The 72,089-nt window shown below is 44.1% G+C and overlaps 3 protein-coding genes across 5 annotated transcripts in view; 1 reads left to right on the plus strand and 2 right to left on the minus strand.

The window, feature by feature from the left end:
* Window positions 1-5,912: 5,912 nt before the first annotated feature.
* Window positions 5,913-11,435, minus strand: ppp1r15b (protein phosphatase 1, regulatory subunit 15B). Its single transcript, XM_018758518.2, has 2 exons — window positions 8,530-11,435; window positions 5,913-7,310 (listed from the first exon to the last, which is right to left on the minus strand). Exons 1-2 carry the CDS (start codon window positions 10,375-10,377, stop codon window positions 7,119-7,121), a joined length of 2,040 nt encoding a protein of 679 aa, XP_018614034.1. The 5' UTR covers window positions 10,378-11,435; the 3' UTR covers window positions 5,913-7,118.
* A 1,494-nt stretch (window positions 11,436-12,929) lies between these two features.
* On the minus strand, window positions 12,930-54,608 carry pik3c2b (phosphatidylinositol-4-phosphate 3-kinase, catalytic subunit type 2 beta). Of its 3 annotated transcripts, none has more exons than XM_018758636.2 (33): window positions 54,513-54,608; window positions 48,675-49,449; window positions 47,794-47,894; window positions 47,212-47,372; window positions 44,655-44,775; window positions 43,040-43,151; window positions 41,732-41,811; window positions 41,568-41,631; window positions 41,133-41,279; window positions 40,774-40,807; window positions 39,612-39,807; window positions 37,006-37,128; window positions 35,267-35,434; window positions 33,953-34,064; window positions 31,069-31,211; window positions 27,137-27,325; window positions 26,939-27,032; window positions 26,734-26,828; window positions 25,242-25,422; window positions 24,976-25,083; window positions 24,605-24,697; window positions 24,369-24,498; window positions 24,121-24,257; window positions 21,125-21,294; window positions 20,286-20,442; window positions 19,655-19,764; window positions 18,829-19,030; window positions 18,217-18,341; window positions 17,790-17,907; window positions 16,755-16,842; window positions 16,005-16,114; window positions 15,787-15,915; window positions 12,930-15,565 (listed from the first exon to the last, which is right to left on the minus strand). In XM_018758636.2, the coding sequence occupies exons 2-33, from the start codon at window positions 49,428-49,430 to the stop codon at window positions 15,374-15,376; spliced, it is 4,746 nt and encodes a 1,581-aa protein (XP_018614152.1). In that variant the 5' UTR covers window positions 49,431-49,449; window positions 54,513-54,608; the 3' UTR covers window positions 12,930-15,373. The 3 variants fall into 3 exon arrangements, with proteins under 3 accessions (XP_018614152.1, XP_018614153.1, XP_018614150.1); XM_018758637.2 differs by having other exon boundaries at window positions 16,005-16,111; window positions 54,336-54,608; XM_018758634.2 differs by having other exon boundaries at window positions 54,336-54,608.
* Window positions 54,609-72,085: 17,477 nt separating this feature from the next.
* LOC108938186 (acidic mammalian chitinase-like) overlaps window positions 72,086-72,089 on the plus strand; it is a 4,259-nt gene continuing 4,255 nt past the window's right edge. Inside the window, exon 1 of the mRNA XM_018758550.1 lies at window positions 72,086-72,089. This exon is cut by the window's right edge and continues 21 nt beyond it. Coding sequence (XP_018614066.1) covers window positions 72,086-72,089 — 4 coding nt within the window.

Consider the following 72,089-nt stretch of genomic DNA (forward strand, 5'->3'; position numbering starts at 1 on the left):
TGCAGCCAGGGAGCAGAAGGTGTCTGTTTTGGTGGCCGCAGGATCTCGTCTCTGCTTTTTGTGGATGATGTGGTCCTGTTGGCTTCATCAAATCAAGACTTACAGCGTGCGCTGGAGAGGTTTGCAGCCAAGTGCGAAGCGGCGGGGATGAGAATCAGCACCTCCAAACCCAAGGCCATGGTTCGCAGTCGGAAAAAGTGGATTGCCCCCTCCGGGTTAGGGGGGAGTTGCTCCCTCAAGTGGAGGAGTTTAAGTATCTCGGGGTCTTGTTCACGAGTGAGGGAAAAATGGAGCGGCAGGTTGACGGACGGATGGGTGCGGCGTCCGCAATAATGCGGTCATTGTACGGGTCTGCTGTGGTGAAGAAGGAGCTTAGTCGTAAGGCGAAGCTTTCAATTTACCGGTCGATCTACGTTCCTACCCTCACCTATGGTCATGAACTCTGGATCATGACTGAAAGAATGAGATCGCGGATACAAGCGGCAGAAATGAGTTTCCTCCGCAGAGTGGCTGGGCGCACCCTTAGGGATAGGGTGATGAGCTCAGTCACCCGGGAGGAGCTCGGAGTAGAGCCGCTGCTCCTCCGCATCGAGAGGAGCCAGTTGAGGTGGCTCGGGCATCTGTTCCGGATGCCTCCTGGACGCCTCCCTGGGGAGGTGTTCCGGGCATGTCCCACTGGGAGGAGGCCTCGGGGCAGATCCAGGACACGTTGGAGAGACTATGTCTCCCAGCTGGCCTGGGAACGCCTTGTGGTTCCCCCAGAGGAGCTGGAGGAGGTGTGCAGAGAGAAGGAAGTCTGGGGGGGTCTGCTTGGACTGCTGCCCCCGCGGCCCGGTCCCGGATAAGCGGAGGAAGATGGATGGATGGATGGATGGATGGATGGATGGATGTATAAAGCAGTGCTTGAATTTAAACACTGACTATATGCTTCGGACTGTATAATACTGCACTAGTGAATCTTTATTTTGTGGATTCAAACATTTACTGCCTTTGTGAAAACAGACTAAACACAGAAAAACCCATAAATTTTTCAGCCATTTGGCGGTTATCCTTAAGACCATTTGTTTCCAGACAATACACTGTCTCTTTTCTTGGCAGTGCTAAATTGTTTACATAAAATCGAAGAAAACTTTTAGCCTCACAATATTGCTTTAGCGTATCACTAATTAATTTGTTCCATCTTCAGCTTCAGCTTGGCATTGCTTACTGTCATCAAGACCATGTTTTATTCGATGTCTGTAAGCATTTTGGGTAATGCTTACAAGAGTAGTAAGATTGTTTAAATGGGCATTGCAATGGATGTTCCCTCTGATGAAGGTTTATTTATTTTATTTGGGGGCGGTGGTGCAGCAGGTTTGGCCTGTGCCTGCTCTCTGGTGGGTCTGGAGTTTGAGTCCCACTTGGGGTGCCTCGTGATGGACTGGCGTCCCATACTGGGCGTGTCCCTGCCCCCTCCAGCCCCACGCCCTGTGTTGCCAGGTTGGGCTCCGGTTCCCCGCAATCCGGCTTCGGACAAGCAACTTCAGCCAATGTGTGTGTGTGTGTGTGTGTGTGTGTGTGTGTGTGTGTGTGTGAGTTTTATTAGGTGTTAAAGTATGTGTTATTGCCAGCAGCATGCTTGCCAGTGCAAACACAAGGCATACAGTATTACGGTATATTAACTTTAACTAGTGATTGCAACTGGCTGAGACTGTCCATGTGGCTGGAAGCTGAAAAAAAATAGTAAAATAGTGTAAAATAGTAGACTGCTGCAGGAAACAGTGTGTTTTAAAAAGCAACATATTTGCAAATGTTATTGCACGGTTACTTTTTATTTCATGAATTCTGAAACATAGGACAAAAGAAAATAGTAACTATAACGTGCAAAACTTTCCACTTGTCCAGTGATAATGATGTTCTGTTTTTTTTTTTTGCACAGTCCCTGACCATAATAACCTCATTAGGCCTTTATAGCCATTACAAGTTGTCACCTACTGATAATTGCAGAGCTTAGTAAATCCCCTGACACTCCAAACTTTGAGCAGTCACTCAACAAACTGGGCTCCTCTACGCAACTGAGTAAACCAGAAAATGAAGCTGATTGATGCCTACAAACCAGGCGAAGTCTATAAAAAGACGGCAAAACGCTTCCAGCTCACAATTTCCACTGTCAGTAGTGTCACCAAGAAATGGCAGTTGAGAGAAACTGTCGAAGTCAAGATCTAGAAGACCAAGAAAGCTCTGAGATAATGGCTCATATGCTGGATAGAAAGGCAAGGGCAAACCCTCATATGACCGCAAAGGACATGCAGGAAGGTTTGGCTGAGACAGGAGTGGTGGTGCACTGTTGCTTTCACAAACATGATCTACATAGAAGAGTCATCAGGAGGAAATCTTACCTATGACCTCATCACAAAAGTCAGTATCTGAGGTATAGCAGCATCCGGACAAGCCAGAGGCCTTTTGGAAACAAGTACTGTGGACTGATGAAGTAAAAATTGAACTATTTGGTCAAAATCAACATAGGTTTGTGAGTTGCGCTCACAGTTCCCTGACTTAAACATCATTGAAATCTGTGGGTAGAGCTTAAACATGATGTGCATGCAAGACAGCCAAAGAATATCTTGGAATCAGAAGTGATCTGCAAGGAAGTGTGGGCAAAAATCCCTACAATTTAGACTCTTAGCTGGATACACAAGGGATTTACAGGCTGTGATATGTGCCAAAGGTGGTGTTACTAAATACTGACTTACTAGGGGATCCAAACTATTGCACATGTCACAATTAAGCACAAGAAAGCCCATCAGCATCTGTACTTCCTGGGGAAGCTGAGGAGGGTAAGTGTGCCACCACACATCATGCACACTTTCCACAGGGGCAATAGTGAGAGCATCCTGACCAGCTGTGTCACTGCATGGTGTGGGAACTGCAATGTCTCCAACCACAAAACCTCACAACACATAGTGACTACAGATGGGAAGATCATTGGTACCCCACTCCCCTCCATACAGGACATCTACCATTCCCGCTGTGCTCGCAAAGCCTGCAAAATTGTGTGTGACCCCACACACCCCTCCCATAGCCTCTTCAGCCTCCTCCAGTCTGGGAAGAGATACAGGAGCTCCCTCAGGCTGTCAGGATCCTGAACTCTCTCTCCCACCTTTAACATACCTGACTTTTGAACTCCAACCCCTGCAACCACACCCCCCATCTACAATAACACCACCCACTTTAATACAGACTGCAGAGAATGTCTTTTTTTATGCCACTAACAGTTTCTGCTGAAACTTCACTTAAATTGGTGTCCATACCAATTATAGCACCTGTATTTACAAACATCCAACTTACATACAACCCGTACTTACAAACTACACCCTTACTGACTGGAAGTTGATTTTTGTCACCCTTAAGTAACAATCAAATGAAAACTTCATAATTAAGCCTATTTTATAAAAAAATTGAATTACTGTATTTACAATGGTTTGTAATAATACGTGGGCACTACTTTGTGAAGTAAGGGAGGTGCAGTGGTGATGTGGTGCTGTGAGTTGGACTGGGTCCTGCTCTCTGGTGGGTTTGGGGTTTGAGTCCCGCTGGGGATGCCTTGCGAAGGACTGATGTCCCGTCCTGGGTGTGTCCCCTTCCCCTCCAGCTTTGCACCCTGTGTTGCCGGGTTAGGCTCTGGCTCCCCGTGACCCTGTATGGGACAATCGGTTTAGATGATGTGTGTGTACTTTGTGAAGTGCATCAAAACATTGTCTACAGTGGTTTGTTGGCTCATGGGTGGGGCATGAGTCCCATTCCATGTTTCTTTGATAACAACTGCCTGCCTTGTCCCTTGACCACGATTTCAGCTCCTTCCCTCTGTTCAGTTCACCGATGGATCGACCATTTGCCTGTCCCCGACCACGAGAACAGGATTCTCAAGGATACATTACCATGTCCCTTGTGCCTCGGGGATGGACTCCAGACAGCAACCCTGCTTGGGCAAATTAATTTAATGATAGTGAGGTAAGGGGGGAGGGGCACGTGTCATAGCCACCTTACAAACTCCTTCTCCCTCTTAACAATATGAAACATTTACTGCTGATACAGAATGCTGCTGCACGAGTTGTGTTTGATATGCCAAAGCATTCCCATGTTATCTCCCCTACTCATTTCTCTGCACTGGCTTCCTATAGCTGCCCGGATCAAATTCAAGACCTTGGTTATTGTCTACAAATGCATCAGTAGAACTGCTCCCAGCTATCTACAAAACTTGATCAACTGCTACACCCCAACCAGACCCCTTTGCTCATCTACTTCTGCTTGCTTGGTGGTCCCGTGCACGAAAAGTAAAGCACAGAGGTTCTCGGTTCTGGTGGAATGACCTCCCCCTCAGAAGTGCAGAGACTCTGTCTACATTCAAGAAGGGTCTGAAAACTCACCTTTTCTGGACTCACTTTGCCTCTCTCTCCAGCTCATGTATGGTGTAAATGTTCATGCACCATGACTTTATGATCATCCCCAGATAAGCCTTTACACAGCCACTACTCCTACATTGTATGTGCCTGTTTGTGTACAGATGGCACAGTGGGTTTGACCAGCTCCTGCTCTCTGGTAGGTCTGGGGTTCGAGTCCTGCTTGGGGTGCCTTGTGATGGTCTGGTGTCCTGTCCTGGGTGTCCCCCCTCCCCCTCCAGCCTTACGCCCTGCGTTGCCGGGTTAGGCTCCTGTGACCCCGTATGAGACGAGCAATTTCAGCTAGTGTGTGTATGTGTGTTTGTGTACCTTATAAATTTGAAAAAAAAAAAAATTGTAGGAAGGTTATCAGGATTCATCTATCCAGCATTTTATGCACCTACTCGAGCAATGAACATTGGTGCATAAAGCGGAAAGTAAACTAGGTTTACTGAAGAATCACATCTGCAGCTGTCTCTTTCTCTCAACGTAATGCACAAATAGTATTTTCGCTGAGATGTGTGTCGCTTTGGAGAAAAGCGTCTGCTAAAGGAAGAAATGTAAATGTATTTAAAAACCCAACTCAATCAACAACACTGGCAGCCTAGTCTATAGGTTTGTGCTGACACCTCAGTGTGCTACCAAAGAATGGATCCTGCCTACATCATTACCTTAATTACTATACATCCTTCTGAAATGCTTCCAAAATATGAAGGTATAAAACACACATTAATTTTCTATGTTAAATTATTGTACAACCAGGGCTGCTGCCTTTTGACTCAAAGGTCATAGGTTCTAAAAATATATTTTTATTTACAGATTTTTTTTTTTTCTTTATTTTTGCAGAAATATACTGAACCTTTCTGGCAGATGATTAAAAAACCCAGTAATTTATTCCTATCAGAAGAAAATGTCCCTATACTTAGTCTAAATTCTACATCCTTTTTTTATATAGTATATTTTTATAGTTTTGCTATCTGTATTTAATGGTTCCAGCTGTACATAAAATTGCTGTCTATAAAGCTAACATCTGATAAGTAAAAATTTATAGTGTTTCCAAATGGCTTGGTTTTACTAAATGCAGAGGCAGGCACAATATGAACAAATAGGACATATTAAGAAATTTCAAATTAATGCAGAGAGCTCAAAACTATGTACCTTCCTTGGCAACATCTCTTGCAAACTTCTCCAATATGTGCTGAAGATACATACCAAACCTTGTACACAACATGATCTTTCATAAGCATTAATTTTGATTCTGCAAGTGACAGATAAGGTTTATCAGAATGAGCACAGTTCAACAACCATTTCAGTGAAGGCACAATTAATTTATAATCAAATTCATCATTTTTACTAATCATCAGTTGTCACTTTCTAGTTGTTTCCATAAGAATAATAATAATAAAAAAAAATCTTCAAATTTCCATGAACTCAATGAAGAGGCATTATCTTCATTTAAAATTAGTACTTTATATCAATTCATTAAGGTGTTACATTTACTGAAGCAGCAATTTTTTTTCTTCCACAAAATATTAATATGCAGAAGCACTATACTTCTAAGAGTTTTACAAAAATAAAACTTGATGTGATGATTTATTAACTTGTTGGGCTATATCCAAATAACTTTCTAAATATTTAAGGTAACATTGTTCTGCACAGCCTTTCATCAAGTCAAACCTTAACCAATTAGTCAAAAACTATAGATTCAGTCCAGAGAAATAACCCTCCATTAAATTAACTTCATCAGTGTGAAATATTCAAACTGGAAAATAAGCATTTCTGATTTAGCTAAAAAAAGTTATTTCTAAACACATTAACAGAACAATTAATCTTAAGCCACAAACACTTTCTGGTGTTGATACTCCATAGAAGTTACGTGGGAAAACAAAAGTAACAAATTTGGTCTAGTCATATTTAATTACAGTACATAGTGGCTGGCAAAATCCAAAATTAACTGAAATATGCAATTTGACAGCTTAAAGGTTTTATGTTATAGGCAAATGACTTCTCCATTGGCTTTAAAATATTTTATGTAATACTATCAATTAAACATGGTAGTGGAGAAGGACAGACTCATTGCACCTGTGCACAATACATTTTTCATTTGTTATTTATTTTGTAGAGACTGAGATAACTATGTGTGCCCCACCTTTGTTAGTGTTAATGCAATACCATACAATCCTTTGGCACAGTTTCTGTAAACCTAAAAATACACCTGGAACAAGTGCAGTTTAGCACTCCTCCCACTTCAAAAGCAGTTCCACATGCTTTTGATAGTGCTGCCAGATTTCAGCAATACGGGACACACACAAGTTTCTGTTGAGTTATATTTCTCTTGTCATAGTTTGAAACAAAATACCATGTCTGATTAGATGCAGGGGAGGAAGATAAAAGATGGCATTACAGAGGCAATTATTAATTTCACACTGTGGAGGAAGGCAATTAAGAAGGTCTTTTCAAATGCCATTCCAGCTACCACACTCTCCTGAAGAAATGTACTTGGAAACCAAAACCAAGCACCAGGGTCAGGCAATATTTCTTGACTCACTACTTAGCCCTTAGAACTTTAGTTAGCAGTATGCTGTTGGGTTTCTTACTCCAGAGTCAACAAAATTATACTAAACTGATCAAAACAAAAACAAAAAACACACACACACACACACACACACACACACACACACACACAAAAAAAACCTCAGCTCAACAACTCTGGTACAGTCTCTGGAAGATTAACAGGCGGAAGGTTGGGGCCAGGCAGTAGCTAATGACTTCTTCGGTTTCCTGCACACGGCGAAGGAAACGGCAGCGGTCCCTGGCAAACTCCTCCCATGGTCCCCGCCGATCTTCATCACTGCTGGCATAGAACTCTTCCACCTCCTCAACAAACCTTACCTACCATGCAAGAACAGGGGATACAAGGAAAACAGTTAAATATTCAGTTTTAATAACATTGTACACATTCCTCCTTCTTCAAGCAATTCACACTAATGCTATTTCTATGGGGGGAAACAATACAGGTGATAGAGGGTTACATTTCCAAGGACCTCACTGAGAACAAAGGTCTTATGGGAGTAAAATTCTTAAAACCTTTTGAGTTACCAGTATGTATACTTTGTGCACTGTAAAGGAGTGGAAAAACATCCATTATCACAGCAAATTGGTGATGCAATTCAGTCAAACATGGCACATTTTAAATAAAATGCAAGGGGCCACTAATAAGAACCTTCCACTATGAATTAAAAATCACATAAATAACAAGCAAATAGCACAGTCTAATGCCCCAAGAAAATGGAACAGAGAACTGGAAGCATTTCAGTCACTGCTGTTGCTAAGTAACATAAGATTCAATGCCAAGAACACAGCACCAAAAAGATATGCCAGAACAGCTGCAGTAAGATGGATGCATCTACCCACAAACATTTTCAGACATCTAGCTAAACTTGGGGGGGAGGGTAATGATTAGTCCAACAGTCACTGGGAAATGGAGCACAACTTCCCAGTAGCATCATAATTAGTTCCCAGAAGTGCAGCTGCCTCCTCTCAGGATCCTAAGACAGAACAGCACATCTACTCATCAAAGCATTGTGGGGTGGATTGCCTTGCATAGTTTTTACATCACTTCCACAGCAAGTACACTGTTACACACTGCTGTCTTCTGTCCTCCCTTTAACAATCAAACAAAAGGGCCGTGTGGATACATAGGGGGGATTTCACTAAATCTGAAACATTCATTGTTCTTCACATTTCTTTAACAGAACTTCACAATTTCCAAAAAAAAAAAAATGTTCATGCTAGTTTTCTTCATTTTTAGTTTTAATGAGCTACACAGAGACATTGCTTCAGGATTTCAAAACAGCACCAATTTCAATGAGAAAGTGAAACAGAGGCATATTAACACTGTAATGTGCTTTTGCATTTAAAAAAAACCCCTTTAGACAAAACTGACAGCAATAAAACTTTCAATGTACAGATAATCCAAGTGGAACTAAACCACAACATTTTGGGAGCAATTAAAAAAAAAAAAAAAAAAACCAACAACAACAAAGGTGCACTGAACCAACATGCTGCGATATAATGGTTGCCAAAACTGGCAGGCTGTCACACAACTGACCTTTTTCAGCTTGGCACAACGTAGCTCTGACAGGGAGACAGCCTCCGAGAAGCCACTGTCCATCCGTTCCTCTGCCTCCTTCAGTTGTGGCAAGGATGAGGTGGAGGGTGGGCCCTGGGCTGAATGTCGAGTCCTTAGAGGGGCCTGGAAGTTCAGGGGGTTGTAAGGGTCTGATAGGGAGCTGAAGGAATTCCACAGTTGAAGGCTCTCTGCATCAAGAACACTGCTGATCTCCTCCTCAGACTCATCCTCCACTGTCAGGGGCCTGGGGGAGCAGGCTGGGGAATTTAAGGTGCAAGGAGAAGGAGGGTACTCCACTTCTGCTGACAAAACACAGGCACTGGCTGCTGGAGCAGGTTTTGAAGCTGTACAGAGGGTTGCTGTAAAGTTACAAGGGTTGTAAGGGTCCCCGCTCTGGCAAAGGGAGCTCCACAGCCTCTCCACCTCAGCATCTGTTTCGGAATCTGCCTCACTGTCCTCATCATCCAAATCCTCAGAATCTGAAAAGTCAGATGCCCCTTCGCTGTCAAAGCCATCATCATCATCATCACCACCACCACTGCTGTCCCAGTCATGGTCCCCCTCTGACTCTGTCCCACTCTCCTCACTGCAGGGACTGCCCATGATGTAGGCGATGGCTTTGTTCTGGCACTTGGGTGTGGGCAAGAAAGGTAAAGCCTGTGTTTCCACCTCTGTCTCTAATTTAGGCTCCTCCTGGGAGGGGGGCTCACCTTCCTCAGAGTCAGTGTCTGAATCCTCGCTCTCCTCAGTCCCTCGATCACTCCCTCCTGCCCCCAGCCCTGGCAATGATAATTCATTTAGCCCACCATCAGGACAACAGGCTTGCTCCTCAGTAACACCACTGGCCTCCATGCTACCCTCATTGAGACAAAGGGGTCTCACTACATGTAACCTGTTGTTTGAGTGCTCTTCTTCCAAACTCGAGTAGCCATTGTCCTGATCTGGAGTAAGTACTGCTACTTCACTGTGACAGGTCGTGACAATGCTTACCACACCAGCAGATGTGGGATGTAGCTCCAACAGGGGCTGTTCCAAGCTTGGGAAAGATTCGGGTCTGGCCATGCGTGTGCTATCGTCATGTGCCTGTCTATTGTGACAGGAGGGTCCAGCACTTTCGCCCAGCATTGATGCCCTCAATTCACACTCTACTGATGGTTTGGTTGGCATGGAAACGGTGCCGGCTGCGCTGGATGTCATCTGCTGACAGCCTCTGCCAGGTTCTCCACAATGCTGCACCGCTGTACCCCATGAGAAGTGGGACAGCCAGCTGTGGGAAGTGCTGTCGGATCCCCAAATTTCACTCCACCAAGGACTCTTGACCCTTGGAGGTAGAGACTCCACCGACCAGCCGTCCCTAACTTCCCTCTGACCAGAATTCGACAAAATATGGGTGAGGAAATGTTTCGCGCTGGCCAGGTATCCAGGTGGGGACGCCTCTTGGATGCTGTGAACACCCAGTTCGTGGAGGGAGTCAGGTCCGAGCCAGCTGGGAGCCTCGACCGCAAAACCGCCAAAGCCCGAGGGTTCGTGCTGGGAATGCAGGAAGGGTAGGTGCGGCACTAAAAAAGTGCCCTCCGTGTCCACGCTTTGAGTCAGCTCCTCTGCGATCCCCCCGAAGAGCCCTCCTAACGAGGCGGGGGTGCGCAAGCGCTCCGGCAAACACTTCTTTAGGAAAGACACGGCGGGCCTAGAAACGGCGGAGAGCAGTCCGAGCCACGGGCTCTCCTGGCCGCCCTGCCCCAGAGAGGCCACTCTGAAAGCGGAGGGCACAACCGGCGCGACGGTCTCCTTCGAACACAGCTCGTCTGAATTAACACCCCGCAACATCTTGCTTTCCCGATTCTCTCTGCTCTTAAATTAAGACTTAATTTAAAAAGTCCGGTTAGGTTAGTGCCTGCAGTTCTGTTTAAAAATATAGAACGAAAAGTATATCTTGAATCTTGTCGCATATATGGCATATGCTTAGTTAGGCTGGTATAAAATTACAGAGGAAAAATAAAAATATAGTTACTTATATACCTATAGTATATGCAGATTAATCATTCCCAACTACCAAACTAGCATTAAATAAAAATAAATAGCACGTTATTACTCGAACATTTTAGCCAAGTGGGGGACCGCTTGCACCCAGCTGGCAGCTGCCCCTTCGCCTCGCGAAGGACAACAGTCCCCGTGGCCGTGCGCGCACCGGCCAAGCCAAAGGGGCCTTCCCGGGAAAAAGCCTCACTGTCACTCACTCGCGCCTCGTCTCACGTGGCTTCTGTCCATGACCATGTCGCCTCGCTGCGGTTCCCAAGCTTTCGCCTCTCCTCGCGGACGGCTTGGCTTAGCTTAGCTTATTTTAGTTAGCAGCGCCCGGGGGCGGCGCGGACCACTTCGCCTGTCCTGGAAGCCGCTGCGCACCTCCGACCATGATGATCATGTCCCCGACACTCGTGTCTTGTTCCTGGGCACAGGGCCTGCCTGGAAGAAGACTCGCAGCGTCGAACACCGGGCGGAAAGAAGACGAGACGGTGCGGGAGGAGGGCAGGTCGAAATGAAGGCTAGACAGCCGGAACATGTCCTCCGTCCGGATACTTAATCTGATTCCAGTTTCGAGCCGTTGTGCACAAATCGAATGCTGCTGGATTGGGTGACAATAGAATAGCAGCCGAGCTACACTTAGAAAAACAATACAGAAACTCAGCTTCTACACCTTCCTTGGCCAATCAGTTAGCTCAGTGTGCTACTGGTCGGCTGAAACATAAATAGGAATTCCAAATAAAACGCAGATGGAATAAATAAACTCACTACTATAGATACTGACTTAAACAGCTCAGCTTCCTCCTTCGCACAGCCCACACAGCCGGGCCCTTCATAAGAGGATTTCATCAGAAAGACGAAGGGATCGTCGTGAAAGAGCCCACGAAAAACGGACCACTAAGGGAGTGTCTTCTAACTACGAACACACGTCGTCTATGCGCACTCGACCGATTTGGCTGCGAGGTTCCTACGTTACGTAACGTGTACGACGGGGCGCCTGAAGATCGTATGCAAACGAATGGACGACTTGGCGGTTGTCGTCGCGTGCCTACGTCTGTAGCGTTATGTGGTATATACAGTTCTATTGTTATTGGAAGTAATCTTTGTCTGGATCAGCCACAATATGATATCTTGAATCGATAAACGGTGACTTAAGTGCTTCATTAAGTTTAGTCTTTTAAAGCATAGCGCAATGTTTAGGCAAAAATAGCAAATGTAACATTCAGTTGCTGTACTGTACTGCTGTCTCTTGGCACCAAGTGAAGTGGTCAAGCCAGGGCTTGGACTTGTAACCTGTCTGTTCAAGCCACATACCTTACCCTAATTGCCCCACTAAAATTACCTGCTGTGTGTAAATATGCAAAATAGCTCTACCCACAGTGATACAGTATTGATCATAGTGATAGGAATAAGCTTGGAGACTGATCATAGTGGCTTGAAAAAGGGAGAAAAAAAGAAAGCTTGTAGCAGCCTAACAGAATAGCTTTGCACATTATGGGAGCCTTTTTGTAGAGGTTTGAGACTAAGCATTGCATGCTAGGGTCTTTAGCTTCACATACTACTTATGAATCACCCTTACAAAAAGGATTTACAGTTACCCCAAGAATTAACACAGTACTTCAGAACCTTTCCTTACAGAACTTATATGCCAACAGGGAGACAAAGTCAGTTATATCCAGTAATTGTCCCCTTCAATTTTTGATTAACACTTACCTGCTATAGACCTTGCTCAAGAAAACTCGAATACACTGTGTGCTCTTTGTCAAAGAGCCAGTCTGCTTTTCTTTGAATGTTTCATGACAAATGTACTGTAAACCAGAAGAGTACCCTTTAAGATGCTAAAAAGTTATATAGCTTGAATATTTGGCTATAGACTTCCATAATTATTCAGAATATTATGTAATTGTTTCTAAAATAACCTGTAACTTAATTGTGCATGTTATCTGTAAAGACCGGTTTCGCACATTGCTTTTGGTGTCCAATACACATTACAAAGACGAGCGCTCAGGCAGCACTGTCAGTGGGGAGGGAAGTGGTGGATAAAAGGTCCAGACCTGATGTAACCGTTACCTCACTCTGGCAAGAATCAATGGTTGTGGAAAACAGAGGAAGCCTGGTATTCACTGCAGTGAACTAAAGATGATTTCACCAGTCCAGTGAGTTATGCCGATTTTCAAATAAACACTGCCAACATACAATACTCTCCCATAGTTTCTCCAGGTCATTCAGTCCTTTTCATTGAATTGTCTGTGAAAAGTTGCCCTTAATTAGGCCACAAACATTTTTATTTACTGACAAGATGCTCACTCACTCTAAACATTAACCCATTTCAAAGACAGTTAATGAGAAAAACATTCTTTTTGTGTAGTCAATTCAAGTTTATCTTTATTTAGTGCAAATAATATTACAAAATGATCAAATAAAAAATACACTTACATCTGTGATGACTAAAAAGTAGGATAAAACCTAACGAATCCTCATAATTGCAATCATGACATCAAGTATTTACAACATATCAAGTCCTGTTCATTTTGAACTTACATTCTGTCTCATTCTCTCATTATGCTGGGGAGCGCAATCCTCTGAAAGCAGCCTGTGCCTTTAGGGTGGTTCCAACACACTGAATGGCACAGCATACACCAAATACAGTCTCTGCCACATTTTAAACAAAGGAAGAGGGGGGGAAAGCACACACGGAATGGCCATAAATTCCAAATAAATGAAATATAACAAGACAAACTATATGAACCTCCTGATTGGGGGAAGAAATGGAGAAGCTGAAGCCCTTAATATCCATGGATTTACAAGTGGAAGTTAATCAGTTCTAGAGGCTCATTGGCAAGATGTTACTTCAGGGTCATATAATCAAGCTGAACCCCTTAGAGGCTCGAACCTGCATTCTTTGAAAACTTTGAAAATCTGTCATGCAAGAGAATCCTGTGTTTCCATTGTACAATGTGCTTAGACATAAATGGCTATACTTTCACATTTTTAAGAAACTGGGGAGAAGAGTAAAAAGAAAAAGCAACAGAAGAAATCTAAGTATTTCTATTAATCAAGTGACTCCTGTACATTAATTGCAAGTTTGGACAATCATTTCATAAAATGTGTCTAAATCTATATGATGACAACCTTTTTAAAAGGAGTCATTAACTGTTTGGGATTTATATTCAGAATAGTAAACATTTTCCCCTCCTTTTCAACAAATTCCATGAAAAGCACCAAGTGAAACTGAGTTATAACCCTGTTGCTTGTTCTCATTTTTAAGTTAACAAATCATAATACTTCTATGTCTCAACAGTTATTAGATGGTGCTTCACTTCTTTAGGAAACACTTCTGATATAGTCCCTACACTTATAAAATGACTATTGCTGGATTACACTTTATTTCTGTGGCATAGTAACACAGTCAGTAGTAAAAATGTGAACATGAGTTGTGTCAATTTGCTAACAGGTGACATTTTTGCAACTAGGAAGTCTTCTGTACTCTCGGGCCACTAGTTCCAAATAAGAATATTAACACCACAATGTGCTACACTTTATATATATAATTTTAGAAACACTCCCAAAACAAAAAAACTAGAACAGCATGCCATTTCAGCCTGTGCTTCTCAAAACAAAAAAATGTTGAAGAAAAAATGTAGTTTCCTGTTGGTGCTACTGTAATTATAATTGATTCCCTTATCACTGAAGAAACATTCAAAAACAAATGAAAAATGCTGGATTTAGGATTTCTTAAGTGCAACAATTAACCTGTAACACACTTCACAGCAGGCATTTGAGCAAGCAACTGAATGTAGTTGAAATACATTTTCGTTGGAATAAAGAATTCTGATATACAGACACTTACAGCAGAATAAGAGGACACCTGCTATAAACAATCACCACAGTTGTCGTTGTGGCACTAACAACCTCTGACTTTCTACCTGATACACAAAACTACAGAGGGAAGAAGCTATTAAATGGAGCAGTCTACACAAACTACAGTATATACAGTGGACTCCATGGGACATAAGAAGCCCACTGGGCCACAAAAATATAACTTGGCTAATTCTCATTACCATGATGAGACAGCTCCAAGTAAGAAAAAGCAGGGTATCCAACTACCCTCATACAGTACAAAATTATCCACCCAGTCTCACTATACTCTGAATGATTTCTTCACATAAACATCTATTTATACATGTGGCACACTAATAAATCATAGAAGACTGCATAACAAGAAGCTCAAAATCGAGCTGCAATACCAGAATGCCAGAATTCAAAAAGAAATAAGTTAAGATTCCCTTTTTTCCTCTTTTCACATCCTGTTGAGGTTTGCCTCACTGAGTCAACCACCAGCAGCTTACGGAGGCCCAAGCAGTCATTCTCCCTCTGTCTGCTGGCCAGTGGAAAGTGGTTAATGTGGAAGAGCCACTTACATATGTGCTGAGAAATACGTCCTGGTTCTTCAGAGCTTTAAGGACACTAATCAGTTCCATTTCAACTTTTACACCTGGACTTGCTAAAATACAAATTCATCTGCCCACTATCAGGTCTTGTTACTCAGACGGCTTGTTGTGAGCGAACTCCACTTCCACAGCATTCAGTGACAACCTTCCATCACTGAGTCTCAACATCTCCAGGGAAGAAGACACTTTTCCACACCCCCACTGGGGGGAATAACTTGGCTCCAAGTGGCTAGGCTTTGCCATCTCATTCAGATATGCAAGTATGCACAGACACTTGCAGACTCAAGAGTTCTTTCAGCCTGTTTCATATCTCTTGCCACCTACCATTCACACACATACACCTGCCCTTTTTAACGGGTGGAATCTGGGCCACGTGTGCCCAACTGATGCCAATCCACCCAGAGATAGCCAGGGGTCAGGGCTTTCAAGGGTATGAAGGTCTCTCCCAGGAGCGTGTTCTCCCAGAAGGCCCCCTCGCTCAGCACCCGCAGATGAATTACTCTCTGGTGCAGGTCTCCCCGGGGGATGCCATCATACACCAGCTGCAGACGAAAATGTGAGTGCCAGTCATAAAGGTGCCTATTCATGCTCAAAGAGTCATCCTTAAGGTTACCAATGTAGATGAATGAAGGTAACATATCCTCTCATTTACACTAGTACAGTGCCTGTAGTCACAAGCATGTTAATTTTATTAGAGACAACAGCATAAGCATCTCACTGGGTGACATTTAGTACGGCTGTTAACACAACCAGCTTTTCTCACCATTTCATTATAGGTGGGGTTGCATGTGCGCTTGGCAGCCTTGGTCTTCCGCTTGCTGGTTTTCTGGGGGTCTGGGAGGAGGTACAGCTTTACATAGGGGTCAGGGTCAGTCCCATCCTGCAAGACTTGCTGCAAGACATACAAAAAAGTACATGTCGAACTTCCCAAAGCAACATCATAGTATCTGAATTGGCATCTAAGAGACCACAAATACTCACCAGTCCTCGAATGTGCATAACCATGATGAAGAGTTTGTCACTCTTATACGAGATTGAGAGCTTTACTTCTCCTGCCACTTTCCCAGCAATGGGCACCCACGACATTTCTGCTAAAGGAAGTGGGGAGGAAGGGGGTGGGGGCAACAGCAGAATGTGCATGTTTGAAGAACAGTTAATTATTCACAACATAAAATCAAAAGACAGGCTATATACCTGATTAAAAAGAACCCCATGGGTAACATCGTATTTTAAACAGGTCACCTTCATAAATTTACATGTCCAAACACTGACATTTCCATAAACATTTTTTATGTTACGTGGGCAGAGAGCTGTGTCATTGTGTAACCTCCAACTGTGCTGTACATGGTGTAACCTCCAGTAAACATTACAAAGCAAGATAAGGTTTCAGTGTCTTATTGGCCACAGTTATCAGGCTTGAGTAACGTCACCAAGGACACCACTGCACTAGGCCACTTATAGGACTAGGCAGTCAATAGACACCTCAGCATGTTTGCAGAAGGAAAGGTACTTTACTCTTTGCATTAGCATTATGCAGACAGACATCTCCATGGAGACCTATCGCTAAGGAAATGAATCTATAAAACAGACTACTGATCTCTGGTTTCAGTCACAACCACATGAAAACTCAGCAAAGCAAGACACAGTACAAGCTCAGCCCATATCTTTAAGTCTGAGATGAATAAAAACTTGTTAGCTGCAAACAGAGGAAAATGAATAAGAGGGGTAAACCTGCAGTTTTGTTCTGGAGAGTGTTGGAAACAGTCCCTGGTCTCTCATCTCTTGGCAACGGATGGAAGAAAGTATATATCAGGTCACACTGAAATTGTGAAATTATGACAAGAAATAAATGACTGAGCTGGCTGTGAAAGACTTGAGTAAGGCTACTACTTGATATAACATTGTTCTTAATGTACTTATCTGTAAGGTGAACACTTGTCTCATGGCTTAGCAAACAGCTTCAGTGCTAGATAATTACTGAAATAAGTCATATTATGCTCCTCAAATGCACAAACACAATATGATTGTGAATTAAACTTGAAGCTTTTTTCTTCAGTTTTATTCTTGAACCAAAAAATATATTAAGGACATACAGCAAAGAAATACATGCAAGACATTCCTGTAAAGGGAGGTCTTAGTTCCATTTTCATGACATACTCAGATACTGTATATTGGCCAAAACAATTTTTAATTTTTTTTAAAAAAACATCTTTACAGTTGTCTGTGGTAAGCACAGCCAAAGTGAGAGCGGGAGAAACAGAAGGCAGAAAATGAAACTGTACTGCCTGCCAGTGCTCAGTACTCATGTATGTGATAATGGCAGCAGTGAGAGGAAGGTGGTGCAGGCTCACCCTGTAACAGTCACACGGCATGCCACACCTACATGACTGCTTCTCAGAAAGAGGAATCATTCCAAGAATGAAGTCATACAGAAATAAACTCCCTTCTAATTATGCTTATACTCCTTCATAACTTAATTGTGCATGCAGACAGGAAAGGCAAACTACATAAGTCATTTTAATATATTAAGTTAAATCAGGCTGAACTTATCAAGAAAAATAGATGATGAAAAGTCTTCCTAGAAAGCAAACATGTGAATGGAGTAGGATGGGTTGTTTTTACAAGAAGAAGAAAAAACTACAGATCTTTAAGCTTCTAGTGCTCCTTGTTAATGACTGCCCAAAAACATAGACTGTTGAAGTAATGTGGATGTACTATAGTCATAATATGTAATAAAAGTTTCAAAGATCAAGGAGAAAAAATTACCTCCGCAACCTCTGGTGCAGCATGAATAAGATGCCATACGTAGCCATTCAGCTCATCTTTTCTCCTGTCAGCCATGGTCTCTCCCCGTGAACGGCCAATTACAAAGCGACTCGGAAAGCTAGGGATAAGGAGCATATGTTGCCATCAGATTACAGCATTGTTGTGCTTTCTGCTGAGGAAATACACTAACTAGAATGGTATGTCTGTCATACAGAGAGAAGAGAATCTGCATGACTTTTTGGGTCTTTGTAAAATGTGCCATTAACCAATTATTAATCGATCATAAAGAATATGGATTTAAATTAATGAGAATGTTCTGGTCATTCTTGCTGAAAGGAAAAGACAAGGGAGAAAAGTTTTAAAAAAAAAAAAAAAAAAGGCAATGAAGCGTAGATTGTTGTCAGTAAGTGACTGCTAAGGCGGTCACCTTGGCAGCTTGGAAGAAGGGAAGATGAGCCTTAGTTTGCTGTGGAGTTCATGGAATTCCTCAAAACTTCTCTGAACCAGTGTTGACCCCTGTTGTCCATCCCACTCCACCTTCACCACATAAGTCTAGGGGAAATACAGCACAGTTTCGACTTTGGACCACAGTATGACCAATGTGGGGGCAGATTAATCATTTCAAATCCTTATAAGCAGCTACTCATGTAGTGTATACTGGTTTATAACATGACAAACTGACTGCACTCAAAAATCATGCGTCTGCATCTAGATCACTCCTTACATTGGTGTAATACATTGTTTTCAAGAGGTGTATGTCACTTTGGAGAAAAGCACTAAAAAATTAATCAATGACAGCACAAGTCATCGTAAACAATGTGAAATCTAAGAGACTTAAGATAATCAGGACCACTGCCATGGAACTGACTGAATTCTAAAAGGCTATTTCTACAAATCCAGAACACAATGCTCATATAGACACCAGACCATGTGTTTCTACATCACAGTGAGCACTACACAGGGGATAAAGAGTCAATAAGAATAAGTTATTGCACTTTAACCCCCAAGAACTGGACTCCAAGCTCAAGGCATGACATACATAGCCCTTGCTCGGGCTGTAGGTCCTTATATGCCGACACACATAGAGGTTGCGGATCAGCCCATCGCTCTTCAGGGTGTGGACCCGAGGGGCAAATGAAAGAACAGGTCGTTCCTCTGTGGAGGCAAACTTCATCTGTGCCAGGTTATGGATGAAGAAGTTGAGCTTGGTGGCCACACTGCCAAGACTTGACTCAATGAGCCTGTGTGGAGACAAACAGTGTTTAGAACACTTTACAGCCCTGAATGGAATTTCTTGATATTTTGTGGTACAAATCTTGCATGTTGCAGTTTTTAGAATCTGACAAAAATTGCTGAACTTAAAGAGAAAGTGTTTACCAATCAATACCTATTCTTATGTAAAAGTAATACTGGGGCAATAGGGAATGAAGAAAAAAAGATTAAATAATGAGGTGTCTGTTCTTGGTTGACCAACCTTTAGCTTTAATTGCTGCCACAGTTTAAAATGCACCTAGGTTACTGTAAACTACATCAGGACCACCATTTTCTGAATTCTGTAGATGGATGTGGTCACAAGTTGATCCATGTATTAGATGAAGACTGAATTTGTATTAAGAGCTAATATTTGCAAAGTTTTAAGGACAGTATGCACGGAACACAGCATTCTGGGTATGTTTCTGTGGAGTACAAATTTTCCAGTAAAATGTGGATATTTTCATGTAACACCATACACACACACAAACATAAAATGAGGAACAAAAAAGATGTGGTTTTCAGTGTCCAGTGTGATTAATGCAAAACTGCAAGACAGGGAAGCAGACATTGTGAACAGCAGGCTATCTTCCCCTACCATGCTCATCCCCCACCTTGTGAAGTACATGGTGGCATCCGCCTCTGATTCGTGGGGTCGCAGGGCATCATAGACGTACTTCAGATCTTGGAGGTCTGATAACTCCGGAATGCCACAGGACAGCATCTGTAAGATATTGTGTGATTAAAAGCTGAAAGCATTTTGATAGTGTCAAATTCCAGGAGTTAAGCCATAAACACTGCATTGTTACACTGCTCTGATTTGTGTAATTGTAGACAGACTTACTTGCATCTGTACAGCACATTTTACTTCGACCCAGCTAACACACCCTATTTTGCATGGTTTGCAAATGAGCTGAATACATTAGCAGTACAACAAAGTGTAGTGAAGTCATCTTACTTAATCTCACCTAAACTACTCTGTTCACCATAAGCAGCTCAACAGCGTAAGTTCTCGAAAATACAGCTGTGAAATATAATGTGAAACACTTAAAAACAATTTGCAGAAATGATCACCCACACTAAATGCTTACTTATTTTTTAATGCGGAGGTAAAAAAAACTCATTATCAGAAAGCAGCGTGTAACTACAAAAACAGTATACTTAATGAAGACAAGTGCATATGTTGCAAGAGAAAAAGGAGCTACATGTGCTGCCTTGCCATGATGGTCAGCAGGAGGGTCTCACCAATCCCAGCAGGTTCAGAAAGAGGTGTGTGTGCTTGCGGATTAGGTTGTAGGCCTCGCAGCACAAGTCCACAAAGTCATGGAAGCGACTAGATGGCTTGTCACCCCCATTGATGACATAGGCCATGTCAGATGTGAAGACAAATGGAGCTCGATCACTAGAAGAAAATCATGGGTGTCCATGTTTAAACCATCAGAAATTCAGTTAAACTTCTCCTGGTAACAGTATTTCAGCAGCAGCTACCATGTCTCCAGACAGCTGCCAATTTTTACATATGTTTCTGTAGGGTCCAAGAGAACACTCAACTGCCGTTGCTGTGGGTTTACATTTACGGATAAATAATCATCCATCAGACATGAAGGTTTTGCACAAGTCAGTAAAATAGAAATGTTGGTTATTTTACTTGATGTTGACATCTGAAATTCCTTGGCTTTACTCCCAAGACTAAAATAAAGTCCCCCCATCTGACTGCATAGAGTCTTCCTTTTTGTCGTTTCAAGCATCTTCTCTAACAGTAAGTCAATAAATAAGAGCGCTCACAAACCATTAAATTAAACTCAAACTTCTGTATTATGACCTGAAATAACAGACATGACAATTCACCCAGTCCACATTTGGAGTCCCAATAACAGAGTGTCACGGTGCTCTCATTTGTGTTATCCAATACGCCAAAGGACATCATAGAAAACAAATGCTCTGTGTAGGCAAAACTTCCTTTTTTTTTTTTTGTTTTTTTTTTTTTTTTGCATCTTCTGTGAACAAATACTTCATAGTATCTACCTAAGAACAGTCTGCAACAGCTCTGGGACGCATGTCCCCTTCATTATTTTTTGACTTACCGTTTAATGTTGCCAAACATCTGTGCATGCCCAAGAAACTTCCCAAAATCTATGTGGAACATATGGCCACTGGTCTTAAGCATGATGTTATCATTGTGGCGGTCACAGATTCCCAAGATGTAGGTTGCCACACAGCAGCCAGCACAGGAGTAGATAAAGTTCTCCACAGCCTGTGAACAAGACAGTTGCACACAAACACACAGTACTGTAGATTGGATATTATGTGCCATTAACTTATGAACAAAGAACCCAGATGAGGAAAGAACACAACATGAGTAAGATTTATTGTGTTTTACTGCAACTGGGTGATTACTCAGCTTTTTAAGGTCAAGACAAGGGTTTCTAGTGTAACAACTGGATCCTTGTTAACTAAGAGCACTTCCATCCATCTATCCATCCATCCATCCATCCTCCTCCGCTTTTACCCGGGGCCGGGTCGCGGGGGCAGCAGTCCGAGCAGAGTCCTCCAGACTTCTCTCTCCCCGCACACCTCCTCCAGTTCCTCTAGGGAAACCCCAAGGCGTTCCCAGGCCAGCCGGGAGACATAGTCTCTCCAACGTGTCCCTGGGTCTGCCCCGAGGCCTCCTCCCAGTGGGACATGCCCGGAACACCTCCCCAGGGAGGCGTCCAGGAGGCATCCGGAACAGATACCCGAGCCACCTCAACTGGCTCCTCTCGATGCGGAGGAGCAGCGGCTCTACTCCGAGCTCCTCCCGGGTGACTGAGCTCCTCACCCTGTCCCTAAGGGTGCGCCCAGGCACTCTGCGGAGGAAACTCATTTCTGCCGCTTGTATCCGCGATCTCATTCTTTCGGTCATGATCCAGAGTTCATGACCATAGGTGAGGGTAGGAACGTAGATCGACCGGTAAATTGAGAGCTTCGCCTTACGACTCAGCTCCCTCTTCACCACAACAGACCGGTACAATGACCGCATTACTGCGGACGCCGCACCCATCCGTCTGTCGACCTGCCGCTCCATTTTTCCCTCACTCGTGAACAAGACCCCGAGATACTTAAACTCCTCCACTTGAGGGAGCAACTCCCCCCTAACCCGGAGGGGGCAATCCACCTTTTTCCGACTGAGAACCATGGCCTCGGATTTGGAGGTGCTGATTCTCATCCCCGCCGCTTCGCACTTGGCTGCAAACCTCCCCAGTGCACGCTGTAAGTCTTGATTTGATGAAGCCAACAGGACCACATCATCCACAAAAAGCAGAGACGAGATCTCGCGGCCACCAAAACAGACACCCTCCGTTCCCTGGCTGTGCATAGAAATTCTGTCCATGAAGATAATGAACAGAATTGGTGACAAAGGGCAGCCCTGGCGGAGTCCAACATGCACCGGGAACAGGTCTGACTTACTGCCGGCAATGCGAACCAAGCTCCTGCTCCGGTCATACAAGGAACAAACAGCCCGTAGCAACGAGCCCCGAACCCCATAATCCCAAAGTACCCCCCACAGGATGCCACGAGGGACACGGTCGAATGCCTTCTCCAGGTCCACAAAACACATATGGACTGGTTGGGCAAACTCCCACGAACCCTCCAGCACCCTAGTGAGGGTGTAGAGCTGGTCCAGTGTTCCAAGGCCAGGGCGAAAACCGCATCGCTCCTCCTGAATCCGAGGTTCGACTATCGGTCGGATTCTCCTTTCCAGTACCCTGGCATAGACTTTCCCAGGGAGGCTAAGGAGTGTGATCCCCCTGTAGTTAGAGCACAATCTCCGGTCCCCCTTCTTGAAAAGAGGGACCACCACCTCGGTCTGCCAGTCCAGAGGCACCGTTCCCAAACTCCACGCGATGCTGCAGAGGCGTGTCAACCAAAACAGCCCCACAACATCCAGAGACTTGAGAAACTCGGGGCAGAGCTCATCCACCCCCAGAGCCTTGCCACCGAGGAGTTTTTTGACTACCTCAGCAACTTCAGCCAGGGTAATGGACGAGTCCCCCTCCAAGTCCCCAGCCTCAGCTTCCTCTACGGAAGGCGTGTCGGAGGGATTGAGGAGATCCTCAAAGTACTCCTTCCACCGCCCGAGGACATCCTCAGCTGAGGTCAGCAGCACACCACTTCCACTGTAAACAGTGTTTGTGGAACACCGCTTTCCCCCTCTGAGTCACTGGACGGTTTGCCAGAATCTCTTTGAGGCCGACCGAAAGTCTTCCTCCATGGCCTCACCGAACTCCTCCCAAGCCCGAGTTTTTGCCGCGGCGACTGCCAGAGCCGCGCTCCGTTTGGCCCGTCGGTACCCGTCAGCTGCTTCGGGAGTCCCATGAGCCAGCCAGGCCCGAATGAACTCCTTCTTCAGCTTGACGGCATCCCTTACCTCCGGTGTCCACCACCGTGCTCGGGGACTGCCGCCGCGACAGGCGCCGGAGACCTTATGGCCGCAGCTCCGAACTGCCGCCCCGACAATGGAGGCGTGGAACATAGTCCATTCAGACTCAATGTCCCCCACCTCCCTCGGGACCTGATTGAAGCTCTGTCGGAGGTGGGAGTTGAAGACCTCTCTGACAGGGGCCTCCGCCAAACGTTCCCAACAGACCCTCACTATGCGTTTGGGCCTGCCAGGTCTGTCGAGTTTTTCCCCCCGCCATCGAATCCAACTCACCACCAGGTGGTGATCAGTTGACAGCTCAGCCCCTCTCTTCACCCAAGTGTCCAAGACATATGGCCGAAGGTCAGAAGAAACGACTACAAAGTCGATCATCGACCTCCGACCTAGGGTGTCCTGGTGCCAAGTGCACTGATGGACACCCTTATGAATGAACATGGTGTTCGTTATGGATAAACCGTGACTAGCACAGAAATCCAATAACTCAGCACTCGGGTTCAGATCAGGGAGGCCGTTCCTCCCAATCACGCCCCTACAGGTGTCACTGTCGCTACCCACGTGGGCATTAAAGTCCCCCAGTAGAACGACAGAGTCCCCAGTGAGAGCACTTTGAAGCACAAAAAAATCTGAAGGAAAAAGGTAGCACACAAAACGTATCCTCACCTTCTCATATTCATCCTCAGTGGGGTTATGCTTCTGTAGCCAGTCTGCCAGCGGCCGGTCCTTAAAGGAGCCAGTGACTCCATGTTCTACTTGGATCTTACGCAGGGTTTCTGCATTGGGGATCATCTCTACCATTCCTGAAAGAGCAGAAAGTGGGTCCTTTGTCAAATAGCTCCAGGATAAATCCTGTGAAACCAGTGTTCCCTATCCTTTGACCATTGTCAACAGAAACCCACTTAAGCTCTCACCTCGCCCACGGCCTGTGGAAAAGCAACGGAAATTGACCATCCTCATGTCCAGGCCTTCCTGAATCCAAATCTTGTTCATGATGCGGATGATCTGAAGGGTAAGCATATCCTGCCGCAGGTCATCCCCTGACTGAGCACAAGTACAGAACAGTGATGTCAGAATTTGGAAGAGTTCCGTTGCACCACAGGAAAGAAAAACAAACAAACAAAAACAGTTATACATCTTTTGCAAGCACCTTGAAGATGACGTTAATGTTGTCTCCCAAGGAGTCTAAGTTCTGGAAGGACAACTTGAGGGGAACTGCATTGGAGTTGAAGTAGGAGCAGGACTGCAAGAAAGACCAAAAGACTTAGTGACTACCGCTTGACTTGTCACTGTGTTTTGGCACCAAGAATGGACAGCAAATAAAAATATAATAAAAGGTCCAAACTACTCAAAGAAACACTAAAGTTCTCTGAAATAACTCTATTATATCATATAATCTTATACATACAGATGAATAACATACTCAGTTTATTCCATTTTAAACACATAAACATACTACATATGAAAATAAATAGGAACATACTCACATACACAAATGGGCCCTTTCACAGACAAACCCACCTGTATGTTGATCCCCTTCACCTGCAAGCCAGGATTCAAAGGAAGTCGACAACTGCTGCTAATGGAAAAGTATTGGCGCACTTCCTCTAGCCCCTCCCGTAGGATGGCCTGGAAAACACCACATACATAGACCCATGTTCTCCTACATATATCAAAATCCAAATATTTTCCACAACAGGGTAACACTGCTCATGATAAATGTGGTCTCCTGGCTGGAGAAGGCTGTCAGAAAACATGATAATCTGGTGTGAAGGGGGAGGGCTGACCTGTCTGGATGAGGGGGAGGCATCCCGCACACGTTGGGCCACCTTGGCGAGGATATTGACAAGCCAGCACTGGCGGTCAAATTCTTCCCGCAGGCCACGACCCGAGCAACACAATAGTGCTGCAAGCAGGTACTGGTGGCGAACACTGAATTGGGAGTCCTGTAAGGCATCCTTCAGCAACCTAGTTAGAGGGAAGGGGAGCTGTGAGTGAGAGGGGTAATGGGGCTTTATCCATGAACCTATATAAACTATTGTCTAGTGCATGGTACATGCAGAGACTGTAGCAAGGGGCCAAATTCACTACTAAGAGAAGGTACAGGGGAGTACAACAATGAAGCATAATATACTGAATATGCAGTAAAGTGAGACCGAACAAAAGAATAAAGAGAAAGATGGGGTTGTGCATTGTAAATATAGAAACATAGAAAAGGTAGAGTGCAACTCCACACAGAGCAGGAAGGTCTGTTCTATGCATACACACAAACAGAAATGTCTTGAATAAGTACAGGAACAAAAATATGGTGCATAATGCATAGTACATGCACCAGGCTGGGATTTCACACTCTGTACAAATATGATGCTCAGTCTGGGATTCAGCTGTTATAAATATAGGAAGAGACAGGTTTGAGACATAGGATCATGAACACTGTTACACACTATACATGCAGAAAAGAGGAACTAGTAACATGTACTATGCACACAGAGTGAGAGGGAGAGTCACACTGTAAATACAGGCAAAGGGTTTAAGGAAAGATGCAAGGTCATGTACTGTACACAGAGCAATGAGGCAAGAAATGAAAGAGGGGGAAAGACAGGGACTAGCAGACCTCTAATCAACTCCTAGGCATATATGGCAGCACTTTTTGAAAAGTGTTCCAGGAAGACAACTGTTTAGTAAATTGGAGATATAACACAGCGGATATCTACCATTACAGGGAACAGAATATACATACAGCATTTATTGGAACTGAAGTCATATTTCATTTTCCTATTGAACATTTTCCATTACTGTGCTGTGCTGTGCTATAAAAGTGTTTTTTGTATTTTAATATCGTGAAAGAAAATGGTACATTCATTACTGTAAACTTTTTTGCCTTTGGAAGTTATAAAATGGAATGTAATATATTATGTGCTTCTTTATTTGTTTTAACTTCAGTTTTCAAAACGGCTTACTATTCATTTAAATTCTGTATTCCAGCAGGGCCACAGAAAGACATATTTCAGGTAAAATGGTGGCTATAAATGGGCAATTGTGTGCTTGCATGTGAATGAATATGTTACGCTGCTCTGCTTCACAGAAGGGTGAATGTCTGTGGGCGATTTAGTGTAGGGTAAATGGTATTGTAAGTCACTTTGGATAAAACTATCAGCTAAATAGTTATTAGCCATTGTACATTGTTTCAGAGAAAGTGTCTCCTAAATGAATAAATAACATGTACATTAAGTGAGAAATGTAGAGTGTAAGTTGGAGCTTGTATATAAGAAAACGCACCAGAAGAGGTAGTGTGCAATGCGTATGTCCCCAATGGCCCTCCGTAGAAGGAAACGCACAAGGGGGCTGTCCAGGTAGCACTCGTACTTCAGAGCCTGGACAGAAAGCAGAGGTGGGAGGTTAAGTCAATACTGTAACTACTGACCATAGCTCAATAAGCCTCTAAAGCACCCTACTAGGAACATCCCCGTGCTCATCATTGTACCTGCACAAGTTGGGGCAAGAAGTCCAGCAGCTCTGGGTCTGACATGGAGTCCATCCACTGGACAGCTGTGCGCCTCAGCTCCTGATCTGGGAACCTGGGAAGGATCACAGGAACAGCATATCAAATTGTACAACAGGACCATTCATTTTCATGCTACTGTTTAACATCAAAAAAATCCAGCTTGGTGTTGCGTCTTACGTGGCGTGCAGCAGGCCCAGTGCATCAAGGTGATTCATACAGGACCACTGCCGTAGGAGAGCGTAAACATCAGGCAAGCAAGCCCATTCCCAGCTAGGGGCACTAGCCAGAACGAGGGGAAGTCCGCTGCTCTCAGCATGGCAGAAGTACCGCTTCTCCCACAACAGCCGCCGGTCCTCTTGCGTCAGCCTGCAGGTCATAATAGGGCAGAAACCAAAAGGTGGGTACAGCAGAAGTGCTACAACTGCAAACTTATCAAGACATGGTGGTAACAGAATTAACGGATTGTAAACGTTGCAAGTCAGCTTTAGACAATGGTGTGGAGTGGCTGCTAATTGAGTTGATTTGAGTTAACAGGAATAAGTTGGGGTCCCACACATTTTGGTTACTGTGTACTGTATCATGGACAGTACTAAGTCAAGGATCATCCAGAAGAGGGCAGCATGAGCCCACTGCTTGAGTTGCACATTCATTATTACTGACACTTACCAGTACTTTTTCAAACACTCTAAGCTATTTACATATAAAAACACCTACTACAGCTAATGGAATACAGCTAGATAGAAAGGAGAAACATGCCTGCACCAGTCAAGGGGACCATGACAAACACCAGTCTGCAGGTCTGCAAACATCTTGGCCTTCCCCTGACTCACAGAGGTGAAAGAAGTTCCTCTGAGATGTTGCCAAACAAAACCATAAACATGGCAATTCTGTGCAGAGACTTCTGCCGGTTTCACAGGAAACAAGAAAATATCAGGAAAACAGATTGATAGTTCTAATACAAGAATGTCCAGCACAAGCACATTTTCCATTTCCCCCCAGTTTTTAAAATTTTCCATTTCGTGCTTAAAATTTAAATAAAAGTGATATAGTTCCGCTATAATCTGCATTTGATGTCAAAAGCCAATACAGATCCCAGTGAGTTTTAAATAAATAAATAAAAATATATAATAAAATAAATAAATAAATTAATTAATTAATTAATACTATAATGTGAATGGGGGGGCGTGGTGGCGCACTGGGTTGGACCGGGTCCTGCTCTCTGGTGGGTCTGGGGTTCAAGTCCTGCTTGGGGTGCCTTGCGACAGACTGGCGTCCCGTCCTGGGTGTATCCCCTCCCCCTCCAGCCTTACACCCTGTGTTGCCGGGTTAGGCTCCGGCTCCCCGTGACCCCGTATGGGACAAGCGGTTTAGACTGTGTGTGTGTGTGTGTGTGTGTGTGTGTGTGTGTGTATATAATGTGAATGTTTGACAACCATGGTCACACACACCCAAACCGAGCCAGGATGCTGTATGGTCCTCTTGATTGTCTGGATCAGGCCATAGTGGCGTGACCCCCTGTGACTGGTGAAGGACAGAAGCAAGGGGTTTGCTACAGCTACGAGCAGTTCTGGACCATGATATAGGTGTCTCCTCATTGCCTTGGTGGTGGTCAGGGCTCACAGGGATAGAATGAGATCCTTCTAGTGGCCATTTTGACATGCCACTCCCCCAGGCGCATACAACCCCTGCTCCCCCAGGGACAACAGCCATGCAGCTCAGCTCCAGATCAAATAATTCTAGTGCCAATGCCTATGTCTACAGAAACACCCATCAGTTCAGGGACCGCCGGAAAGAAGACAGGACAAACACAATTATATCTTCCCTGTCTTTTAACAGCCATTGTATACAGAGCAGTGGACTGACTGAAGTGGACATCACATTCTACAGGTCTACAAAGGGAAAACCAGGCAGTGATGTCTGCATTATCCCTTCAGCTGCTTTTGACAGAAAAGGGAGCAAAGAAAACAACTTGTCAACTGAGCTTCAGAAAGCAAGCATGAAGTATATCCAAAGTCTCATAAAGCACTCCTGAATGTAAGTACCATATAATAATTTTGGCTTATTTTCCCTGCAGGGTCTAGTTGACAAGTTTTTTCAAGGATCAAAGGCTGGAATCTATAACATCAGACCACATAAAAGTGACGTGTGCATCCAGCAGGTGTAAGACACGCCTTTTGTTCTTTGCGTGTGAACCGGGACAATACATGCTTCACAGTGCGGTTCTTCGAAAGCAAAAACAAGCGAAAGGGAGATGTGCCTGCCAGTTGTAAAAGGCACCAGCACAAATATTTAATGGATTGAGCAGTTAAAAGCAAATACACAAAACAATTCACATCTGATTAAGTGAAATCATTGCACTCTTGGCTGAATACCAGTGACTAAAACCGTACAGAGCCTTTCCTCTGTGCTCACATGTTCCACGGAGAATTTCAGGCTTCGCTTCTAAAGGCAAGCCCCCCTTCCACTAGCACCGCACGCTGCACTATCTAGTTCAGCTTCACCAGTCATACATAGTGTTGGCATTAGCAGGCTGGCAGTGTCCGCAGAGCGGCCCAGTTCCAGCAAATTCTACCAGAGTTGCCACCCACAATCCTCCGCTCTCCACATGAAAAACACTCCGAGGACAAAGGCAGGCCTCAATGGACGATTGTTCCAGGCACCGGGTACGTTGTGCCTCTAACCCCCAGCTGCATTCCTGGGTGCTACACACAGCCATTTGCATTCAGCCTGTGCTCCTTGAGCATCTCAATGTGACTTTTGGCTAATGTGTGTCTGAAAAGAAGGTTCCAAGCAGACAGTGGAAACCCACCAATTTGTCTGGGGGTGAGGGGTGGAGTATAGAGCATCCCTCTGTCCTACCTACCCCCACCCAAGTCTCAGGATTTGCCACGAGCTCTCACACCAATCTCACTCTGTGCTTCTACTTCCTATTTCTACACCTCCCCACTGGAGTTCAAAATAACCCTGTGAAGCATTCGGTCCATGCAAAGTTGTGTGCAAGGGACATAGGTATCTATAAAATTCACAGTATGGAGCACACACACGACTGAAACCGCTTGTCCCAAACGGGGTCGCGGAGCCTAACCCGGCAATACAGGGCGCAAGGCCTGAAGGGGGGAGGGGACACACCCAGGACAGGATGCCAGTCCGTTGCAAGGTACCCCAAGCGAGACTCGAAACCCAGACCCACCAGAGAGCAGGCACAGGCCAAGCCCGCTGCTCCACCGCGTCTTCCTCCCCAGTATGGAGGAGTCGTACTCAGATCTAGGTCTAAGGATGCAGCTTTTTCTTTTGAGCAGTTATTAATTTAGCTTTCATTGGGATTTTGATTTAATGCAATGCACGACTGAAGTCATTACATCAGAAATGTGAGTTGAGATTATGCACATGGCACTGAAATGTCTTCCCTCTGAAAATAAAACAGAATACTTAAGCATGTAATGTACCGCAGGTATTTAATTGTTAGCATTTATTGGGGAACTAAAGAATAATCACTTGATGATTAAATAAAATACCACTTTTACATTTTAGTTGCCAAAATAAACATCTTTGATTAAACCTGCACCTTTAACATAGTGATTCCACAAACACTGAATTCAGTTTAGGAGGATGGGAAATTTTCAACCAAATCTACTTTTGCTGACATGCATATTACATAGAGTGTATAAAGGTGTAAAAAATAGCCTTTAAGAAAGCCGTTATGCTGCAGATGTCACATAAAGCCCTTTTTTCTAGAGTCTTTCACTGAACTCTAACTTCCAGATGCAATAGAAAGACAATGCTAAACACAGCACATGGCATTTCGTCTACCTGGCCCCATACTGAGCTGCGACCGAAGTATCAGAATACACTGATGCCATTCAGCAACGGATGGAATACTGTGCAGTTTCAACACAGTCAGGGAAAAACACCAGCCATGGTTCTGCTGTCCAGCGAATGCAATTGTATCACTTTGCCAATCTTCATGCTGTCAGTCACGGAAACTATGACATCAGTTTAGTACACACAAAATAAAAATAAACAGCTTTCTAGAAGAGCTGATATAAAACTATTAGAAAGAACCACAACCTCTCTGCTTCTGAAAAGCTGTGACAATTTTGGAATCTCACCAGAAGAAGGACTTTTTGTGCAACACATCCTGCAGCTGCTTCTGACTGTTCTGGTCCAGGCGGAAGAATTCATACTTGGGACTGAATTCAGCTGGTAGTGGTGTGCTGAAGTGAACCTCAAAGGAAGACGTTGGGAAATCCACCTACATACAAGAACAAAAAAATAATATATTTGGGAGGAAAAGGAGACATGATAGTCAAATGCTTTGGGAGAGCAGACAGCTACACAGCTGCAAAGGCAGCCGGTGGCATGGCAGTTAGAGCCATTGCCTTAGGACTCGGACACAGGTTCAAATCCCAAATCCTGCTGTAGTGCCCAGGAACAAGGTACTTACCCTGAATTTATACAGTTAAAATTACCCAGCTGTATAAATTGGTACATCACTAAGTAGCTTATCATTTTAAGTTGCTCTGGAGAAAAGTGGCAGCTAAATAAATAAAATTTAAAATGAAAATGTACAACCAGCCAAATCAAATGTGATGAACAAAATTAGGTTGACAGTCACGGATTGTTTGCAGTCCGAACACAATTTCTAGCTACTAATTTATTTCCCTCCATCCAAATGAATTAACATACTGTTAATTAAACATGTGTAGAAACCTGCAACAGATATATGAACAAAGGGGACAGTAAGTGCTGCCTGCACTATGGGGTTCTTTAGTAAACAAGCATGCAGCTTCTGCTGTCTTCCCAAAGTCCTATCTAAGCAAACATTTCTACATATGACTGAAAAGCCAGAGAGACATTTTTATAAATGCATATGAACCTAAAAACCCCACAGAGACAAACGGGAATGGCAGAAAGAAGGAAGAGAGTTAAGTAAAATGCCTCATATTGTGCTTAAATTTTGCTCCATAATACAATAAGGTTTATAGGTAAGAAGCTTCTCCATATAATGAATTCATATGGCAGCACGGTGGCACAGTGAGTAAGCATGTCCTGTCGCACCACCCAGGCACTGTGGGCCACAGTGCCTGGGTGGTGCGACAGGACATGGGTTCGATCCCCACTCAGTCTGTGTGGAGCTAGCATTCTCTCCCTGTGTGTGTGTGTGGGTTTCCTCTGGTTTCCTCCCACAGTCCAAAGACATGCTGTTCAGGTTGACCCCTAGTGTGTGAGTGACAGAGAGAGTGTGTTCCACTGATATATGGATGAGTGATCCATTGTAAGTAGTGTATCTAGCAGTGTAAGTTACTCAGGTGAATAAGGTGTGTGGGCTGATTACATAGTGTTTGTTGGAAGTCGCTTAGCAGAAAAGTATCTGCTAAATAAATGTAATATGAAACAAAGCTGATACTGAAAGCAAAGACAAGAAATAAACTTGATAAAATAAGCAGAATTCAAATAAACCATACCAGCAAATTTAGCCAAATCAAAAGCTAATTCACAGCTAGAAGCCTTTTCTGCTTGATAAAGAAACGGGCCCAGTGGCAGCTCAATTTTGTCAGGCTGCAACAACCAGGATTTGTCAATATACAGTTATCAACACTTGGGACCACAAGTACAAATGCAATGACTGCTGCTATTAGTATGATGTTCGTACTGTGTCCACTGTCTTACTAAGTATTGTTTTGGTACCAATTACATAACAAAATGTAAATTGCACATAAACATGAATGAACTGCACACCATTCCACTCATAGAGAGATTTAAAAATGGTAAAGAGTGGAGAATGTGAAAAATTAGGCCAGAAGAGGAAGACAGCATGAGTGAAGGTTGAGGAGGATGATAATCGGTGCCAGATGTGGCATCTGCTCCCGATGCACTCTGTCAGAAAGGCGGAGGGTGGGGCAAGGTTTTTGGGAAGTTCTGGGTGAAGATGGGGGTGCGGGATGGGTCACAAAAGTATAAAATTGCATCTAACTGCCTTCTATTCAGACAGATTAAAGCGTACTAGAGTAAAGAGTGAAAGGAGACCTTCAGAAGACCACACAACAAAATAAAACAGGAAAAAAAAACATGCAATGAAGAAAGAAGCAGCTTCAACACAGTGGGTGAACAGTAGAATGGTGCAGCGAGCCTGTAAGGGACAACATTCTGCTCTCACACAGACACATGGATACAGGCCAATGTAGGATTCCTTCTGCTCTGAAGACTTGACGTGTTTACTCAGTTTTTCTAAAGTTGGGCTTTTCTTTTGAAGGCTCCGGCTGTCTCCCAGGAAACTGGATGGCAGCAGTGTCATTTAAAAGCACAAAAAAATACCAGTGATGTAGTGCTCAAGGACACTGCATACTTCTCGGTGTGTGAAATGGACAGAAGAACAGAAGGGGAGAAAGTGCAAGATGATGCGATTCCCCCCCTCCCAGTTCAGGCAGCCTGACCTACTTTCAGGTCCTCTCTGTCGACACAGAAATGGCCCACTCACCACCGCCAGCTGTGCAGCACCAATAGGGTTCGGCCGACAACTCTTCAGGAAATGAGCTTGAAGTGACAGGGCCTCTGTGCTGCAAGCTTTCCTTGAGCTGGCACAACAGCAGCACACATGCACTTGGGCTAAAAGGTCCTGTTGCTTAACCACAGTTCCAACTGAAGGAGCGCAAGTGCAGTACACTAGGCTCTGCGTGCCGAGCTCACTCTTAGCCAGATAAACACTGACAGCAAAGTTTTTGCAGATACAAGGGTGGTTCATGTATAAAAGGGGCCCATTGTTAAATGGTTGACGCATCAGTGAGACCGCATCAACATCCATTACCCAACTCCTCATGACAAAACAATGTGAATAAATCAACACACACAGGTGTTGAGAAAGAAGAAAATTCGCAGAAATGAGCTATTCAGCTGAGATGAGCAAGAAAAACTGTACTTAACTGAGACTATCAGAGGAAAAAGACAGAATCGTAAAACTGAAGGTAGTGAAGATAAACAGTAGTCAACAGTCACCTGCAGGATGACGCTGTCTGGTTGGCTGAAGTTTGGAGTGCTGGAGCGAGCATTTCCACTTCCCAAGGTTGAAGGCCACAGACCGAGTAACTTCCTTCCACAGGTTAGCACACTAGAGCGACACAAAACCAATGCTGAGCAATGGTAAGTGACAACCCATCACTGGGTTATCTCCTAACACAGCCTCCCAGTTACAAAATGCCAGGAAATTAAACACGAATCTGTACACAAATCTCAGTTCTACATCCTGTTGCAAACATAAAAAACTCAATTGTTGCATCTTGAATCTGAGGCTGCTGCGCTGCAAAAAAAACACACAACATAAGCAACCTGCACTACAAGTATAGTACGACAACAATAATAATCGTACTTTATAATGCTGAAATAAAAAGCACAAAAATAATCAGATCTGATCAGCTCACAGTGACTTCATATCCACAGGCTTTTTCTGTGCCTTTTATAGGAAAGGGTAGTGACTTTCTGGCTCAAAGACTCAGTGTAGTCACAAAATCATGCACATGCCTAGGCAAGGGGCTTCATTTTGCCCTGAAAGCCTGGTCCGCGTTGAGACCCCTCGTCAATCACCAGCCCAGCATGCCTGTGGGCCCACAATGTGCACCACTCCTGTCTAACCCACAACAGCTGTTGAGCTGCTTACTCAGCAAATGTTCAGCTTAGACAGTATTCCATTAATGACCTGTGCCACAGGCCACGTTTCACTGCAACAAAAATTTCTCATTAGAGAATACAACCACAACAAGAGTACAGAACAGAGGGTTTCCACATGTCAAATGCAAAAGCAGCCCAAACTAAGGCACGCTATGTCAGGCTGAAGTTAAACCAGCATGGACATCTTCCCATCAAGGATCAAATGATCTGCTAAGCATCTACACTAGCTGAATTGTACGTACCAGGTTCCTGCATAGGCACTAACACTTTACTTCACCTTTTACCATACTGCTCTCCCAACATTTTGTGCCCCTGGGAAAGTGAAAGAGAACGCAAACTAGACTTTATCAAGCTTAGTCAAGATGCTTCAACACTGCACTGGTAAAGACCAAATCACCCATTTCAAATTAACTGGAAATAATACAAAGCAAGTTAAAAAATTTCTGCTGCTATGAAAGTAAAAAAGTAAAACAACTGTCAAAGATTCTGGCTAACTGGACTCCAATAACTAACTACTTGAATAGTTTTTGGCAATAATTTCCTTAACTTCCCCGTAATCCTTCATTACACAATATAAAGTCATGTGTGCCTGACATGCTATGAGTTGTAGTAGTAGATTCCCCCCCAGAACAGAGGGGCACTCACTGCCTGAAGTTGAATAGGGGCATAGTGACCCAGCCCAGCGCCTCTATGCTACGACGCTGCTTGTTCTTGTCCTCAACACTTCCCGGTGGTGGCAGCAAGGTGGCGTACAGCGTCACTGTCAGCTGCGTCTCCCTCGGCAGCTGGTTTATCCGTACTGGGAAACATATCCTGTGCAGAGAGACACCCAGATAGAAGAAAAGTAAGGACATCATCACATGACTATGTTCCATCTGTTTTAGTTTACAATCTATCAAGAGGGATCACAACCCTGTGAGCTTAAACCAAAGTAATGCAACCATGTTCCATCTTTTGTGTGGAATTAACGGTTTAGGTAAACCTTGATGTAAACCATGGATTAGGGGGTTTTGTTATGCTAATAACCATGTAAGAATGTAATACACAAATCCACCGCTTCTTCTGGTACGGAGCCACAATGGCTAAAGCTTCCTTGGCTGGAAGAAGGGTCTACTTCCTACAAGGACCAATGCCAAGCTGATCCTGGTTGATCCAAGGCCTAACGTTTCCAAATGACTCAAATGTACAGCCCCTTCCTTGGTGGAACAGCACCTCAGACTTCCTGTAGACGGAAGCCCCACAGGAAATGGTAGCAAGTTACCAAAATGACAGCAAGGCCACGTGATGACCCTCCCATTCTCTGTACCCAGCCTAGTCCCTCTCCATGTGGACCTTCTGGATAAGGTGTGACTATATCACACTTGTAACAGATTAGTTTCACTACAGGTAAGGCAATAAAAAAATCATCAACTTTAAACAAGATTCACAATTTTAAGAATCTTTCTGGCTTTCTAAGCAGCACCTAGCAACATGCCAGGTTTGTATATTTCATTATGGTTTATCTGTGCAATAGATGTTTCTTCTTCACTCAGATCATATCCTGCACCGGGATCAGATGGTGCAGTGTTATATTTTGCCACATAACATTTGACTTATTATATTCAAATCTTAATAAAAGACTTCAAAAATGCTGATGACATATCTTTAAAAATGTTCCAAAGCTGGAACTCCATGGAACTCCTGCAATGCTGCAGTTGCACAACGTAAAGGTTGATGATCACCACGCATATCTAGTACAATAAGTCAACAAGAGGTGTTTACACAAGAACAGACAGCTATGATGCCATCAAGCACCACCAGAAAAACAGGCCTGGCAGGCAGAAGAATTTTTCCTTCCAGAGAAAAGGGGAAAAAACTGAGCCCTCATAACAATAACACAAATAGATCAGCTGTGAAAGCTTTCCTAAATGCCCATTTTTCTTAAGTCAGTGGAGGTGCTTGGTTGAAACAAACATAAAAGAGACACAGCTGGAAGTTGTGGCTTCATATAACTGTGAAGTGGCTATTTATGTGCATCTCCCTTACCTCCAGGTTTCTCAACCAGTCAGGAAACGCCACTAAATATATTGTGGCAACAGCCTATGAAAACAGGTCCTCACAATGCATGATAAACATGTAAAGGAATGTCATGAAGGTCACAGGATGCTGTCCAGATTCAAAGAGCATCCTCCAAACATACAAACAGCATGCTTTCCAACCATCTGGAAAGGCAGCAATAACATCACTCTGTTCAGGAAGCCAAAATTTTGCTTCAGTAGAGACCAGCTACAAGGAATATAGTTAGCCAGCACTAGTTTTAAAAAATTCTGGATTGTAAAAATGGTGTAAGAGCAGGTTGAGCCCTTTTGAAATGCATGCAGGATGTAGCTTGCCATAGCACTCACCTCTGGTCCCAGACCACCAGGTGAAACAGGTACTTGTTGACTGGCTTCTTGCTCGTGTGCTGTGGAGCACAAAGTTCAACCCCACCATGGGTCAAGGAGCAGGAGAGGAAGAAGCCCTCATAACTATGGAAAAAGAGGGTGGCACTCAGTGAAACTGTGGATTTATTTAGGATAAAATTTGCTGATTTAAAAAAAAAATCTATAAATGAAAGCATGTGTCAAACTGTAACCATTATAAAGCTTACTGTGAACAGAGCTGTAAACCACGCTAGAAATGCATTTAAATAGCAAAGGGTGCAAAAATGCTGGGAGGATGTGCTACAAATATCCTACTTGCATAGTTAAGTTACTTTCCAAATTAATAAAACTTCAGGAATAGCTGGCCCAGCTGAAGCTTTATTCCATAACTGGAACAGGATGTGTACTCATGGAAATGAAATTAGACATGACCAGATAGATGATGGGGAGTGCTGGGAAGAGTATCGCTTCTCTGTGTGTTTTAATTTGTTTCCTATTGGGTATCTTTACCCTTGGGTGAATGCAAGACTGCATGAGAAAGGATGTTGGTGTACAGTTTTTTGTAAATCCTTTATTTATATCCTTTGGTATTTAGGTCATAGACATAGCATGCCCTCTTATAACAAACTTATCTCAAAATCCAGACATTCGCAATGATCTTTCTGAACTATTTCTACATGCAATCCAGAGTAAAAAAAAGCATCTTGAAGGAGAAACAAGGCAAAAAAGATGCTCAACTTCAAAACTAATTAAAAAATTCTCTAACAAAGAATAAACATTACTGTTTGTGACAACAGTTTAAACATCACAATTAGTATGTCAACAGCATTGTATCAGAAGAAAATGAGTCAGTGAAACAGGGTGAGGATATCAGATGCCACAGATCAATGAATCTGTCAACTTCCCCCCTCTGAAAACTCCTGTCATACAGACAGATGGTGTACATCAGCACTGCCCTTCAGCATTGGAAGACAGGTGCCTAGCGACCAGCCAGCCACTGTCTCGGCCTCCAGGGTCAAAAGGCATGCTAGGTTCCCAAGCTGCTGACTAGTCAGGGACCAATTGGCAGTCAGCATCCATTTCAGGAGGGGACAAAAGCTGGGATCAATAAGAGTCAGTGGGCTGTGCTCACCCTGTGGAGTGAAAACACAAAGGGGGGTGGGGGAGTGGGACACCACTGGCATGCCTTTGGTGTGGTGGGGGAGGGCAGCAAAGCAGAAGGGGGGCTTCACTGATTTACCAGAGGCTGGTGGGAAGTTATCATGTCATGTGCAGGAGCACGTGAATCTGCTACTGTGGCCATGCCAGCAGAAATGGATGTTACTGCCTGGTCAGCCTTTCGGAACGTTGAGGGAGAGGTAGGAGAATACAGAAGGTGCTGCTTCACCCCGTTATATGCTGTAATCCAGAGGGATTACACCAGGGCATATGTGGCAAAGACAGCTGGAGGGGGGTTTGTGTGAGAAGCTTGTTCTAATTTTACAGCCTGGGGGCTGCTGTAGCTTTATGGGTCTAGCTTTCTGGTGCAGTACCAAACTGTAAACTTCCTATACTCAAAAGGAAGAAGCACGTTGACCACAAAACACTGGAAATAACCCATGAGTTTGACTGATGATACAGTTTGGTTTTGTAAAACAAAGTCTACATAATACATGCTAAAAAGTTCTCAAAAAAGTGTAAATAAAAACTGAAAATGAAAGCACAGACCTACAGAACATTTAAATTAAAAAATCTTGTATCAGTATCTTGCATGTTAAATGCTTTGACTCTGATCTTGCTATAGAAAATGAACTCATCAAGCTTTTATACCTTTCTGACATCTCCCAACAAAGTTCTTAGGAATACTGAGCTGTTTAATACAAAACAATTTACTAAACTTAAAGTTCACAGTTGACCCTCTTATACAGCTGAGGGTTTTGGCAAATCAGATTAAGTACTAGGAGAGGATTGCAGTATAGCAGGTAGTACCAATAACCCACAGTTCAGGAGCTGTGAGGTAAGACGTAGGTTCAATTACTTTGCATGTTCTCTTATTGAACTAATATGGGTTTCAGCCAGGTGCTCCAGTGTCCCCCTGTAGTCCAAACACGTGGTTCAGGTGAACTGGTTACTCTAAATTGTCCTGAGTATGTGTCAAAGTGACTGTATGAGTGTGTGAATATGTTGTAAAGAAATGGTATCTCATCAAGAACGTACCCTGCCTTTTGCCTTACAATTTGGGGATAGGTCTTGCCTTATTGCAACCTTAAATTTGACGAGAGGTTATTGATAATGGATTAAGTGCCTCTTTCATATGTACAATAAGAGCAGAGCTTCACTTCGGACTTATATGACACGTATAAATTAACAACTATGCCACCTCTTACTCAGTTTTGTAATCAACTCAATATACAAATGACCTGTCAAGTCCACAGTTCTCCAACTTGCTCTGATGGAAATGAAAAAATATACTGTTCCATTCTTCCACTGGGAAATGTTCTATAGGTCTCTACACATAACAGATGCTGAAGGAACCTTCGTGTGTCCTGTCTGTACAAATGTGAGAATCATCATTTAACCCTGCAAAGTTAATCTCAAAATGTGTTTACCTGGCAGCCCAAGTGATAGGGATGCGGTGGGCAGCGTAGATGTTGAACGACAACACGTTGACAACTAGCCCTGCCTCCTGCATTGGAGCAGTGGGCCGGTTGTTTTGAGGGACCGTGTGAAAGTTGGCATTGAAGGTGCTGCAGTAAAGTTCCACAAGGTCAAGGATAGAGGCCGTCAACCTCTCCACCACTTTCTCTGTAAGACAAAGAACAACCAGTCTTTCAGTCACAAGTATTTCAGTCTGCCTTGGCAAGATGCTCTTTAAATACTGGAACTTCAATCCTAATAGGGACGGCTGGTAGTGTAGTGGTTAGAGCTGTTGCCTTTGGACTCAAAGGTCACAGGTCCATTCCCAACCTCTAGCTGTAGTACCTTTGAACTAGGTACTTCAGTAACATTACTCTGCTGTATAAATGGGTAAATAATTGTAAGTACCATAACGTTTAAAACCCTGGTTATGGCCTATAAATGCATCAATAAAACTCCTCCCAGCAATCTACAAGACTTGATCAACTGCTACACCCCAACCAGACTGCTACACTCTTCCACATCTGCCCACTTGGTGGTCCCGTGCACATAAGGTAAAGCACGAAGGTTCTCGTAGAATGTACATTGTATTTTCTACGAGGTGTATGTCGCTTTGGAGAAAAGTGTCTGCTAAATGAATTAATCTAAATGTAATCCTTCATATTCTTTTATGATGCTAAGACCATTTGTTTAGAAGGGCAAGGTACGTTTATAGCAGTAACAACAGTGTTTAGTCATAGCAACTGTGTCATTTTTATTATCAATCAAATGTCACCTTATAATAAGACATGCCATATTAAATGGGTAGACTCTGAGCTACCTGGCCACAACACAAAGCACATTCACCAGCAGGTGTTTTTACTTAATCTCTGTTTGCACCAGTTTCTTCAGGACAACCTTGAACAGTTGATAAAATCAGTTCCAAATCTGACAGTACATACCACATACAGTACATGCTTCCTGTTTATCTCCATACCTGCTGCAGATGTCTCTATAGCAGGAAGGCAAGGATCATGCCACACCAACATAATGCAAACAAAACCAGAGCACTCTGCCAAAGGCTGCTTGCACATGGGGGTGCCAAACCACAGCTATCCCAAATGTCTCTTAGAGTAATAAGGACAGATACTCTACCTCTGTTCTCTCTCAGTGCCAGCACTGACACATCCTGCAACGGGAGAGAGAGATAAGTGTTTTATCAGAAGTCCATTGAACATGAACTCATTTAGCCATCAACAAAACTGCAGAGGAAAACAGATGCAGTGGTTCACTAACATTTCCATGTGCTGAAAGAATGGAAGCTGCAGAAGCAGAAAAAATATTACAACCAGCAATTCAATCAGTGGCTGGAGAAATAGGTGTATCTGAAAAGTTTGCTGTCATGGTCCGACCTGGAACCATTCAGTCTTGTATGGCATTTAAGAATACCGACTAATTTCTGATTGAACCTTCACCGTGTTAGCTTTAGATATAGGCAATAAAGCTTCTCCCACCTTCTGGACATGGGGTTGCAAACGGCAGGGGCAGGCTGGAAGCTGGTTGAGGGCTGTGGTGATTTCAGGCGTCTCGACAGCAGCCAATGAACTGCACAGGGCCTTGACCGACTGAACCAACCGCTCCACATGCAGTGGCAGCTCCACCTGCAGGGGGTGCAAGCAAGGAAAGGAACAGGAGGGAGACCCTCAATCATTAGGACAACTGACAAAACACATGCTTTTAGGTGAACAGAACTAAATGAAAACATAAAATGAAGAAATTTAGCAATATTGCTTGTCATTCTTATCAAATTCATTTAAGATAAAACAAATGTATAGAAAGCATGGATTTTAAAGGGTGGGATCAAACATTATAGAAATGTCAGATTAAAGCTCTACCAATCAGTGCATGGGAAGAGCTGTGGAGAGCAAAGGGGATGTGGAAGCAGGCACCTCGGAGAGAAGGAATGATTCCGCTTCATTGTGAAAAGTGTCCAGGAGCAGCGTTAAAGCCTCCCTGTTTAAAACAGAGTCATGAGTCAGACACCTTCACTAAGATTAACAAAATTTTGGCATCCTAAGCCACCACTGCAGTCTCATTAACTCCTCTCCCTTACCTGGTGACTGTCTGTCTGACAGGCCGTTCCTGCAGGAGAAGGCTCTGGTTCATCGTAGAAGGAGTTTCGTCATCTTCCTCCTGTTGACCACACATATATCTCAAAGTATTGCTACATCCCAATCTATAATAGACAAATAACCTTCCTAGTCCATATTCTGCCTGTAGAAAGCCTCTACATATTTAGGAAACTGGCAATCTAGTGATCATCTTTTGTGTGAAAGTCTCACTTTGTTCAGAGCCCCACACTAGAGACACACACACACACACACACACACACACACACACACACACACACACACACACACACCAGCTGAAACCGCTCGTCCCATACGGGGTCGCGGGGAGCCTAACCTCACAACACAGGGCGCAAGGCTGGAGGGGGAGAGGACACACCCAGGATGGGACGCCAGTCCGTTGCAAGGCACTCTAAGTGGGACTCGAACCCCAGACCCACCAGAGAGCAGCACCCGGTCCAACCCACTGCGCCACCGTGCCCCCCCCACTAGAGACACGGGTAATCAATATCTGGTTCTGGAAAGCTACTATCTAGCAAGATTTAGAGAAAATGTTCAATTGTACATCTATAAGCCCAGGTGAACAGAGGGTACTTTCCCCAAATATACTTTAATCAGTAATTTAAGACTGAAGGTAAAAACAAAAACCAGCAAACAGCATGCCCATCAGTTAGAAGGGTTAGGGTTACATTACGTTTATTCATTTAGCAGACGCTTTTGTCCAAAGCGACGTACATCTCAGCGAAAATACAATTTGTGCATTACATTTGGAGACACATGGCTGCGGACATGACTCTAAAGTAAACCTAGTTTATTACCTTCCACTTGATGCACCAATGTTCATCGCTCGAGTAGGTGCACCCTGATAACCTCAATAGAGGTGATATTAAGGACACAGCAGCAATTACTACATTCAAGTCAAGGCCAACGAAAGGGCACACTGCTCTTGATTCCAGACAGCTCTAAACATGGCCTCTATACCTTTTTTTTTCTTCAGAAAAACTGCTTTCAAAGTGCCAGGTGACTTACTCAGCCCAGCAAGTAAACCACACTGTTTTGCAGATATCCTCAGGAAATTAGTAACATAGTACCTAAGCAATGCACACGATGAAACGGTAGCAGTTTCAGTTAAGTAGTTACCATGTACTGAATTCACTTCTAGCTGTATATAAAAGCCATATATAAGGGAGGCTGCTGAGCACTTTTGTAAACAGTACAAAGTATACACTTCGACTAAAGGTTATACTGTTTGCTAAGAAAATAATACTTCTGCTCATAACAATGACCCTCACCGTACGGGCAAGCTCCTGGTTCACAGAGCTCCTCTTGGTCAGAAAAAAGCGAATCTCCCAGTCGAACTTCAGACACTGCTGAACATATTCAAGGCTAGCGAGGGTCTGATTGCTGAAACAGAGCAGAAAGGAAGGTAAACAGGTGAAAAGGAGCAAAAGTTTTACCCAGAAATCTAATTCATGGGGTGAATCCTGTTCCAGTAGAGCATGCAATACATTCACGTAAGTGCTTATAATGGCCTAGGTTTGTCTCTGGGATGCCCTCACCAAAAGAACAGTGGTAAAAAGATATGACTACACAGGAGACAGCTTGACTAAACTAAACCATGTTGTCGTTTTGGGCAGGAAGCTTATGGAAACACAGCTGCAGTCAGCGGCTAAACGTCTGTCAGCTCTCACACCCGCCTGAACAATAGGCTTGTTCAGCACAGGAAGTCCCTCCCTCTTTTGACAGCCCCCGGGTTATCAAGAAAGCACACATTTCCTGCTGCACAGCTGCAGGAACACAGGCTCAAGAGGGTAGCAAAAGGTACAGATGTCAAAGTCCATGTCTGTGAACTTCCACAGTTTTCCTCCAAATGTAGTTTGCAGCCAAAGCTGCCTTCAGTGTATGGCTTTGCAGGACAGGATAACTATTCTTGGTGGCAGCAAGTAGCATGTTCAAGCCACTGCCTTTGGACTGAGGTTAAATCCAACCTCCTGATATAGTTACCCTTCAGAAAGGTACTTACTCTACATTGCTCCAGTATAAGTTACCCAACCATATAAATGGGTAAACACCTGTAGATATCTTAACACTACGCTGTTTTTGAAAAGATCATCAGGTTAAATGAATAAATGTAAATGTGCCACAAAAATACATAAGAAACAACAATGCTCACATAACGCGAGGTGGACTAAAGGAATGGGTGTTCTGCCAAATGGGTAAAAGACAACCCAGTTAGTCTGTCCCACACAAAAATAAGCCTAGTTTGTTTAAGACCCCACAAACAAGCCTGTAATTGAGGCCTATTGGTTCATAAGCAGACGGTCATAGCTGGGCTTTTTGCACCACAAAACCGCATGGGGGATGTGAGGGAGTCTGCCGTCTGCCACTTCAAGGAATATGTGTTTAGTGGAATAGTTGGGCTTTTCCAACTTTCCTCATTGTGGCTGACTAGGAGGGAGGTCGTTCATGGCATCGGCCCTCTGCACTAGGGGTCAGCAGAATATCCAGTTCAAACAAAGGAGAATCAGGAGTCTCTGCATGACTACTGTGTGTGTACAGGATAAGGCTGTGGACAGTATCTGTCTGCATGCGGCAGGGCCGATGTTTGCTTCAACCACATACATAAAGGGCTCTGGCTGTCCTTCATAAGTCGCAAGGGACCACAAATACCACATTTATACATTTGTGAGTTTATTATGGTCAACTCAAGTGTATGTCTAATTGAAGGGGTTTTTCTGTGAAGCCATTTCACTTCTATGATGCACAAACACAATGAAACTACTTCTAGTGTCAATGGACAAAGAGACACCAGAGACAAACAGGGTAAGAAGAAGAGGCACGGTGGCAGCAAGCTCCTTTCAGCAGTATAGCACAGAGACAGTGTCTTTGACAGGACCGCTTACTCACTTCTTCAAGAACTCGCCCTGTCCACAGACCTTCAGCAGATAGTCCTCCACATCCATGAGGTCCAAGTCTTCATGGGCATAGCACAGTGTCTGGTAGATCAGCAGGTCAACTGTGGAGGAACCTACAGACAGATAAAAACACTGCATCAAGAAATGTACTGAACACCCGCCAGTGTAGCGAATAACACTCTCTGCACACAGTCAGATTTACCGAGATGAGACTGAGTCTACGCTCTGTTAATGAAGATTAACCATCAGATTTTCTGTTTATATTTAAAAAAAATAAATTTTAAAAAACCTGGTAAAAAAAAATTACACTGGTTTTGCCAAAACCTTCCCAACCACCCATCATCAGAGATCAAATTTTCTTGGGTGAGGTAATCAGTATCTCAAAAATTTTACTATATTCTTGTCTGTTATGTCTCACCTCTGTTCACTAATTAAATGTGTTGTTGTACATTTACAACATTTATTCATTTAGCAGATGGCTTTTTCCCAATTCGATTTCAAATGAACACTAGTGTTATCAACCCACACCTTACTCACCCAAAGTGACTGATACTGCTAGATATACTGCTTACAATGAGTTACTAATTCATCTACCAGTGAAACACACTTTCGCTCTGCCACACAAACACAATGCATAATTTTAGGGTCACCAATCCACCTGAACAGCATGTCTTTGGACTGTGGGAGGAAACCAGAGCACCTGGTGAAAACCCATGCAAACTCCATACTGTTGTAAGTTTTTTAAACCACTGGATGAAATTTTCCATAAAAAAAAAACAAAAAGTTTATGTCTTAAGGTGGTCTAAAAATCAGTAGGTGAGGCCACGAAAGGTACATCAGGTGAAGGCCCTCATACAGCACAGAGATCCTTCCCTCCTGTGCAGACCATAAGGAACCCCAGAGAAGCAAAAACAGGGAATAGCTTCTTCCCATGTGAGCGTCACCTCAAAACACACACACACACACACACACACAGAGCCAAGACAAACACGATTCACTGCTCAAGGGAAGACAGGTGAAGCAACAAAGAAAACTGACAAAGGAGTTGTTTTTACATGACAGAATTTTCAGAGAGCTCTCATGAGCAATGTAAATTTGGATAAGAATAATGCAGTTCAAGAAAATTATCAACAACCTCGCGCAGTAAAGTTTTGCAAACAAGAACTTTTCAACGAGTTAAGAGAGGCCACTGACCACTTTTGTGAATACACACGTGTTGCTTCACGACAGGGGTACGTTCTGAGAAATGCGTTGTTGGGCGATTTCATCGTTGTGTGAACATCACAGTGTACACTTATACAAACATAGATGGTATAGCCTCGATGCAGTCAAGAGATGCGGTAAATACAAGATTTATGACACTGCTGTCGGCGTAAGACAGCATACTGTTTTACAGTAAACCTAAGCAGAGAGTACACTGTAAAATAATGATAAAAGTATAGTAAATACATAAATCAGTAACATAGGTGTTTATTATCATTATCAAGTATAATGTACAGTACATAATAGTATGTGCTATACTCTTATACGACTGGCAGCACAGTAAGTTTGTTTACAGCAGCACCACCACAAGTACGTGAGTAACACATTACACTATTACGGTACAATGTTGCTAGATAAGAATTTTTCAGCTTTATTATAATCTTATGGGACCACCATCGTATATGTGGTCAGTTGTTACGCGATGCATGACTAGTAAAAAGTATACACTTTGACAGAGTCTGATCTGCGTGGCAGTGTGTCAATATGTCACCGTAACCTGTATCCGATGGCCACGCAGACGAAAAACTATGACAAGCAAGGGACAGTGTAAGCAAAAATATGCAAAGAATTCAAAGAAAGGTATCACAAGTTTAACCAAAACCAATGTAATTCTGGAGTGGATTTTTCTGTCAGGAAATAATGACTCAAATGCTTTGGACTTGGGGGGGGGGGGGGGGGGGGGGTTGCAGTGGTGCGGTGGCGCAGTGGGTTGATCCGGGTCCTGCTCTCTGGTGGGTCTGGGGTTCGAGTCCCGCTTGGGGTGCCTTGCGACAGACTGGCATCCCGTCCTGGGTGTGTCCCCTCCCCATCCAGCCTTTTGCCCTGTGTTGTCGGGTTGGGCTCCGGCTCCCCAGGACCACGTATGGGACAAGTGGTTTCAGATGATGTGTGCACGCTCTGGACACAAAGACAGTCCATCTAGTCATTGTGCCTTAGCTACCAATTTGAAGCAGACAGCTGGGAAGGCACTATCTCTATTTGTAATGCCATAAAAAAATAGACAAAAATGTCCTTTCTCTCAATGGGCCTAACAGAGCCACTCAACTCCTGCACCACATCTGCGCAGACGAGCTGACAAGGATGGTCTGAAAGCAAGCTGTCCATGCACTCTCTCTCGCGCGCGCGCGCACGCGCACACACACACACACACACACACACACACGATATTTGGAAAAACCTGAATCGAAAGCAGTCAGCCAGCATACTAATTCAGAAAAGCATTAAGAAAAAAGCTATTCTAAATTAGAAGATAGATTCAATCTACCTTGTCATTTCAACAACCTTACCATCGCACGTGAAGACCAGGGGCTCCCTGAAATGGTCACTCACAACCGTGACCTTAATGCTGACCCCAAGGCCTTGCTGTAGCTCATCCTGAGCAACACAGGGGCTCCATACAAAACCTGCATTCTTGGAGCGATCACTGCAAGGGTAGGCAGACCGCAACCTGTCAAAGGATACTAGTGTTAAAAATGTCTTTCTCAGTCTCAACTACAGCCTACTTTTCTTAAAGACTGACAAAGCCATTTACAGAACACAAAAGAAAACTCAGTAGGGATGGTATTCATAGAATGGATATTTTTCTAATCTTTGCTTGCATTTTAAGCTCCAAATTCATTTGAATGACAAGACCCTCACGACCTCCCCAGTCACATTCTGAACATTACTTCAGACCACACTCAAGCAGTCTGGGTTTCAAAACTATGACAAAAGCGATATGCAAACTGTGGCTCCATGCCATGTACATTTATGTAGCTTCCAGCTCATGGAAAAAGGGACAATTTTAGTTCTTCTGATTCTTGTATACATCCTTTGTAAAAACACAATAAGGCCATTGAGTGCAAAACCTCTGCAGCAATGAAACTCACACATCCAGCATGTGACAAAAGGCAGCCACTTCTTCATCCCGCTCCTCAGAGACCTGGAAGAGCTCATACCCAAAGCCGTTGAGCCGTGACCCCAGGGACACCTGCAAGGGACCGGAAAGTGTCACAGTAGCTGTGAATGGCCACTTAAAATACAACAAGGTGCAAGTGTTCAGCAAACTGTCTCATAGTGTCTGTGGTGTTTGTCAAGGCTGCTATTAAAAAAAGATGTACGCAGTCAATAAAGAGGACTTTTCCAGAACCCCGTCTCCTGAACCTGTCGCCAGTAGCTCCATGGGGGGATGCTACAATGTATAATGTGCAATGTAACAGCTGAAATGTAACACGTTTTCATTCCTTGTTTTGGCAGTGCTTCTATATGCAGCTAAACTTGGAAGGCCATAACCTTAACACAGACGTTAAAGACAATGCCTTATTCCGGTCTGACAAGGCGAGCAGCATCCTGTCAACTATTGCACAACGAGAGGCCAATCTGTTTCGGCAGCAGTCATGCTTACAGTTTTCTGCATGACTCTGAAGTAAAATATGCCTACTTGCACTCCTTTAATTAAAGGACCATTCTTTACACCAACACTAGTAGAGACCAGTAAACTTAGACTAAAATGTCCAAGAGAGGTCAAAACTATGCCCAGAAAAGTCCTGATCAAGGCTGTCCTATATTTTGTTCCGTGTCTCTTCTAGCAGAAATCTTCAGTCATCAATAACTGTAGCCATGTCAGACAATCCTCCGTTGTAACTATTAACATCTTTATTAAGCAAATTAAATCAGAAATATGTCTCCCATATTTCTTCATGTCTTCCAGCAGCTGGGAATCTTTAAGGCCACATCGAGGATCAGATATCACGTGTGTTTCGGTTGTTACCGGATCAGCAGACACCCTGCGCTGGTTCTTGTTGCTCTTCTGGGTCGGAAGATAAGTCCGGGGTGGCACCTGAGGGGGGAGGGTCTTGCTGCGAGCCACAGGCTTCCCTGTTGTTTCTCCATTCCCCCTGCGTCCTCGGGGGGATGGCCAGCCTCCATTCAACCGGGAGAGAGAATCATTAATGTTGTCATAGTTCAACACCTCCCCACTGGAAACCTTGGGCAAGTCCACTTCAGGGGTGAAAAGATTCACATCCCGGGGTGCCGAGACCCTCCGGGTCTGGGACAAATCAGCAGTAAGAGGTGTGCGTGGTGGCACAGCAGGCGGGGGGTCATCAGGTGGGGTAAAGTTCTTGGAACACAGTGAAGACGAGTTCTCATATTCATTTTTCACAGGGCTGTCCAAGATGTAGAGGGGTTCTTTGCTGAAGCCCCGAGACTCCAGGTTGGCCCGGGAGGGGCTGGGCACCCCTGGCTGAAGACTGAGCATAGTGTCCGAGCCAGAGAGGTCTCGAATCAGGTCACTGTCAGGGGGACCAAGGCCAGCACGCAAAGCAGGCTGTTCATTGCTTGGTCCCTTGGGTGGCTCTCCTGCACCCCCATTGGATGGCACCTTGTTGTCCTGCTTGAGTCGAGAGAGGGCATCATATTCCATTTGCAGAGCCTCAGCAAGCACCAGTTCTCGTTGGCTCAGCCCCAGGGATTCCAGGCAGCCCCAACGCTGCTCGCTGTCACTGCGCGTCTGTGCTGCCGACATGTTTCCGTGGTGAGGGGTTCTGGGAAAGAGCAGAAACAGGGTGTCTATAAGCACCACAAAAGATACATGAGGCCAAGAATCTGTGGAGAGTCAGGACAAAAAAAAAAAAAAAAAACTTCATGCAAGTACAAAAACACCAACACTAAATGAAATTTCATTAATGAACAACACTTCCTACATATAGCAGCAGAAGCATATTTCAAGGTATATACAATCTAAGCTGAGAATTCATGATACAGTGCACTGTAAAAGCAAAGAACATCAGCCCTGAGGGAATAAAATGCTTTATACATTGTAAAGAAAACCTATTGTACTTGCAGGATAAACAATTACAAATCAGACAACTTGAAAAACAAGACAACGCTTAAGTCAGTCCAAAGTCATTACAAATCACATCCTGTCCATATTTATTCATTAAAAGATTAAAACTAAAGTTCCCCCCCCCCACAAAATGACTTTGTACTTTAGTAGTAAAAAGCTGAAACAATTTGCTGAAATGATAAGTACTGGAACTACCAGTTAACTGTTACTTTAAATTGTTAAAAATAAAGAACATACACTGAGATGAAGTGAAGAATTAAATAAATAAAAAATAATAATAAAAAAAAAAAACCCTGGTATTTTTGTCTGTATTTTGGCAGCAAAAAAATACCAAACCAAAAAAAGCTATGAATTACTGTGCAAAACAGTCATGCATATTATATGTATACACACAAATGTTAAGTAACTCAAGGACAGCAAAAATGACTGATATAAAATGGAATCTAAAACATGTTTTAGAGTATTTCAATTTCCATCACAAGCTAGAAGTCTTCATCCTCCATTCGAGGAATACTTCTGCTTCATCATGTACAGCCAAAGTAGGTTCAACCTCAGCTCACATGGGGGGGGGGGCACAGCCCCCACCCAGACACACAAACTCAAACCACTGAGATCCAGCACAGTGGGAGAAGCAGTTGTTCCCATCACTGACCAAGAACAGCAGAGAGCCAGGGTCTGACCAACCTGGAATCGCACACGGCACAATCAAGACCTCCTGCAGGTGCTTGGATGTAGACTGCATTAAGCTCTTCAGCTTCACCACAAGATTTATGGCTGCATGTGTCCATAAGCCTTAAAGAGGGCCTTCTAAGAATGGTTTTGTTTAAAGGACTCTGATGGGAAAGCTCATAAGCTTCCTTTCCTTTGCAAAGCTGAGAAAGTGCGCGCCTCTCTCTCTTTCGGACATGCAGCATTGGACAACCATGAGGTCTGAGATTCACGTGACAGCCCATGGCTCATTCAGCCAAACACACAAGAAGAGAAATAAACATGTGAAAACAAGCCAAGGCACACCAACACTGCGCATCCAGTCACTCCAGTTGCTGTAGAGGTTTGGGAATGAATCACGGTGCGGAGAAAATGAGGAATTATCACATTTAGAATTGTCGGAGCTCAAAACCAGACGTGTAAATAGACATACCAGACACAGGCAGATGGACTGAGAATTCCACGTGTGTCAGATCCAAGGGAGCCCAGTTGCTAGGCATCTGGGTTCCCAGGAGTTTCCCAAGAGCTTCCCATGCTGGGCTACTAAGGCTGGGACTGGTAGGAGCAGAGGGGAGGAGCAGAGGGAGGGGCCGGTATTGTCTTCCAAAGACCCCGGGGCAGGCTGACGGAATACAGGCCCCAGGAATCAATCCCCTGCCGAGCTCTAATCCCATTCAATTAGGGTGGCTCCCAGATTGGTGGAACAAAGGCCGGGGGAGGAGGGCAAAGTGTGTGTGTGTGTGTGTGTGTGTGTGTGTGTGTGTGTGTGTGTGTGTAGAAGGGGGGTGTCATATGAGGCTGGAAAACTCAGACATAGTTGCATGGCCCACTCCTCAGAAGCATGAAACAAAGGGGATGCTGTCATTCCACCCCACCCCCAGTACTGAGTCACATGCACGCACATAAAAAACAGCCACAGCTAAACCCATACGGCAACAAACATGTTCCCAGGCCAGTTGACCTCTCCTTTAGCTGACACAAATACATTCTTTCATCAAATATACACCTTCCCAACACATTTCATTCCTACCTCACCCTACCCCTGCATCCCAAAATTCTATGAATGCATTTTGCAGCCAGAAGGTTGCCACCCAAATGAGTGCTTTTTGGAAGTGTCAAACCAGTGTCAGTGTGAAGCTAAAAATACCCAACCTATTTACTGACCGCAGTTAAACACTAGGACGTATGACATGTATAAGATACGTGTACACAAAAATACAAATTCATGTCACTCCTATGGATCTTGGACACTTCTCACCTATTCTGCACTAAAGCCTTACTCACTAGTGTACACTTCCATGGCTGAGAGGTGAGGCACCGAGTGTATGAACTGGTATTCAAAGACCCCGTTTGGCTAACACGTGATTTGGGCCAGGGATTAAAGCCTCAGCTTTCATGCCTGTGTCAGAAACACCAAACAAATGGCGGGGGGCAGAGGTTGTGACCATCGGGCAGCTATGGGGCCCATTATCTGTGCCAGAGTTGGGGGGGGGTTTGGGTAGAGAGAAGCTTCTTGTGGCTAAAGAGCAGGCAGCAGAGGCAAACATGCAGAGTGTCTGTGGAGAACAAAAGCTGGTCATGGTAATGGGGTGGGGTAAAACACTTAAGGGCCTCTCATTCAGAAAGTCTGCCACTGTGAGATTAGCCTTTGCTGTATGCTGAACATTCATAGATGGTGTCACTCTTTGTGGAGAAGTCTGGCACAAAGTCGAGGACATCCAAAGTGTTCACTTTATATCTCGTTTTCTCCATGGTGGGTGTGTCTCACATTAGTTATTGTAATTTTGCCATATGATGTGTGCTATATATAGACACAGTAGTCTTTGCATATACAAACAAAACTGCCATTAATATTCGGGGAGTGACGCCACTTTAAACTATCATAGCATTGTATCAATGTGTGACATGACTAGAACACAAGCCAGACAACTCAGAGAAATTATGTTGAGTCCAGGTTGATATGTGCCTTACCATTTGGCCTAGTTTTATGCCAGTGAGGCAGGCAAAAAAAAAAAAAAAACTGCCTGTTAATTTATTCAATAAATTCATGTGAATAATTCATCACACATCTTAATGGAGCTCATTATAATGCATAAGACACAACTGATGTCAACCAGTCTATGTGTCTCAGTAGAAACTATTTTTGCAGTCTATAACATTAGTATCATGTTTATGGGGCATCTGGTAACGTAGTGTTTGGACCTGCTGGCTTTGGACCCAAGGATCACAGGTTTGAATCCTACCTCCAGCTGTAGTACCCTTGAGCAAGATAGTTACCCTAAATAGTTCCAGTAAATTTACCCAACTGTTTAAATGGGTGAATAACTGTAGGAGCTTAACATTATAAGTCACTTTGGAGAAAAGTGTCAGCTAAATGTGAAAATCACTGCCTGACAAATAGGGGGACTGTTCACTGAGAAACAAAAACTAAGAAGTGAATGAAACAGTGGTGCAAAACTGATGGCAGCAGGGAGCACAGGGTCAGGGGCTTTTCCTCTACAACCTCTATTGGTTCTTTGTTGCAGTGCCCCTCCTGCTGTACTGCAGCACCGTTGATCTGGTACTGCAAGAACACTCCGATGTGTCAGTAGGTAAATCACAGCACTGTTCATTAAACCCATAACTCATCTTACATTTATTTATTTAGCCTACACTTTCCTCCAAAGCGACTTACAATGTTAAGGTTACAATTATTTACCCATTTATGCAGCTGGGTACCGTAATGTTACTGGAACAATTAAGGTAAATGCCCGGCTCAAAGGTACTACGGCTGGAGGTGAGGATTGAAGCTGCTACCTTTTGGATCCAAAGGCAGCAGCTCTAACCAGTACACCAGCTGTCATTCTGGATGAAGGTGCCTGATAAATAAAAGTAAATAATATTATAGAGGATATCCGTGTAATATGCTCATCTCTGCCAAGTCAGAAAGATCTTTTTTTTTTGTCACCATGGGCTCGTACCCTTCCGGGAAGATCATGATCAAGATGGATCATAATGAAAGTGATGGTGCTCTGCCACCACCGCTCCTCCTGCTGACATCTGCAAAACCGGAGGGCTGCGAACTGCGTCGTGTGTGTGCGCGCGCGCCTGTTGGCAATGACAACGCGAAGGCCATGATGATGAATTCACTACCGCTGCTCCAAAACAAAATGTACAAACACGCATTATAGCACTGGTCGTTTTGTGAACCCTAGACTGAGATGCAAAATCTGTTTACTTACTACAGCTACGCTGTGTCTGAAGACGGCGCGCGCACAAGCAGACGCACGCGCGAGTTTATTAGCGCTAACGCTGGCCCAGGAGCCAGCGGTCGGTATCCAGATCCATTCCCAGCACCAGCAGGAGCACCACCTGCTCTCCACGCCTTTCATTTCTCATTCCCACAGACATGGCCATCGATCTCCCCCAACACTTGGACAGACACGCGCCCCGGAAACATGTTTTTTTTTTTTTCTTTTTTTTAATCCACGAAGAAAAGTCTTAGAAACACAACGGAGCGGACGCCTGACAATCGTCGCACAATCAACCATAGATAATGTTACGACAAGCGTAACCCAAATACCTCAGATAAAAGGTATAGGCTACACGGCAGCGCGGGTCCACAAGCACCACACCACGGCCTCCTCCACTTGTTCCACAAGTTGATACTAGGAACAACAAAAACCAGGCGGCGGCCGATGACACGGGAGCGCGCGCGGGGTAGCAGTAGCGCTACGCAGAGCCTGCGCGCGCACGTCGCCTCTTCGTTTTTTTCCGCAACTGTTTTCGTGTTTTTCGGCCATTTAGTTGAGGTGACACAAAGTGCCTCCTGTACGAGCCTCTGTGAAAAAACGCCCAGCCCTATAAAAAAAAGGGCGCCTCATCCCGGCGTCCTACCTGCGACAGCAGCGCTCCCACAGCACGGCGTCTGCCCTCAGCGCCTCCTCTCCGGCGGCTGCCGATCGCTTTAATCCTTTTTCGAACGGTACCTGCGCGCTTTCCGCATTCGGCTGCCTCCCTCTGTACTCTTATAGGGCTCCCATGGCCGCAGAAGTCACAGGCTTCGCCTCTCACCTTCGAGCTGGAGAACAATGAGAGGACGAGCGGACGCGGCCGCCCTGCACACCCGGCTGGCTGTCTCACTGGTGAGCTGCGAAGCCCCAAGCCCGCGGTCCGTGTGCGGAGAGGGGAGCAATAGAGTGACTGTGACCGGCTAACGCCCTCCTCAGGCTGGCCTCAGTAATCACAGCCTCTCCATTTCTCACCGTAAGCCTCGACCCGTTCATCAACGCGCATTCTTAACATATGATAAAGTCCTGTCGTTCGCTTTCAGTCAACACATACGCGTCCTGCCTCGTATTAAAGCGCATTAACAACGGATGTGTTCTATGCTTGTGTAAGTAAAATACCATCTGAACAATGAGGTGGAGAGTTACACGATAATATAGTTATTTTATATTCTTATCTCCTTTGTCCAACGAGATTTGCAGTATTGCGCAATCAATTTTACAGTGGTTTACCTGTGATAGCAGGGTATTCTTATTTTGATCAGTAATACAGTACAATGAATGCGATTCAAAGCAAGTTCCCTCAGAATTACAAATGAAGAGCCCCAAACATTACACTAACTGCTCTCCGACAAAAAATATGTCTGAACAGATGTTGTATGCTGTGTTCTCTCATTGCTCAGCCAGGGGTTTTCAGAGACCTTGCGTCGAGTTGCAGGACTGTGCCGCAGTATGGTACTGCACCATCAGGCCACCATGGAGGGTACTGCAAGCCACCTGTTCCCCGGCATTTACTTCAGTTACACAAGTGACTTTGCTAGCAACGCTGCCTTTATTCTCAACTTGTACAGTAAATGCTACAGTTGGCATGATAAATATTGTAATGGCACTGAGGGGTGCTGATGTAGATTAATGTAAACAGTTGTTAGTGTCTATTTCTGTACATAGTCCTGTGTTTTCCTCTGTTTGGCTTTTATGTTTCTTATGCATAGTTTGCCACAGGGGAATTTTGGGGAGTTGGAGGGGTGACCTCCTAACCATTGTGGAGAGTAGCGGATCCTAGAGTGACCTAGAAAAACCAGCCGCTGTTTAGACATTTCTTTGTACGGGATCCCTGAATCCTGAGCATGTCTCCAGTACCTCCATGGGGGAGTTACAATGTTTTAATCACAGTGCAATAAATCTTTTTTGTAATGACTAAGAGTAGCCAAAAGATTTAGGTATCAGTCTCTGCTCACAGGACCAAAAAACATCCTTTGAACGAATTTAGCTACCTGTTACTGTTACCTATTAAGCTGATGACCGCCGGCCGTGATGGACGAGATGTGTCTGTGAACTGGGACATATAACACTCAGTGAAAACATTATTATTAGTTATAAATTGACTTAAAAGTCTTTCTTTAATCTAGAATGCCCAGGAGAGGTGGGCAGCCACTGGCACTTTTTCCTCCCCTGAATTTCAGTTGGAGAATTTTTTTGTTCCCCCTCCTCCGTGGCCGATAAGCATACGTACTGCTTTAATAAGTTCCTGGATAATTTATTACTCTAGTATATAGTCAACTGTCTTTTTTATTTGTCTTATCCCTTTGTTCAGCACTCTTGTGTCACTGTGTGAGAAGAGTTCTATAAAAATAAATTGAATTGAATTATTCAGACTCAAATTCAGAACTCTTCATTACTAGTATACAGCACACTGGAATTGGATATTCTTCAGCGGCAAACATGAAACCCAATATAACGATATACAAGACAGTAAGGCAGTAACAATATAGAAAAAACACTCATAGATAAGCAACATCTGGATTGAAAACACAGCAGTAGTGCAAATGGTAATACACTAGTGTAATTGACAACAATGTAGAAATACAGGGAGTTTGCAAAGAAGAGTGCAGTTAAGAGATGTACTGCAAATATAGCCAAGATTTAGAACCTGACCAGAAGTGTTTGAGGGGTTGCGCCTAGTGATTTTATGAGATGGATGGCTTCAGGGAAGAAGGTGCAGAGATGATATGAAGCCCAAGTGATGATGGACTTGTGCCACCTACCATCTCTGAGATGGCAATTTGGTGTAGAGGTGTCTGCTGGGATGAGTGGGATGCACAGCAATTTTAATGTAAATGTAAATATACATTACGTTCTATTGGGGGACTTTAACGCCGACAGTGACACCTGGAGGGGCGTGATTGGGAGGAACGGCCTCCCTGATCTGAACCCGAGTGGCGAGTTGTTATTGGATTTCTATGCTAGTCACGGTTTCTCCATAACAAACACCATGTTCAAGCATAAGGGTGTCCATCAGTGCACTTGGCACCAGGACACCCTAAGTCGGAGGTCAATGATCAACTTTGTAGTCGTTTCTTTTGATCTTTGGCCATATGTCTTGGACACTCTGGTGAAGAGAGGGGCTGAGCTGTCAACTGATCACCACCTGGTGGTGAGTTGGATTCGATGGCGGGGGAAAAAGCTGGATAGACCTGGCAGGCCCAAATGTATAGTGAGGGTTTGTTGGGAACATTTGGCAGAGGCCCCTGTCAGAGAGGTTTTCAACTCCCACCTCCGACAGAGCTTCAGCCAGGTCCCGAGGGAGACTGGGGACATTGAGTCCGAATGGACTATGTTCCACACCTCCATTGTCAGGGCGGCGGTCCAGAGCTGCGGCCATAAAGTCTCCGGCGCCTGTCGCGGTGGCAATCCCCGAGCACAGTGGTGGACATCGGAGGTAAGGGATGCCATCAAGCTGAAGAAGGAGTTCTATCGGGCCTGGCTGGCTCATGGGACTCCTGAGGCAGCTGACGGGTACTGGTGGGCCAAACGGAGCGCGGCTCTGGCAGTCGCCACTGCAAAAACTCGGGCCTGGAAGGAGTTCGACAAGGCCATGAAGGAAGACTTCCGGTCGGCCTCAAAGAGATTCTGGCAAACCGTCCAGTGGCTCAACTGAGGATGTCCTCGGGCGGTGGAAAGAGTACTTTGAAGATCTCCTCAATCCCTCCGACACGCCTTCCGTAGAGGAAGCTGAGGCTGGGGACTCGGGGGGGGGGGGGGGAACTCGTCCACTACCCTGGCTAAAGTTGCTGAGGTAGTCAAAAAACTCCTCGGTGGCAAGGCTCCAGGGGTGGATGAGATCCGCCCCGAGTTTCTCAGGTCCCCGGATGTTGTGGGGCTGTCTTTGCTGACACGCCTCTGCAGCATTGCGTGGAGTTCGGGAACGGTGCCTCTGGACTGGCAGACCGGGGTGGTGATCCCTCTTTTTAAGAAGGGGGACCGGAGAGTTTGTTCCGACTATAGGAGGGTCACACTCCTCAGCCTCCCTGGGAAAGTCTATGCCGGAGTACTGATGAGGAGAATTCGACCGATAGTCGAACCTCGGATTCAGGAGGAGCAATGCGGTTTTCGCCCTGGCCGTGGAACACTGGACCAGCTCTATACCCTCACTAGGGTGTTGGAGGGTTCATGGGAGTTTGCCCAACCAGTCTATATGTGTTTTGTGGACCTGGAGAAGGCATTCGACCGTGTCCCTCGTGGGATCCTGTGGGGGGTGCTTCGGGATTATGGGGTCTACGGCTCGTTGCTACGGGCTGTTCACTCCCTCTATTACCAGAGCAGGAGCTTGGTTCGTATTGCCGGCAGTAAGTCAGACCTGTTCCTGGTGCATGCTGGACTCCGCCAGGGCTGCCCTTTGTCACCGATTCTGTTCATTATTTTCACGGACAGAATTTCTAGGCGCAGCCAGGGAACGGAGGGTGTCTGTTTTGGTGGTCGCAGGATCTTGTCTCTGCTTTTTGTGGATGATGTGGTCCTGTTGGCTTCATCAAATCAAGACTTACGGCGTGCACTGGAGAGGTTTGCAGCCGAATGCGAAGTGGCGGGGATTCAGCACCTCCAAATCCGTGGCCATGGTTCTCAGTCGGAAAAAGGTGGATTGCCACCTTCGGGTCCAGGGGAAGTTGTTCCCTCAAATGGAGGAGTTTAAGTATCTCGGGGTCTTGTTCACGAGTGAGGGAAAAATGGAGCGGCAGGTTGACGGATGGATCGGTGCCGCGTCCGCAGTAATGCAGTCATTGTACCGGTCTGTTGTGATGAAGAAGGAGCTGAGTCGTAAGGCGAAGCTCTCAATTTACTGGTCGATCTACGTTCCTACCCTCACCTATGGTCATGAACTCTGGATCATGACCGAAAGAATGAGATCGCGGATACAAGCGGCAGAAATGAGTTTCCTCCGCAGAGTGGCTGGGCGCACCCTTAGGGATAGGGTGAGGAGCTCAGTCACCCGGGAGGAGCTCGGAGTAGAGCCGCTGCTCCTCCGCATCGAGAGGAGCCAGTTGAGGTGGCTCGGGCATCTGTTCCGGATGCCTCCTGGACGCCTCCCTGGGGAGGTGTTCCGGGCATGTCCCACTGGGAGGAGGCCTCGGGGCAGACCCAGGGACACGTTGGAGAGACTATGTCTCCCGGCTGGCCTGGGAACGCCTTGGGGTTTCCCCAGAGGAACTGGAGGAGGTGTGCGGGGAGAGGGAAGTCTGGGGGGGTCTGCTTGGACTGCTGCCCCCGCGGCCCGGTCCCGGATAAGCGGAGGAAGATGGATGGATGGATGTAAATATACATGTTTTGTCCCAACTAAAACAACAGATATTATATAGCTTTCTGTATTGATTAAGTGGCACTCTGCATCACTCTACTCAGGAGAGCAATGTAAAAAATTAAATTAAATTAAATTAAATTGAATTGAACTGAATTGAGGGGGGGCGTGGTGGCGCAGTGGGTTGGACTGGGTCCTGCTCTCCATTAGGTCTGGGGTTTGATTCCCACTTGGGGTGCCTTGTGATGGACTGGCGTCCCATCCTGGGTGTGTCCCCTCCCCCAACGGCCTTACGCCCTGTGTTGCTGGGTAGGCTCCAGTTCCCTGCGACCCCCTATGGGACAAGCGGTTCAGAAAGTGTGTGTGTGTGTGTGTGTGTGTGTGTGTGTGTGTGTGTGTGTGTGTGTGTGTGTGTGTGTGTGTGTGTACTGAACTGGAATGGATTGTCAGCATTCTGCTGCCATCTGCTGTTCTGCAAAGCCAGTATAGTTCACAGCATATAATATTATTTGCTTTGAACTACATTGATTTTGCAGAACAGCAAATGGTTATACACGGTAGCAATGGTTCCTGATATGTGACACTAGTATGGACTGTAAAGCATGCCAAATAGGAAAACAGCTTACAGCAGGGATGTTTTTTCCCCTTAAGAAAAAAACATTGATAGTGTGGGCTAATCTGTCAAAATTACACAATAGACAAGCTTGCCGATTTATTTAGCTTTACATCTTTTTACTGGTGTTGTCTTACATTCTGTTTGGTCAACTTTTAAAGATACTTGAAATGAATAAACTGAGGATTATGTTGCCTCTGCCCTATGTGATTATTCTATTTTCAAATTCTCGTTTCACATAATAGTTTAATAGAGCAACACAAACCTGTCACACCCAGTCACGTTCAGCCAACCATTTATTTCAAGTTCCTCTTTCTGAAAAGGGCTTTAGAAATGAAAATTTAAACATTGCAAGTTACAGAGAAAAATCTTCAAGGAAGTGTGTGTGTCTGTCTCTCTCTCTCACACACACATTTTCTGAACCACTTGTCCCATATTGGGTCACAGAGAACCAGAGCCTAACCCAGCAACTCAGGGCATAAGGCCAGAAGGGGAGGGGACACATCCAGGACAGGACACCAGTCTGTCACAAGGCACCCCCAGTGGGACTTGAACCCCCAACCCATTAGACAGTAGGACTCAGTCCAACCCACTGTGCCACTGCACCCTCCTTTCAAGAAAGTTATCGCACAGGTAATATATGAAGTGAACAAAACAACAGACCTTAATGACCATGGCATTTTTGGACCATGTTTACTAAAACTCAGCTTTGGGACCACACTCATAGGAATGTATTTATTAATGCTCACACTGGGAAGAAAAATGCATGTTATTTTTAACATTTTATAAATGTTTAAGGTAATTTTGCAACTCCCAACTTTAGAATTTCTGAAGGTATCAACATTTTGCAACTCCTAACTGAAACTCCACCACATAAGGCAAGAACATGTTCCCAGATCATATGGTCAGTGGACAGGTGAAGTTCTCAGCAGCAGTTTGGTCCCTAATCCTGTCATTAATCAGGCAAAGACTGTATATGTTTTCATTAAATTCTCAGTGTGATATTAACACCTACACATCCACATATCTATCTATCAATCATGTTTCACTTTTCATATACAGTATCATACTAGCCTCTGCTAGTATCCTGCTGATTCTGCACCCAAGAAACCTGTTTCCTCTCTGTTGAAGCATGTCCAGTAAGCAGAAGATTTGATCCATATTCCATAACATAATGATATTTCCATGTATTTCACTCAGAAGAGGTGGATAGTCACAAAACGATATTCAAGTAAAAGGACTCATAATATAAAAAATTAACAATATTCATCCCAGAATTTACTTACAAAGCAAAAAAGTATTAGGTCAAAAAACTAATGATGTAATGAGGCACTTTTGATTCAGATTAAGCTTTTTAACATTCTGAATCACTAAGCTACATCAAGAGCTTTAAATATAAAGTTTTATATCAATGAAAATATTTATCTATATATATTTTCAAGTGAGGGGGGTAGGTGCGGTGGCGCAGTGGGTTGGACCGCAGTCCTGCTCTCCAGTGGGTCTGGGGTTCGAGTCCCGCTTGGGGTGCCTTGTGATGGACTGGCGTCCCGTCCTGGGTGTGTCCCCTCCCCCTCCGGCCTTATGCCCTGTGTTGCCGGGTAGGCTCCGGTTCCCCGTGACCCCGTATGGGACAAGCGGTTCTGAAAATGTGTGTGTGTGTGTGTGTATTTTCAAGTCACTCAGCCACAGCCAGTCCCAAGTCCGGAAGATCAGTGAAGGAGGTCAACAGTTACAGCCTGAACTTTCTTGTAGTTGCAGAGTCAAGATGGAGAGAAACAGGGAAGCAAAAACTTAACACTGGGGAAGTTATCATTTAGTCAGGAAAGCAAGATAATAACCATCAAGAAGGAGTTAGTCATCCTCAGCGAGAAACACATCAACACCTTGCTGCAACGGAAGCCCATCAGTGAACGCTTGCTATATGTGAGGCTGAACTCCAAGCTGTCCATCATAGTAAATAGAAAATCAGGACCAGTTTTACAGCATGGTTCAAGCAGCACTGGAGGACATTGCAAGACATGACGTTCTACTCCTCTTGGCAGACTGCAATGCAAGTGTTGGCAGCAACAATGAGAACAGAGAGAGGATTATGGCATGACATGTACTAGGAAACCTTACCGACAATGGTGAACAAATCAGACTTTAGTGAAGAAAATGACCAGGTCATCAGTGACATGCTTGACTGCACACAAGACCCTTCACAAGCTGATCTGGACATCACCTGATGGGAGAACCCAAACCTAGATTGACCTTATCAAAAGCAAGTACAGGCACTCCCTACGGGATGTGTGTGTGATGCAGAGAATTGATGTTGGTAGTGATGACCACAACCTACTGGTGGCAAAGCTGACTCTGAAGCTGAGGAAGGTGAGAACCGGGGAGAGCAGAAACCAGCGTTTTGATGTTGGCAAGCTGAAAGATCCAGCAGTCAAGAAAGACTTCAGCATTGCTCTGAAGAACCAATTTAGCATCCTCCAACAGGAAGCAGCACTGACCATTGATAGTTTCAACAAGGCCATGACTGAAGCAGCAAAAGAGACCATAGGCTACAGGAAGAGCATAAACTCTGAATGGATATCTGCCAGCACATCGATGGCTATGAATAAGAGGAACTAAAAAAGAAAGTCCTGAATTCCAAGTCACCCAGGCTGAAGGAAGTGTAAGCAGTGCAGTACGGAAAGAGACAGAGAAGTCTAGATGGCAGTGAGGAGAGACAAAAGGCGGTGCATGGAGAAACTCACTGAAAAAGCCAGGCAGTCGCCAAACAGAAGGACATGAAGACATGATCACCAAGAAACTACTTGGCAATTGAGGACAGAACCAGGATCTCCTAGTGAAGGCAGAGGATGGAACACACATCACAGAAGAACAAGGCAAGTTAGAGAGGTGGATAGAGCATTTCCAGAGGATCTGCAATCGGCCAGACCAGCACTTTCCAACATCACTGATGGAGAAGAAGACCTGGACATCAACATAGGAGACATCATAGTGTAGGTCAAGGAAGCCAGCTGCAAGCTGAAGAATAGCAAGGCTCCAGAAGAGGATGGTGTATGTGCTCAGATGCTGAAAACAGAAGAGCAGGAGACACCACGTATTCTCCAGCAGATCCTACAAGACATCTGGGACAAGGAGGAAGCCCGTGATGACTGGAGAACCGGTATCATCGTCAAACTGCCAAAGAAGGGAAACCTCGGGGATTGCAACAACTAAACACACACACATTGTCTGAAACCCCTTGTCCCAATTGGGGTCATGGTGAACTGAAGCCTAACCCAGTAACATAGGGCGTAAGGCTGGAGGGGGAGGAGACACACCCAGGATGGGATGCCAGTCCATCGCAAGGCACCCCAAGTGGGACTCAAACTCCAGACCCACCAGAGAGCAGGGCTGGGCCAAACCCACTGCACTGCAACAACTAGAGAGGCTTTATTTTACTTTCACTCACCAGCAAGGTCTTCAGCCACATCTTCCTTCAGCACATCACAGCAGCGGTGGACACCATACTACGCCAAGAACAAGCTAGTTTCAGGAAGGAGAGATCCTGCATTGACCACATCTTTGTCTTCCACCAGATCCTTGAGCAGTCTCACAAATGGAACAGCCCACCCTATGTGGTGTTTGTAGACTTTGAAAATGCATTGGACTGCAGGTACTGTGCCTCACTCTGGAAGATCCTCTGGCACTACAGCATCCCCAGAAACTGGTCAACATTATCCAGTCCCTCTATGAGAAGCCTGAGTGTTGGGTCATTGACAACAATAAGCTGACAGAGCCATTCAAGTGGAAACCAGAGTCAAGCAGGGCTCTATCCTGTCACTGATGCTGTTGTCCTTGACAATCAACTGGCTCCTGAAAAGCATCACCCACAAAAAGCGGTAGGGCATACAATGGACCCTTACCTCAGTCTTGGCAGACCTGGACTATGTGGACAATCTGGGGCTGCTATCAAGTAGGCACCATGACATCCAGCAGAAGACAAAGAGCCTCAGCGAGACAGCCAGCATCATTGGACTCAGGCAGGGGCGTAGCTACGTGGTGGCCGTGGGTGGCCAGTGCCACCGCTGACTGAAACTTGACCACCCCTCTGGTCACCCCTGTTGCGTAAAGCACTCTGATCACACTGACAGGTTACTTTTTTCGCCGCTCATATCTGTATGACGCACACAGGGTGCGGCACTATTAGGCTGAAGAGCTGCAAACCACCTGCACGGCACAAACCTCTGCGTAGTAGGGGGGAGTAGGAGCGGTAAAACTGAACTTCAGTACCGTTACTCCAGTCAAGTCCAGCGCAAGTGAGCAACACAAGGGGATACGGTGATCATGAGAGTTAAAATCAGTGTTGTTTACCTACATTTCACTACCATTTCGTGAAAGTTCGTTAAAGTTGAGGTACTGCGATGTTTCATCATGAGAAACAAATGTTAGCTTACCATCCACCAAAATATCACATAACTTGGCAAATGTTTGCTAAAGTTACTGCAACTGCTAGCTAGCTAATTTTTAAAAATAATGTTACCACATCATACACTTACATTATGTCTGTCACTGATTTTTGTAAGTAGCTATTCAATTTACAGTTTCTCAATCGTTTTGACACATTTCTCCAAATGAATGTAATTGCTCTCAAAATAATTAACACAACCAACTAAACACACTCTTACCTTAACCAAACAGTCAATTCCACTGCATAAAGAAGCACTGCCTTTTCTTCTACTAACGCATTTACTAAAATTAAATTACGAACATCAAACGTACAATTGTGTGGTCTATTGATTGTATAACATAGTCTGATGTACACACACAAATACATGAATGCAAATACACATTTATCGTGAAGCTCTCTACTGAGGAGTTCTGTTGTATAACAGAAGGTACTGCCTCAACATCTCCACAGGCCTCTTCCATTGCTTGAAGAAGACTGTAAGGGTTGCAATCATACACTTTCCATCTCCAACAAGAGAAGAACTCCTCAGCTGAATTCAGGAAAGGAGAATATGGTGGAAGGAACACCATCCTGAAATGTGGGTGATGCTCAAACCACTCCCGCACCAGTGCTGAATGGTGGAATGGCACATTGTCCCAAACAACCACAAAATCTCGATCCTTCTGCCTCTCCTCCTTCCTCTTCCACCCTCCTGTCCCCTTCCTCTCTGCTCATGTCTTGTTACATTTTCTTCTCTTGCCCTCCACACTACCCATCTCTCCCCCTTCTACTCCTCTCCCTTCTCCTCTTCCTACATCCTCGCCTCCTCTCCTCTAATTTCCCTCTACCTCTTCCACTCTTCATCTTCCTCTACCCTCTCCACCACCTTTCACTCTTACATGTCTTCCTTTTCCCCTTCTCATTCTTGTTCTTATTCTTTGTCTTTTTTCTTTTCCCCTTTTATAGCTGTAAGAATTGTGATAACTGTGTCATCAGTTTGGAAATTTGCATTTCCTGTGTTGTGTGTATTACTAAATCAGCAGATATCAATTTGGGGCTCACTGAGAACATACCATGTGTAACTGAGCATTGAACAAATGACAGAGTTTTGCTTGTTGTGTTTAGCAAAATGGTACATAAATGTTTGTGATTTGTGTTAAACCAATGAAAGACATACAATTGCTTTTTTCATCATATATTACGGTTCTGGTTGGCTGTATGACCTGTTATGCTAACATTGCAGAATTTTGTGCACAGTGTTTTGGGAAAAGTATGCATGTCATTTGAAAGTAGCATGGGATAGACAAGAACTTACAATCTTTTTAGGACAATGAATGAAGTATTCAGATGGCTGTGTTAATTGTTTTGAGAGTAGTGACCGGAGTTTGGAGTAATGTGTCAAATCGATCGAGAAAAACTCTAAATAGCTCATGGTATGTAAATGGATGAGTGCCTGTATATGTGGCTACAATGGACGATGGACAATGTACTAGCATTCTGAACCCCCCTCAACCAAGTACCCAGTGATTTCAAGATAGACTGTGGACCTCTGCAACCCTGACCAGGACAAATGGTTAATAAAAATGTATGGATGAATATTTTATAAAGTTATTAGAATATTTTGGTAGTAATGTAAATTATAATATACCTAATTAGAGTAAAGTTTTCATTTTGCTTAACCACTTTTCAGTATCTTTGTATGCTTGTTAATGACACAGAAACAAGGATAAGCACTAATGTCCATGACTGTTAGTTTTATACTGTTCCAACAATCCTTTACTAGGCAATAAACATTGAAAATCTGATGGAATATTTACAAATGTAAAAAAATATGTGGTCACAATGATTAAAATTCAGATAAGAGATATTGTTTCAATTGTATAACCTGTTTAAAGTCTCGGGAGGAGCCCTGCTGTACTACCCTTGAGATACTTGACCTCAGTGCGTCCGGAGAACTACGTACTTTAGAAAATAAGAAAAACTGAAAATATTTGGCTGCAAAAGCATTGGGCAAAGAATAAAATGCATACACATACATAAACCACTTGTCCCGAGCAGGATCGCGGCAAGCCAGAGCCTAACCCAGCAACACAGGGTGCAAGGCTGGACGAGGAGGGGACACACCCAGGATGGGATGCCAGTCCATCACAAGGCACTCCAAGTGGGACTCAAACCCCAGACCCACCAGAGAGCAGGCACAGGCCAAACTCACTTCGCCACCGCATCCCCAAGAACAAAATAATAAATGTAAATTATTAAATTGTGTATGTTAGCTGCGTCACTCTGATGACAGACTTGGAACGTCCTGCTATGACAAATTATCAGGAACCACCAAAGATCCTATACTAGCAGCTGTTCATCACTACTCTATGACCACTTTGTGAAAACTCCAAAATGTTGTCATGAAATGTCTCTGACTGGCTGAGACAACCTTTCTCTTTGCTTGAGGTTCTATTCCACAATGAGCTTCACCACTTCACATTGGTGGTCCACTGTTTTGCTTATGTAAACAGAAAAGTTGTAGCTTGACTACAATAACAGTATAACTTACAGTTTTTATCGAACGATTTGACACATTACTCCAAACTCCGGTCACTACTCTCAAAACAATTAACACAGTCATCTGAATACTTCATTCATTGTCCTAAATAGATTGTAAGTTCATGTCTATCTCATACTACTTTCAAATGACATGCATACTTTTCCCAGAACACTGTGCACAAAATTCTGCAATGTTAGCACAACAGTTCATACAGCCAACCAGAACTGTAATATATAATGAAAAAAGCAATTGCATGTCTTTCATTGGTTTAACACAAATCACAAACATTTATGTACCATTTTGCTAAACACAACAAGCAAAACTCTGTCATTTGTTCAATGCTCAGTTACACATGGTATGTTCTCAGTGAGCCCCAAATTGATATCTACTGACTTAGTAATACACACAACACAGGAGATGCAAATTTCCAAACTGATGACACAGTTATCACAATTCCTACAGCTATAAAAGGGGAAAAGAAAAAAGACAAAGAATAAGAACAAGAATGAGAAGGGGAAAAGGAAGACATGTAAGAGTGAAAGGTGGTGGAGAGGGTAGAGGAAGATGAAGAGTGGAAGAGGTAGAGGGAGATGAGGGGAGAGGAGGGGAGGATGTAGGAAGAGGAGAAGGGGGAAGAATAGAGGGAGAAGAGATGAGTAGAGGGAGAAGAGATGAGTAGAGTGGAGGGCAATGGTGTAGTGAAAAGAGCAAGAGAAGGAAATGTAACAAGACATGAGCAGAGAGGAAGGGGACAACAGGGTGGAAGAGGAGGGAAGAGAGGCAGAAGGATTGGATACAGACGGGTTTCAAATGGAATGAGGGCCGCCCGAATTGACCAGGTCATAAATCATGGTCTCTCCTTCAAAGAAGCTGGACAGAGAGTTCAGCCCAACATAAACAGATCCACAGTGGCTTCAATTATCCGCACATTTCAGAGTGAAAACCGGTAAGTAACCATACCATTGTACTGCTATGGTTAGACTCTAGGACTCTAGTTCTCTACTTTAAATGTTTGTACTCATCCAAACATTTGTCAGAATGGAAGTTCGATAACATTCAGGTGGACGAACAAGACTCTTCAATTGAACAAGAACATGCCATTGTTGACATGATGGTCCAGAACAACACCAGCCGCCTCAAAGCAAAGAATAATACAGGACAACCAATTATTCCATAATATTCAGCAATCCAGTCTTGCCACAACTGATCGTGTTGTAAGGAGAAATGCCATCCGGATGAAGCAGGTATACAAAGAACCTTTCGAGGGGAACTTTATCAGAGTGAAGGAGTTGCGATTCCAGTTTGTTCAAGTACGTGTAAGCCACACAATTACTGCATTTTTATTGTAAATACAAAGATATTGTCTATATACTATTCCACTGTAAGTGGAAAAATTCAGGCGTCTCTGGGCATAGTTCTGTGTCAAAGGGGGAACCCAGACTGTTCTGCAACAGTTGCACTATAAACTTTGAAATCAATGGCATTACTTTAAAAAAACACTAACTTATTGTACCTAGTGTTCTTACTCTAGAGGATTTTGGAGTTGGATAGCAGTGCTACTCATTTTGAGTACCTGTATATTGATGAAGCTGGCTTCAGCCTTAACAAAAAAAGAAGAGGGAGGAATGTGATTGGCCATCGTGCCACAGTCAATGTCCCTGGACAGTGGGGAGGCAGCATCACCATGTCTGCCGCAATTTCAACTATAACTACTGGTGTTGTGGCGCACAATGCTGTCTTGGGGCCATACAAGACTGTAAGGATACAAATTTTTTTTTAACTCCCTCAATGAAATCCTCTTCCCGCAGGATGACCAGAAGCAAATAGATCGAGATTTTGTGGTTGTTTGGGACAATGTGCCGTTCCACCATTCAGCGCTGGTGCGGGAGTGGTTTGAGCATCACCCACGTTTCAGGATGGTGTTCCTTCCGCCATATTCTCCTTTCCTGAATTCAGCTGAGGAGTTCTTCTCTTGTTGGAGATGGAAAGTGTATGATCGCAACCCTTACAGTCTTCTTCAAGCAATGGAAGAGGCCTGTGGAGATGTTGAGGCAGTACCTTCTGTTATACAACAGAACTCCTCAGTAGAAAACTTCATGATAAACGTGTATTTGCATTCATGTATTTGTGTGTGTACATCAGACTATGTTATACAATCAATAGACCACACAATTGTACATTTGATGTTAGTATTTAATTTTAGTAAATGCGTTAGTAGAAGAAAAGGCAGTGCTTCTTTATGCAGTGGAATTGAACTGTTTGGTTAAGGTAAGTGTGTGTTTAGTTGGTTGTGTTAATTATTTTGAGAGCAATTACATTCATTTGGAGAAATGTGTCAAAACGATTGAGAAAAACTGTAACAACTACTTGCTTTTAGGATCAAATATTTTTGTAATTCCTTGCATAGCAATACAAAAAGCGGAAAACTATCCTTGTAAGGTTAAAGTAACTGCCTTTAAACTCTGCATGTGTGCATTAAGTCTTGCCATCCTTTTATCAGCAAACTGTATTCCATTAGCAAAATGTTAAAAAGTGCAGACTGAATTCAACCTAGTGTTTAATGAATGATACCAATGCACTTAACATGGAGAGCAAATGTTCTTAAGATGGGTGGAATCAAAAAGAAAACATTGACAATTAAGGCATATGTAATGGGGAGAAAAGCAGACAATGCCTTCAAGAAGTATTCAAACCCTTCCACTTTTTCCATACTTTGTTGGGTTGTAGACTTATTTCAAAATGAATTGACTCAATCTTTTTTCATTAATGCACAATATTCCCATAATGACAAAGTGAAAACTTTTTTTAAGGATTTTTTGCAAATGTATTAGATATACACACACACACACACACTTTCTGAACCGCTTGTCCCATACGGGGTCGCGGGGAACCGGAGCCTACCCGGCAACACAGGGCGTAAGGCTGGAGGGGGAGGGGACACATCCAGGACGGGTGTATTAGATACCGATAACTGAAATCTCAAATTTACATTAGAATTCACACCTTTCGTTATGTCACTCCAGAATGAGCTCTGATGTATCAATTGCTTTCCATTGTCTTTGAGATTTGTCTAGAACTTCACTGGTCAGTCGATTGGACATGACTGATGCTATTTTGAAATGAGATGCTAGATCCAACAATATCTATCTGACTATATCTCAGACAACAGTCATATCTCTGTGTAATACAAGTGTTGCTTTTTATACTTTTTTCCCTTCCTCATTTTACCATATGTATTTTTTCATGTGCTTGGCTGAGATTTGATTGTGGTTAAATGGATCACTATGTGGAGTTTCCTTCATACAATTTTTTAATTCACTAGAAATTGAAACAACATTGTTCACTCAATTGTACTCTTATTTCTGGAGAGCAGGGGGTGCAGTGGTGCAGCGGGTTTGGCCTGTGCCTGCTGTCTGGGGGGTCTGGGGTTTGAGTCCTGCTTGTATGCCTTGCGGCAGACTAGTGTCCCATCCTGGGTGTGTCCCCTCCCCCTCCAGCCTTGCAGCCTGTGTTGCCGGGTTAGGCTCAGGCTCGTCGCGACCCCACTCGGGATAAGTGGTTTCAGTCAATGTGTGTGGTTCTACAGACCCACTAAATTTGTTTCATAACTATACTTGTTAATTTAAAATTAAACTAACAACTTGAAGCTTAAAAATTCAAGTATTTCATTCATGTCATTTTCCTTTCAGGAGCAAAACAAACTGCATCAGAATAAGGTAAATTAATTTACTCTTATATTAGTATGTTAGTTATATCCAGGCACAGTGGGTTTGGCCAGTGCCCGCTGCGTGGTGGGTTTGGGGTTCACGCCTTGCTTGGGACACCCTGCGGTGGGCTGGTGTCCTGTCCTGGGTGTGTCCCCTTCCCCTTCAGCCCTGTGCCTTGTGTTGATGGGTAGGCTCTGGCTTGCCATGACCCCGCTTGGGACAAGCAGTTCTAGACATTGGTCAGTTAGATCCAGTGGCATGGTTGCACAATGAGTAGTGCTGCTGTGTCACAGCACCTGGGTGGTGCAAGAAGATGTTGGTTCAATCCCTGCTCAGTCTGTGTGGAATCTACATGTTCTCCCCATGTCTGTGTGCGTTTCTTCCAACAGTCTAAAGACATGATAGAGAGAGTGTGTTCTACTGATGTATGAATCAGTGACTGATTGTTAGTTACCTTGGTGAATAAGGTGTGTGGGCTGATCACACTACATAGAGTTAATTAGCAATTGCTTTGGTGAAAAATGTCTGCTAAAAGCGTAAATGTATTAGTATGGAGGTAGCATCTTATGTAAAAGTCAACTGACATGAAAATGTTATACTCAAAGTACAGTCATTTAAGAACTGAAGAACTGGCAATTAAAGATTTATGCCATACTGGCATTGAAAGAAAGAACGTGACCTTAGTGATAACATGCCAGCTGGGTCAAAAAATAGTCATTGTTAATTCATATATTTCATTGTTTGAGATAATTTTACAACACAGGTCCCTGTCATTTTTACCCTCCTGTTCATGCCCTAAAATAAACATGCCAACATCTTACAAAGTAACATAATCTTTCAAAGGTAAAATTAAGCAGTATTTAAAATCAATGTTGCCAAATATGAGCATTCACTGGCAAGAGAGTATTCTTAATCTGTAGATGACACACACACACACACTGTCTGAGCCACTTGTCCCACACAGGGTCACAGGGAGCCAGGGTGTAGCCCAGCAGTGCAAGGTGTGGGGCTGGAGGGGAGGGGACACACCCAGGCCAGGATGCCAGTCTGTCACAAGGTACCCCAAGCAAGACTTGAACCCCAGACCCACCGGAGAGCAGGACCCAGTCCAACCCACTGCGCCACCACCCTCCTTCCTGTAGGTGAAATATTACACAAAAACATAACTGTTTACCCAAGTTGGTTTTGGAGTAATTTAAGCTACCAGTATAAAAGAAATGAAGATGCTGTTGTTAGATGGCCTGCAGCCTTGTTTGGATGTGGACAGTAAATACTTTATATTTACAATAACTAAACCAGGCTGTTTTAATTATTCATTTCCCTTTAGCAACTTTAAATGTTTGTTTTTTACTCTGTTTTTTAGGAGCTACAAAAAAGTTAACAGATTTTGGGGTATTCCGCACATTAATGCAAACACGATGCTCTGACAACAAAATATTACGATCAAAATATTAAAACATGATGTATTAATACAGTGGGGGCCAGGCTTTGATAGACTACACTAACCAGCTCCCATATTTGAAATTCTGTCTACACCTTTCATGCTGTGTTCTGAATATCAAGCAAATTTTCTTTTTTTTTTCCTTACAGAAAGGACGTACCAAGTTCAAACCATGCAAACACATTGGTAATCAGTGTTGTGATTAAATCAAGTCTGCTGAGTGGAAAATTTTACAAGAAGCAAATACATTGCGATAAAAGTTACTTAGATATGTGAGATAAAATTTAAGATGAAAAGTATATAAAGAAACAGCTCCCTTCAGTTTCTGTACAGAGGCAAGCATGG

This window comes from Scleropages formosus, chromosome 2 (assembly GCF_900964775.1).
Source record: "Scleropages formosus chromosome 2, fSclFor1.1, whole genome shotgun sequence".
NCBI lineage: Eukaryota > Metazoa > Chordata > Actinopteri > Osteoglossiformes > Osteoglossidae > Scleropages > Scleropages formosus.

Excerpts from the sequence above, each read along its gene's own strand:
- ppp1r15b (XM_018758518.2), bottom strand. The coding sequence starts at position 10,377 with ATGTTGCGGGGTGTTAATTCAGACGAGCTGTGTTCGAAGGAGACCGTC. Across the intron at positions 7,311-8,529 it reads GTTGTGCCAAGCTGAAAAAG|GTAAGGTTTGTTGAGGAGGT; the intron begins GTCAGTTGTGTG and ends CTTGCATGGTAG.
- pik3c2b (XM_018758636.2), bottom strand. The coding sequence starts at position 49,430 with ATGTCGGCAGCACAGACGCGCAGTGACAGCGAGCAGCGTTGGGGCTGC. Across the intron at positions 41,280-41,567 it reads AATCATTCCTTCTCTCCGAG|GTGGAGCTGCCACTGCATGT; the intron begins GTGCCTGCTTCC and ends CACCCCCTGCAG. Across the intron at positions 27,326-31,068 it reads CACAAAAAGTCCTTCTTCTG|GCTGACGCAAGAGGACCGGC; the intron begins GTGAGATTCCAA and ends TATGACCTGCAG.